Consider the following 72,089-nt stretch of genomic DNA (forward strand, 5'->3'; position numbering starts at 1 on the left):
GAGAAGAATTGTAAGATCCAGAGGCAGTGGGTGACCACAGCAAAGCAGTGTTCTCAGACACAACAGGACAGTTGCACTAATGAACCGAGAGTAGCTATGACCAAATGGACAAGTCCAGGCCGGACAAAATCCCAGCTCAGAAAATGGAGGAAATTTCTTTTCTAGCTCAGGAACTGTGGCAGTTGATAGCTTCTGAGAGAGATCCTGATGTCCTCGGGGCTGGGGTCCCTGAGAGAGGCTACCTAAGCTCCAGGAGATGGCCGTGTATTGATGAACAGCTAGAAGCACTAACAGGAAGAAGGATGAAAAGGAAGAAGAGAAAGAACAGGAGGGAAACCCCATGAAATTGAGAGGGAACAGTGGTGTTTCAAAGACTAATTATAGAGACATTTCACTTCCCTGGTGGGATTTATTTCCGGGATGTTTCATGAGGCTGTTATGAACGGGGTCGATTTCCGGATTTCTTCTTGGTGTGTGTGTCTGTGGTATTCAGGCAGGCTAGTCACCTTTCTATGATCTGTTTCTGTCACTGTATATGCTCTCACTCATATTTGGAACCCAAAAACTGTTAAACTCATAGAAGTTGAGAGTAGATGATAGTTACCAGAGGTCATGGAGGTCAGAGGGAGGAGTCCTGTGCATAATATTAGGTCAAAGAAGACGAAGTCACAATAACAAGGAGAAGGACAACAAGATTCTCTGAGTTCCTACCAGACAGTATGCTTGCCATACATACACAAGACTACTAAATACTGGGGAGAAGTAGAGGGACAGATTTAGGGTTTCTCACTGTGCACTTACACATGCATCCAGTGCGATTTTTTGAGACTGTGTCCATTTGTATAATTTTTATGGTGTAGATTATTAACTTAAAAAGACTGGAAAAATTCAAAAAGATTCAGAATTAACAAATCAAAAATGTTTTATATAGCAAAATTTAATAGAGTATACAATAATTTAATTGCATATGATAGCTTGCTACATTAAAAATATAAAATTGCAAGATTAAGTTAGATAACTTAAAATATATAGATAGAAAAATAAATACATATGCAGATACACCCAAATGGATGCATCAACAAAAACTTATACATATACACAAAAATTGGTTCTGTTTTGCTGAAACATCTAAGCAGGTTGATTGACTTTATGCCAAAACAAATGAGAGGTTTTATAGCTTATACAATGAGGTGCAGTGTCCTAGCCCAGGAGAGTCCTCTCCACATTGACTCAGGACTTACTCCTTCTCCTCAGTCAATCCTGCCAGCAGGTTGGCTGAGGAAGACAGGGCTCTCCTTACTTCTGCTCTGACCACCTCCCAGGCACAGGGGCTGTGTTTCTTCTCCTTCAGGTAGACAGTGATCCTGTGGAAGTAGTTCCTCACAGCCACCAGAGAGTCTTCCTGGCTCGGGGAAGGTTCCTGCACCTCCACCTGCTGCATCAGACAGGCTTGCAGGTCTTTGAGCTGCTGGTGGAGGCCAGTGCACAATGTGTCTAGGAGGCTTGTCTCCCAAGCAGCAGATGAGTCCTTGGAGCTGAAGAGGATCAGGACCTGCTGGGTCAGCTCCTGCAGGACAGGGATGGCTTGAGCCTTCTGGATCTGCTGGGCATCCACCTTCTCCAGAGGGAATGCAAAGTCCATTCTGTCCTTGAGGCAGGAGAGAGGGGAGAGTCTCCTCATTTGTGCCAGGAGTGCAGAGGGTCTCTTGTTCCTGAGGTGATGAGTCTGAGGCGGGTCACATCCAAGACAGCAGCTTGACCAGCAGTGCATCACCACCAGGAAGGTCAGGAGAGCACAGGGCCTGGCCATTGTGGATGTTGCAGATGCTGCTGGTCCTCTGGGCTCTGTGGTCCTGAACCTTGCCCTCCAGGTTCTCTGAAGTCCATCCTGGCTGGGTCCATGCATCTTAAGTAAGAGAAAGCACTAGTTTCCATTTTCTGAACGCCCACCCATTACTCTCCCATGCACTTTTCACTTTCTTTCAGTCATTCTCTGCTAGTGTCTGTTCTTTTTTTAAATGTATTTTTCTTTTCATTATTGCTTCCGCTTTCACTGCACTCCTCAAAAAAGCTTCTTTAGAGTTTATTCCTAAGAGAAATTGTCATTTATTTTTACATCTCAGATATAGCATACATGTATGAAATTACTCACATGTAAAGAATGAAAACTTTCATGTAATTATTGTATGGAAATGTTCTTGAATTTAATGATGCAATTAAATTTTGTGAGTCATGTTTATTTCTTAATATAGATATTTAAATTCTAATGTAAATTTTTTTGCAAATTATTTTTTCTAAGCATACACTAATGAAATATGATGCAATGGTACAAGTCAAAATCTTACACATGCATGTTGATTAAAAGTTAAAAAATTTAGTCACATGCCATGTTTTCTTAATATCCAGGGGAGGCCTGCCCTTTTCTGAATAGAAAGGGAGGAGGAGTGGATATGGGGCTGGGTTTGAAAGGAGTTGAGGGGGAGGAACTGGGAGGAGAGGACTGAGGTGAAACTACAGTTTGTAAGAAAAATAAAAAATAGTTTTAAAAGCTGGGTCACTTCAATCTATTTGTATTAATTTTGTTTAATATCAATTTATATGAATGAACAAGTTACGTTTTTATTATATATTAGGTATTTGTTGTATGATCATTCTGGGGTTATTATGGCACAATTGGTAAAGAGCATCCTGATGAAGGCTGACATATTTATTAATGTTGATCCCTGGAACCCACAGCAGGAGTGGAACACTGATTCCTATAAGTGGTACTCTCACTCCACATGCTTGCTTTGGGAAGAACTTGCTGGCACATTTTCCCTCTCTCTCTCTCTCACACACACACACACACACACACACACACACACACACACACACTTACGTATACAAACTATTATAAAATTTATCACAAACAGCTCTATTCGAGAAGTTTCAGCTTTATTCTTTACACTGTTGTTTCCTCTGTCCTTAGGATGTAAAAGAATTCTGTCCTGGCCTGTGAGTTTCATTAACTGTTTAGTGCTCCATAAGATCATTTCTCAGAATGAAGAATAGATGGGGTTTATCTGTGTTACAGCCAGTGTGACTTGGACAATTAACAGAGGTTCTCTGGCATTTCTCTCTCTCATCAACTCGTTTTGTTGGCCATGGGGTTGTGCTTCATAGTTCCTCCAAAGGCAGGATCAGTGCAGACATCTACTTTTCTCTCCACCACTCATGTATTGAGGATTCTTTCACCAATAACAATTACATCAGCACTGAACGTGGGTTCTTTCTAGCTGTGTCTGAGTTCAGAGACTGTGATCCCTGCTTGCTGCCTTTTCTCTAAGTGCCCTGTGACTTCTTTAGTGGAGTTTGAGTCTACTCACACTCTCTGCTGCACAGTGGGGCACAGTGTCCCCAGTCCTCTTCTTGTACCCCACTCCCTGGGAGTGCTCACCATATCTTGATGACATCAGCACCCACACAGATGTGGTATTTGCTTGGTTTTTAGCATCATAAATCCTAAAAGGTCACTGCTCTGGTTATAGTGGATTCATAATGAAGTCTTTTGTTTTCAGTGTGAATACATTGCCAGGGATCAGTGTGAAGAATCTCAAAATGTCAATAGCAGAAGACCCTGTGGTCTGTAGTAATGTGTAACTATCTCAGTTTGTCCTGAGGACATTTGTATTTGTGGTTTTTCCAAAACTAGTTTTGTGATCAATATTTGCTCACTGAGTGCTTGCTGTGCCTGAAGTTAGGTGTGGTGATATTGTGTTCCCCAAAATATTGTGCACCCTAATAAACTTAACTGGGGTCAGAGAACAGAACAGCCACCAGATATAGAGGCCAGAAAATGGTGGCACACACTCCTTTAATCCTAGCATACCAGAGGCAGAGATCCAACTGATTCTCTGTGAGTTCAAGGCCACACTGAAAACAGCCAGGCATGGTAACAAGAGCCTTTAATCCCAGGAAGTGATGGAAGGAGGCAGAAAGGTATATAAGGCGTGAGGACCAGAAACTAGAGCTGGTTAAGCTTTTATGCTTTTGAGCAACAGTTGAGCTTAGATTCTTTCTGGATGAAGATTCAGAGGCTTCTAGTCTGAGGAAACAGGATCAGCTGAAAAACTGGCAAGGTGAGATGGCTGTGGCTTGTTCTGCTTCTCTGAGCATTCACCTCAATACCTGGCTCCAGGTTTGTTTTTTATTAATAAGACCTTTTAAGATTTGTGCTACAGAGACTAACCCCCAGCTCCCGTCCACCCCGGAACTCCCATCTGGACCAGAGGTGAGTGCCTGGGTCATAGTCAGAGAGGCAACTGCACCTGGGTCCCACCGCTGGACACAGGCCACCCCGGGAGGACCTGACCAACTTGGCCCCAGTTTCCTGCCAATGGGCAGGACTTGCTGGAAGGCTCCTCTTTTCCAAGACTGCAGGCAGACACTGCAGTCTCCACACCCTGCCCCCAGCCCCATCTGCTGGAGACCCAGCCACTTCTTGAGACTCAGAGACCAGCCCCCAGCTTCCATCCTGCCCTGGAACTCCCATCTGGACCAGAGAACAGAGGAACTCCCATCTGGACAAGAGGAGCTCCCATCTGGAAAAAATAAGGAGACCCCAGGGACTTCCTGAGACTCAGAGTCCAGCCCCCCAGCTCCTATCCAGCCAGCACTCTCATCTGGACCAGCACTCCCATCTGGCCCAGAGTTTCTATCTGGACCAGAGAGAGGCTCCCTAAAACTGTCAAGTCTCTCTGGACCAAGTACACTGATAAGACCAAGAATGAACACAAGAGGAGATGGGCAGACGTCAAGGCAGAAGTACATACAACAGAATAAAGAGCAATACACCATCACCAGAACCTAGCCCTTCTCCAACAGCTAGACCTGAACATCACAGAATGGAAGAAGAAGAAGAAAACAACCTTATAAGTAACATCATGAAGAGGCTAGAGCCTTATATAGAAGAAATAAAAAATAAAGTAGAGGAACAGACAAACAAAAAATGGGAAGAACGCTATAAAAAAACTAGAGGAAAGGACAATTAAAGCAGAAGAAAACAATAAATCCTTGAATGAAAATCATGAAAAGACAAGGGAGACAATCCAAGACCTGAAGAGGGAAATAGAAAAAATGAAGAAGACACTAGCAGAAGGAATGTTGGAAATAGAAAATCTAAGTAAACAAACAGGAACTTCAGATACAAGTATAACCAACAGAATGCAAGAGGTGGAGGAGAGGATCTCTGGTGTTGAAGATACAGTCGAAGAAATACATTCATCAGTCAAAGTAAACACTAAAACCAACAAAGTCATGACCCAAAATGTCCAAGAAATTTGGGACACCATGAAAAGACCAAACCTACGAATAATAGGGATAGAGGAAGGAGAAGAATACCAACTCAAAGGCACAGAAAATATATTTAACAAGATCATAGAAGAAAACTTTCCCAACTTAAAGAAGGAAATGCCTATGAAGATACAAGAAGCCTCTAGAACACCAAACAGACTAGACCAAAAAGTCCCCTTGCCACATAATAATTTAACAACTAAACGTCCAGAATGAAGAAAGAATATTAAGGGCAGCAAAGGAAAAAGGCCAAGTGACTTATAAAGGCAAACCCATCAGAATAACACCTGATTTCTCGATGGAGACTTTGAAAGCCAGAAGGACCTGGACAGATATAATGCAGACACTAAGAGACCATAGATGCCAGCCTAGACTAATATACCCAGCAAAATTATCAATCATCATAGATGGAGTGAACAAGACCTTCCAAGACAAAACCAGATTTAAACAATACTTATCCACAAACCCAGCCCTACAGAAAGCACTAGAAGGAAAATTCCAACCTAAGGAAGGCAGATACACCCATGAAAACACAGGCAATAGATAACACCACAGCAGTAAACCCCAAAGAAGAGAAGTACACACACACTACCACCAAAAAATAAAAATAATAACAGGAATGAACAATCACTGGTCATTAATATCCCTTAATATCAGTGGACTTAATTCACCTATAAAAAGACACAGACTAACAGAATGGATATGAAAACAGGACCCATCTTTCTGCTGCATACAAGAAACACACCTCAAATTCAAAGACAGACACCTCCTAAGAATAAAAGGCTGGGAAAAGACTTTCCAATCAAATGGTCTTAAGAAGCAAGCTGGTGTAGCCATCCTAATATCCAGCAAAATAGACTTCAAACTAAAATCAATCAAAAGAGATGATGAAGGACATTACATACTCATCTCAGGAAAGATCCACCAAGATGAAGTGTCAATTCTGAACATTTATGCCCCAAACACAAGGGCACCCACATATGTAAAAGAAACATTACTAAAGCTTAAATCACATATAAATCCCCACACATTAACAGTGGGAGACTTCAACACCCCACTATCACCTCTGGACAGATCGGCCAAATTGAAACTTAACAGAGACATAATGGACTTAACTGATGTTATGGCTCAAATGGACATTCCGCCCAAACAAAAATGAATATACTTTCTTCTCAGCACCCCATGGAACCTTCTCTAAAATTGACCACATACTTGGCCACAAAGTAAATCTCAACAGATACAAAACAATTGGAATAACCTCCTGTGGTCTATCAGACCACCATGGTTTAAAGTTAGATTTCAACAACAGAAAAAGCTACAGAAATCCTACAATCTCATGGAAACTGAATAATGCTCAACTGAATCACCAATGGGTTAAGGAAAAAAATAAAGAAAGAAATTAAAGACTTCCTAGAGATCAATGAAAATGAATACACCACATACCCAAACTTATGGGACACTATGAAAGCAGTGCTAAGAGGGAAATTCATAGCACTGAATGCCCACATAAAGAAGCTGGAGAAATCTCACGCTAGTGACTTGACAGCACACCTGAAAGCCCTTGAACAGGAAGAAGCAAAGTCTCCCAGGAGGAACAGATGCCAGGAAATTATAAAATTGAGAAATGAAATCAATAAAATAGAAATAAAGAGAATAATACAAAGGATTAATGAAACAAAGAGTTGGTTCTTTGAGAATATCAACAAGATAGACAAGCCCTTATCCAAACTAACCAAAAGACAGAGAGAGAGAGAGCATCCAAATTAACAAAATCAAAAATGAAAAGGGGGACAGAACAACAGACAATGAGGAAATCCAGAGAATCATTAGTCATACTTGAAAAACCTCTACTCCACAAAACTGGAAAATCTAAAAGAAATGGATAATTTTCTGGATAGGTACCACATACCTAAGTTAAATCAAGACCAGAGAGACCATTTAAATAGTCCAATAACCCTTAAGGAAATAGAATCAGTCATTAAAAGTCTCTCAACCAAAAAAAGCCCTGGACCTGATGGTTTCACTGCAGAATTCTACCAGATCTTCAAAGAAGACTTAATACCAATAGTCTTTAAATTGTTCCACACAATAGAAGCAGAAGGTATATTACCAAACTCCTTTTATGAGGCTACAATTACCCTGATTCCTAAACCAAACAAAGATGCAACAAAGAAAGAGAACTACAGACCGATCTCCCTCATGAACATTGATGCAAAAATACTCAATAAAATACTGGCAAACAGACTCCAAGAACACATCAAAACAATTATCCACCATGATCAAGTAGGCTTCATCCCAGGGATGCAAGGGTGGTTCAACACATGAAAGTCCGTCAATGCAATACACCATATAAACAAACTCAAAGAAAAAAACCACACGGTCATCTCTCTAGATGCAGAAAAGGCATTTGACAAAATCCAACACCCCTTCATGGTAAAGGTCTTGGGGCGATCAGGAAGACAGGGAACATACCTAAACATAATAAAGGCAATCTACAGCAAGCTAACAGCCAACATCAAATTAAATGGAGAGAAACACAAAGCAATGCCACTAAAATCAGGAACAAGGCAAGGCTGTCCACTCTCCCCCTACTTATTCAATATAGTACTTGAAGTTCTAGCCAGAGCTATAAGACAACATAAAGAGATTAAGGGGATACACATTGGAAAGGAAGAAGTCAAGCTCTCCCTATTTGCAGATGACATGTTAGTATACATGAGTGACTCCAAAAATTCAACCAAGGAACTGATACAGCTAATAAAAACCTTCATTGCAGGATACAAGATTAACTAAAAAAAAAAATATCAGTAGCCCTTCTATATACAGTAGACAAACAGGCTGAGAAGGAAATCAGAGACACATCACCCTTTACAATAGCCACAAATGATATAAAATACCTTGGGGTTACACTAACTAAGCATGTGAAGGACCTATATGACAAGAACTTTAAGTCCCTGAAAAAAGAAATTGAAGAAGATATCAGAAAATGGAAAGATCTCCCATGCTCATGGATAGGCAGGATTAACATAGTAAAAATGGCGATCTTACCAAAAGCAATCTACAGATTCAACACAATTTCCATCAAATTACCAACACAATTCTTCACAGATCTGGAAAGAATAATACTCAACTTCATTTGGAAAAACAAAAAACCCAGGATAGCCAAAAGAATCCTGTACAATAAAACAACCTCTGGAGGCATCACAATCCCCAACCTCAAGCTCTACTATAGAGTTACTGTAATAAAAACAGCTTGGTACTGGCATAAAAATCGACATGTGGACCAATGGAATAGAATTGAAGACCCTGACATTAACCCGCACACCTATGAACATATAATTTTTGACAAAGAAGCCAAAAATGTACAATGGAAAAAAGAAAGCATCTTCAACAAGTGGTGCTGGCATAACTGATGTCAATGTGTAGAAGGCTGCAAATAGATCCATATCTGTCACCATGCACAAAATTTAAATCCAAGTGGATCAAAGACCTCAACATAAATCCAGCTACTCTGAACCTGATAGTAGAGAAAGTAGGAAGTACTCTTGAATGCATTGGCACCAGAGATCACTTTCTAAATATAACACCAGTAGCACAGACACTGAGAGAAACAATCAATGGGACCTGTTGAAACTGAGAAGCTTTTGTAGAGCAAAGAACACGGTCAACAAGACAAAGCGACAGCCTACAGAATGGGAAAAGTTCTTCACCAACCCCACATCTGACAGAGGGCTGATATCCAGAATATATAAAGAACACAAGAAATTAGACATCAAAATGCCCAACAGTCCAATTAAGAAATGGGCTATAGAACTAAACAGAGAATTCTCCACAGAGGAAGTTCAAATGGCTGAAAGACATTTAAGGAATTGCTCAACATCCCTAATTATCCGGGAAATGCAAATCAAAATGACTCTGAGATACCACCTTACACCTGTCAGAATGGCTAAGATCAAAAGCACAGAAGACAGCTTATGCTGCAAAGGATGTGGAGCAAGGGGAACTCTCCTCCACTGCTGGTGGGAATGCAAGCTTGTACAGCCACTTTGGAAATCAATATGACACTTCCTTAGAAAATTGGGAATCCATCTCCCCCAAGACCCAGCTGTAGCACTCTTGGGCATATACCCAAGGAATGCTCAATCATACCACAAGGGCATTTGCTCAGCTATATTCGTATCAGCATTGTTTGTATAGCCAGAACCTGGAAACAACCTAGATGCCCTTCAACTGAAGAATGGATAAAGAAAATATGGTACATATACACAATGGAGTACTACTCAGCAGAGAAAAACAATGACATCATGAGGTTTGCAGGCAAATGGATGGATCTAGAAAAAATCATCCTGAGTGAGGTAACCCAGACTCAGAAAGACAAACATGGTATGTACTCACTCATAGAGGATACTAGATGTAAAACAAAGATGACTAGACTGCTACACAACTCCAGGGAGGCTACCTAGAAAACGGGACCCTAGGAAAGACACAGGGATCACCCAATGACAGAGAAATGGATGAGATCTACATGAACAACCTGGATGTCAGTGGGAGTAATGAAGGGCAAGATTTGAGGGAAAGAAAGTATAGGGGAGCAGGAGATCACAGCTGGATCAAGAATAGAAAGGGAGAATGAGGAATAACAGACCAGGATAAATGAAGACCACATGAGAACAGGAATAGGCAGAGTGCTGGAGAGGTCCCCAGAAATCCACAATGATATATCCTCTGTAGTCTGGCAATGGTCGAGAGAAAGCCTGATCTGACCTAGTCTGGTGATCAGATGACTAAACACCCTAACAGTCGTCTTGGAACTCTCATCCAATAACTGATGGAAGTGGATGCAGAGATCTTCAGCCAGGCCCCAGGTGGAACTCCAGGTGTCCAACTGTCGAGAAAGAGGAGGGTCTGCAAGAGCATGAATTGTTGAATCCAAGATTGCAAAAAGCACAGGGACAAATAGCCAAACTAATGGAAGCACATGAATTATGAACCAAAGGCTGTGGAGCCCCCAGCTGGATCAGGCCCTCTGGATAAGTGAGACAATTGAATAGCTTGATCTGTTGGCTGTTTGAAACCTTGGGCTTACACAGGGACACTTTGCTCTGTCTGGAAGGAGGGGACAGGACCTGCCTGTACTGAATCCACTAGGTTTAAATGAATGCCCAGGGGTGCCTTGATCCTGGAGGACATGGGAATGGAGGGGACTGGCTGGGGGGAAGCTGGGGGTGGGTGCGGGAGTGGGGAGGACAGGGGAACCCATGGCTGATGTATAAAATTTAAAACATACAATAATAAAGGAAAAAAATTTAAAAAAAGAAAAAAAATTTGTGCTATAGTTAGGAGGTGGAAATACAGACCAGAAGACACAGTGATAGCACTGCCTCTGATTGGCTTTTAATTATCCAGAAGTTTTGACCTACAGATATTTATGCAGTTTTACTTTAGTAGTGGATACTGCACACACTCTGTCTTTGTCCATTTGAAAATTGAGCATTGGAGAGCTTTGGGGGATTCTATCAGATAGGAGAGTTTCAGGACTGCCAATGTGTATAATTTTCATTTAATTTTTCTATAGTGATTGTGGCTCCATGTGGATGTCATTTCTCTTTTGAATTCTCATTGCATTGAATATTTTATTTCTTTTTTCCACTTTCCTAGAGAGAAGATACTGACGTTGCACAGTGGCAATGAATGGAAATTGTGGTGTCACTTGAAATGAAAGCAAAAGAAAGGAAGTGATGTCATCCCAGTGGGGAAGCACTAGCCACAATGTGAAGAGTGTTCAACTTAAAAGTTCAATGATATAATATAATATTTTAGAGATAACTGAGTGCATATTAAATTAGACTGTAGAGTCAATGCAATAAAAAAATCATTAATTTTCTACCCCCTTCCCCAACATCAGTTTAACACACCTATGGAAGCTGCTGGAGAGCAGGACTGTAAAGAATAAGAGCAATGGCCGTGGTGCCCCAAGACTGACTTTTTACATTACATGCTACATCTCAGAGATGTATCTCAGTCCTATACAGAGAAACTTCTAGCAAGAGATGACTTGATATAGGCAATTACAAGTGATCAATATACAGAGAATAGGAGACTCAGAATTATCAGTATGGCTTTTCTGGTTTTCAAGGGTCAATGATCATTACAGAAAAGCTGGCAAGAAGATGGAAATTCCCAGAGACGGGTTCTGACTGTAGGACACAGGGGTTTGTAGACACAATACAGTACTTGCATGTCCATATAGATAGCAGCTGTGACTGCACACACAGAGCCTGAATATGATGCAGACAAAATTCCAGTTTAAAGCAGGGAGTATGTCAGGATAAGCCACCCCTAGCTGAGAAAGTATTTTCAACTGATGGCTGCTGGGAGAGGCAAAATGGAACACAATGGTTTCCTTCTGTATAGCATGCTGGCTCTATGTCCAGAGGAGGACTAAAACTGGAGAGAAGTAAGATTTTACCATCAGTGATTCAGTTATCCGAAGTAATGGGGCCCCTGAGAGATTGCCCGGGATTCATTACATGGCAGTGTATCCATGCAAAACAGGCAACAGCAAACTCAAGGTTAAAAATGAAATTGAAAGGTATCAGCAGTGTCTATTTTAGAGGAATTTAACTTCGCTTGTTATATTTCTTTCAAGGTATGTTTTTTGAGGCTATTATGAATGAAATTTACCTTGGATAATTCTAAGTTCAACTTGACACCAGATAGGGTCATGTGGGAAGAAGTCATCTCACCTGTGATCTCTACAGGCTCACACTGGAGACCAGTCTCTAAATCATTTTAATAACCGATGACTGCTGTAGGAGTGTCAGGCACACTCTGGGTGATCCTACCCTGGGCAGGTGGTCCTGGAGAGTATTAGAAAGCAGGCTGAGCAGGCCCTGAGGCATCAAGGCCGTGGACAGTGTGTTCCTCCATGACCTCTACATCAGGTTTGTGACCCAATTAACATCCTGCTCAACTTTCTCGCAGTAATGAAATAGGCTGTGATTTTAAACTGAAATAAACCCTTTCTGCCCCTAAAATGCTATAGCTCATGATATTTACTTCAGTAATAGAAACCATCACCAAGATAGAGCAGGTACCCTAATGTTTTATGGTTCACACTAGTACATAGTAAGGGCCTCATTTGTTGTGTGTTTATTTTATTTTGGTTTCATGGTCTCCCACATCTTTGGAATCCAATTGAGTTCATCTGATAGAAGTTCAGAGTCATAAATTAGTTATGGGAGGCAAGAGAGGTCAGAGAGAATTGTTGGGCAGGAGGACTAAGGCACAATGGAACACAAGCAAGATGTTCTGGATTCCTTCTGTACAGCATGCTGGCTCTATGTCCAGAGGAGTACTATACATGGAGAGAAGTAAGGTTTTACCATCAGTGAACAAGAACTACAAGATGGCCATTTGAATTCACCTCTTAAGTCTCAGCAGTACATATTGCTTTCAGTATTATTTCCTATCAAGTTGAGGTGTATAATATTTATGGTATACAGAGTGAGTTTAAAAGCATCAAAAAGGTTTCAAAAGATTGAATGCCTGACACATAAGATTAAATTTATATAGTAAAAATTTATTGAATAAAAGAAATAAATCAAAAATAACAGTTTAATATTTTAAAGAAAATATAAAATTCCATGGTATTAAAAAGACTAAAATCATGTAGATAAACAAGCAAAAGAACTAATGAATAAATAAAAATAAATAAATATTCAAATAAAACATCTGAAATAATAAGCACATGGCCTTACATATCAATACAATATAGTACAATAGTATGATAAATATCCAGGCTAGTTGAATCAATGATGAAAAAAGCAACGAGATCTTGGAGAAGGCCAAATCTGAGCAGTGAGGTATAGGATCCTAGACCAGGAGAGACCTCTCCACTCTGGCTCAGGACTTACTCCTTCTCCTCAGTCAATCCTGCCAGCAGGTTGGCTGAGGAAGACAGGGCTCTCCTTACTTCTGCTCTGACCACCTCCCAGGCACAGGGGCTGTGTTTCTTCTCCTTCAGGTAGACAGTGATCCTGTGGAAGTAGTTCCTCACAGCCACCAGAGAGTCTTCCTGGCTCGGGGAAGGTTCCTGCACCTCCACCTGCTGCATCAGACAGGCTTGCAGGTCTTTGAGCTGCTGGTGGAGGCCAGTGCACAATGTGTCTAGGAGGCTTGTCTCCCAAGCAGCAGATGAGTCCTTGGAGCTGAAGAGGATCAGGACCTGCTGGGTCAGCTCCTGCAGGACAGGGATGGCTTGAGCCTTCTGGATCTGCTGGGCATCCACCTTCTCCAGAGGGAATGCAAAGTCCATTCTGTCCTTGAGGCAGGAGAGAGGGGAGAGTCTCCTCATTTGTGCCAGGAGTGCGGAGGCTCTCTTGTTCCTGAGGTGATGAGTTTGAGGCGGGTCACATCCCAGACAGCAGCTTGACCAGCAGTGCATCACCACCAGGAAGGTCAGGAGAGCACAGGGCCTGGCCATTGTGGATGTTGCAGATGCTGCTGGTCCTCTGGGCTCCGCGGTCCTGAACCTTGCCCTCCAGGTTCTCTGAAGTCCATCCTGGTTGGGTCCATGCGTCTTAAGTAAGAGAAAGCACTAGTTTCCATTTTCTGAACGCCCACCCATTACTCTCCCATGCACTTTTCACTTTCTTTCAGTCATTCTCTGCTTGTGTCTGGCCATTTTTGGGGGGCTATTTTTGTTTTCCTTCTTGCTTCCACTTTCAATGCTCCCCTCAACAAAGCTTCTCTAGAGTTTATTCCTGAAAGACGTTATGGTTGATACTTACAGCACAGATATACCTTTCCTGTGTGGAATTACTCACTTGTAAAGCATAATACCATATATCTAATAATTGTCCTGGAGATTGCGTGAATTTCATGCTGCAATTGAATTTTATCAGTCATATTTATTTTTTTATATAGCTACTTGAATTGTTATGTCAATTTTGTTTCCACTAATTTTTTTGTGAGTCTCCTGGTGTTATTTGAAGCAATGGCACATGTCAAAATCGCATCTATGTTCGTTAGGGTTCAATGTTCAGTTATTTTATTCTAGTGGTCTTAATACAGTTGAATTCTTAGGTATATGAAGGATTAAATTTGGCTATTGTTGTATATTAGGTTTTATTGAATGATCATTTGGTAGATATTATGGCACAATCAATAAGAGATTTCTGATCAAGACTGACATATTCATGTTGATCCCTGGAACTTATGGTTGGAGCAGAAAACTGATGCACAGATGTAGTTCTCTAATTCTACATGCTTGCTGTAGCATGATCATTACTTGGCGCACACACACACGTGTTTGCAAAAACTCATAGTATTTATCATATAGGATTTGCTCTAACTTATAGTTTCAGCCTTATTCTTGACACTGGTGTTTCCTCTGTCCTTCGGATGGAAAGGGATGCCTTCTTGGCCTGTGGGTTTCGTGAACTGTTTAGTGTTCCAGGAGACCATTCGTATGAATGAAGAACATTCAGGGCTTCTCTGTGTTATAGCCATTGTGACTTCTGCAGTTAACAGAGCATCACTGAAAAATCTCTCCCTCATGGACCAGTTTTGTCAGTGGTAGGTTTATGCTTCACAGTGCCTTCAAAGTCAGGATCCTTGGATACATCGGCCCACCAATCATGTATGGAGGATTTTTCAACCAACAACAACTACCCAAAAGGAATGCACATTCTTTCTAGCTGTGCCTGAGTTTAGAGACTGTGATCCCTGCTTGCTGCCTTTTCTCTAAGTGCCCTGTGACTTCTTCAGTGAAGTTTGAGTCTACTCACACTCTCTGCTGCACAGTGGGGCACAGTGTCCCCAGTCCTCTTCTTGTACCCCACTCCCTGAAAGTGCTCACCATATCTTGATGACATCACCACTCATACACAGTGTGGTGTTTGCTTGGTTTTTAGCATCAGAGATCCTAGAATATGGCTGCTCTTGTTTCAATGGATTCATTAGAAAGGTTTTTGTGTTCAGTAGTGTACAAATGGCCAGAGACCAGAGAGTCAAGAATAACCCAGATGTCAACAGCCGAAGACCCTGTGGTCTGTAGTGATGTGTAAATGTCCCTTTTTGTCCTGAGGACATTTGTAAGAGATAAGTATTTGTGGTTTTTCCAAAATCTAGTCTTGTGATCACAATTTCTTCACTGAGTGCTTGCTGTGTCTGAAGTGAGGAGGTGGAAATACAGACCAGAAGACACAGTGATAGCAGTGCCTCTGATTGCCTATTAGTTACCCAGAAGTTTGGACTTACAGATATTTATGCAGTTTGACTTTAGTAGTGGATACTGCACACACTCTGATTTTGTCTATTTGACAGTTGAGCAGAAGAGCCTTGAGGAATTCCCTCAGATAGAAGAGTTTCAGGACTGCCAATGGTTATAATTTTTTATTTAATTTTTCTATGGCTTCATGGTGGATGTCATTTCTCTCATGAAATTTTATTGCATTTAATATTTTGTTAATTTTTTCCACTTTCCTAGAGAGAAGATACTGACGTTGCTTGGTTCATTGAAATGAAATTGTGGTGTCACTTGAAAGGAAAGCAAAAGAAAGGAAGTGATGTCATCCCAATGGGGAAGCAATAGCCACAATGTTAAGAGTGTTCAACTTAAAAGTTCAATGTCCATGTAATAAAGTAATTTTACTTACAACTGAGTGCATTTTGGAATGATAACTGCAGAGTCAATGCAATCATGATCAAAATTTCGATATTTTTCTACCCAGCAATATCAATCTTAACACATCTATGAAAACACGAAGCCACTAGAGAGCAGGAATGTAAATAATAAGAACAATGGCCATGGTGTCAAAAGGCCTGATTTTATACATCACACTCTACATCTCACACAGGAGAAGTGCATCTCTCAGTGCTCCTCAGAGAAGGTACTTCTGGCAATAGATGACTGGACACAGACACTTACAAGTGGTTAATGTACAGGGAGTAGGTGTCTGAGAAAGGACCAGTATGTCTTTCTTGGCTTCCATAGGGCAGTACTCTTTACACAAGTGCTGGAAGAAAGATGGGGATTCCCACAGACAGTTTCTGACTATAGGACACAGGGGTTTGTAGACACAATATAGCAACTGCAGGCAGCTGTGACTGCATGCACAGTCTGAACATGATGGAGACAGACAAAATCCCAGTTTCAAGCAGGGAGGATGTCAGGAAATCCCAGGCCTAGCTGAGGAACTATTTTTAACTGATGGCTGCTGGAAGTGGAAGATTCAGTTATCCTCAGTAATGGGCCCGTTTAGGACTCCCGTGTTCCACTAGATGGCGGTGTACCCAAGCACAACTGGCAATAGTTAGCAAACAGACTCCAAGTCCAAGCACTGGTCTGAGCTCCTGGAGATGAATAGAAGAGAGGGAGTTGGGATCCTAGGAGCAAAGGGGGAGGGGAGTCAAGATCATGAAGGGAAAACCACAGAGACAACTCACCCTAGCTAGTGGAGGCTTAGTGACACTGGATTGACAACTGGGGGATCTGCATGGGACCGAACTAGGCTCTCTGAATGCAGCTGATACTTGTGTGGCTTGATCTGTTTGTGAGGCCCCTGGCAGTGGGACCAGGACTTGTCCCAAGAGCAAGAACTGTCTCTTGTGAGTCCACACCCTTTGCTGGGATACCATGCTCAGCCTTGAAGCAGTGGGGAGCTGTGCTCAACTTGGTATGCTACACTTTGTTGACTCACCAAGGGGGGCCTCATCTCTTCTGAGGAATAGATGACAGAATGGGGCGTTGATGGGGGAAAGGTGAGGGCAGGAGAAGGTGAAGGAGGGGCAACTGGGCTTAACATGTAAAATGGAAAATATTGAAATAAAAATGATATCAAATGAAATTGAGGGATTAGAACTGATGTTTTAGAAGAATTGCATTCACTTCCCTTGTTAGATTTATTTCAAGGTATGGTGTTTTTTGTTTGTTTGTTTGTTTTAGTGAAAACGTAATAGTATGTCATGCTTTTCCAATTCAAATTATTAAAATCAATATTTAATTTTGAACATAGACTTTAAATTCTACATATATAATTGTGACTAGCTAAACTGCACATTAAACACCTCAATACATTCTACTCACATTTTAGACCTTTAAACACCAACAATCTATTAATAGAGCTACTACAGGACAAATTTGAATTAAAGGTCTTAGGTCAATTTAAGCTCAGTTTCAGGGCACCAGTCATTAACAGTTATTTATGCATTGTATTCACAAATACTGATATAATCTGTATATTCATATTAAAACAAATATGTTTAAAAATGAATGTGTATTACAGTAGTTTAACTAATATGTAGGTTTTATTCCAATTTGCTCATTAAACAACCTATCATGATAATATCTAAATCTATTTTCAATGATCTCTTCAATCATTAATTCTCAGATATCTTTTCAATTTATTAGAATTATATCTTCAAAGTAAGTAATTGTCAATTGCAGTCCATACAGCGTATAAATATGTTACATCTAACACACACAACTTTGCTGCTCATACAGTAGCAGCAGCGTCTAAACAGATCAGGTACTAAACCTCAAAAACATTTAAATATCTATTTAAACACAGTGTGTTCTACATTTTTTTTGTAAGAAAAGTAATCTGTAAACATCTTTACTTTTAGTTCATGCTTTGCCATTTGCTGTGGTCATTGGGAAAGAAGTTTCACTTTATAGCCACTGTGGTGTGGGTCCATCCATCTCTGCAAAAATATTCCATTCCATGGGTAAAGAACACTTCCTAGTATTACCATGTGGTACAAATTCATGAAATATAGTCCAAAACTGCTGCAGCTCTGAAATAAATATTTCCATTCTTTAAAAATAGAAATAATAAATGTACATCACATGGTCAGTGTGCATACAAAAGCCAGCAGTTCAAACCATTCTGGATGAAGTGTCTGAAGTAAAATGACCTAGGTTTTGCTTCTGTGGACCTCCTCTGTTGTTCTTGGGGCATTTTCTTGTTATGCACATGACAATTGAACTATAATGATGATCTGTACAGCTCCAAAAATGGCTGAGATAAGAACATGAGTGAGCTTCTGCCTACTTGTTAGTACACAGAAAATACTAAAGTCTGTCTTTTCACAGTACTGGCCAGTGTAACCAGATTCACATCTATAAGAAGCCTTCTGAGTAGAATAGATGAATTCACACTTCCCATGGATACAGTACCCATTGAGGTTTTCAGGACAAGGCATGTGGCTTCCAGTATGAACAACATCTCTTTGATCACCAGCATCTTTCACATCTGGTTGATACTGTAGCCCATCATCTTTATTCCACAATAAATTTGTATCATCTGTGTCAGTGCAGTGGCCAAAATGTCTTATGTCGATCAGTTCTTGCTTTATACAAGATGCTTCTTGAACAAAACATGGATTGTAATAGGAACTCCCATTGGAAACACACACGGGGTTAAAACTGCACCCACTGCACTCTATATTACATACAGACCCAAAGTTTTCTGCATCCCCGTCACACTCAGCTTTGTACATTCAGGGTCTACACTTGGGATGTTTCCTGTGATCTTCTGCTCCTGAGCCTACCTCCTCTCCTTCTCCAGATCCAGAGCTATTATCAGAGTAGCAAGAACCAAGTACCACCACTGTTATGTATTACAGGTACTTACAAAAGGCCCTTGAACGGGCACGATCCATCCACAACGCTGGTCCCCAAGCGCGCACTTCTAACTTGCATCAGGCCCTCACCCCACTTCTGGAACTTCACAGCACACAGCTACAAACCGGGTCCTCCTGAGGCCCAGACCCAAAGGTGTGATTTTGAGGCTATTATGAATAGAATTTGCACTGGATAACTCTAAGGTCAACTTGACACCAGATAGGGTCATGTGGGAAGAGGCATCTCACCTGGGAAGATGTCTCTACAGGCTCACACTGGAGACCAGTCTCCAAATCATTTTAATAACTGATGACTGCTGTCACACTGTCCAGCAGCCTACGGTGATCCTTCCCTGGGCAGGTGGTCCTAGAGAGTATTAGAAAGCAGGCTGAGCAGGCCTTGAGGCATCAAGGCAGTGGACAGTGTGTTCCTCCATGACCTCGATATCAGCCTATGGCTTCAGGTTCCTGCCCTGTTTAAGATCCTGACAAAACTCTGTCAGTGATGGAATATGCTGTGATTTTAAACTAAAATGAAAAATTTCTACCTCAAAATACGTTAGATCATGATATTTATATCAGCAACTGAAGCCATCACCAAGACAGGGTAACACTACATTATTTCCTTATAAATGTTTCATTTTTTAATGGTATGTAGGAAGATCCTCATGTGTTGTATGCTTTATTTTATTTTGTTTTCATGGTCTGCCTCATCTTTGAAATCCTAACAAGTTCATCTGGTAAAAGTTGGGAGTCAAATGTTAGTTACAGGAGGCCAGAGAGAAGTCAGGGGCAATTGTAGGCCAGGAGGACTAAGGCACAATGGAACAAAAGCAAGATGTTCTGGTTTCCTTCTGTCCGGCGGTTGGCTGTGCATTCAGAGGAGGAGTACTATGTAATGGAGAAAAGGAAGACTTTTCACCCTCAGAATACAGGAACTATAGGACGGGTGTATAACTTCACCTCTTAAGAGTAAGCAGTACACATCGCTTTCAGTATTCTTTCGTACCGAATCCTGCTGTGCTGTGCAATATTTATGGTGTAGAGAATGAGTTTAGAAGCATCAAACAGTTTTCAATAGATCGAATGGCTGAAACAAAAGATTAAACATGTATAGTAAAAAATTTATTGAATAGAAGAAATAAATTAACAATAACCGTTTGGTACTTTAAAGAAAATATGTAATTTTATGATATTACAAAATAACTATAATAACATAGATAAACAAGCAGAAGAACTAACAAACAAAAATAAATAAATAAACAAAAAAGCAAACCAAACATCTGAATCAATAAGCAAATGCCCTTGGAGTTCAACACAATATAACCAAATATTACGATAACTACCCTGGGAAGAAGAATCAATGAGGTCAAAGTCAAGGAGATCTTGGAGAAGGCCAAATCTGAGCAGTGAGGTGCATGATCCCAGCCCAGGAGAGTCCTCTGCACTTTGGCTCGGGACTTACTCCTTCTCCACAGTCAATCCTGCCAGCAGGTTGGCTGAGGAAGACAGGGCTCTCCTTACTTCTGCTCTGACCACCTCCCAGGCACAGGGGCTGTGTTTCTTCTCCTTCAGGTAGACAGTGATCCTGTGGAAGTAGTTCCTCACAGCCACCAGAGAGTCTTCCTGGCTCGGGGAAGGTTCCTGCACCTCCACCTGCTGCATCAGACAGGCTTGCAGGTCTTTGAGCTGCTGGTGGAGGCCAGTGCACAATGTGTCTAGGAGGCTTGTCTCCCAAGCAGCAGATGAGTCCTTGGAGCTGAAGAGGATCAGGACCTGCTGGGTCAGCTCCTGCAGGACAGGGATGGCTTGAGCCTTCTGGATCTGCTGGGCATCCACCTTCTCCAGAGGGAATGCAAAGTCCATTCTGTCCTTGAGGCAGGAGAGAGGGGAGAGTCTCCTCATTTGTGCCAGGAGTGCGGAGGCTCTCTTGTTCCTGAGGTGACGAGTCTAAGGCGGGTCACATCCCAGACAGCAGCTTGACCAGCAGTGCATCACCACCAGGAAGGTCAGGAGAGCACAGGGCCTGGCCATTGTGGATGTTGCAGATGCTGCTGGTCCTCTGGGCTCTGCGATCCTGAACCTTGCCCTCCAGGTTCTCTGAAGTCCATCCTGGCTGGGTCCATGTGTCTTAAGTAAGAGAAAGCACTAGTTTCCATTTTCTAAACGCCCACCCATTACTCTCCCATGTTCTTTTCACTTTCTTTCAGTCATTCTCTGCTAGTGTCTGGCCATTTGTTTTCGGCCATTTTTGTTTTCCTTCTTGCTTCCACTTTCAATGCTCCCCTCAACAAAGAATCTCTAGAGTTTATTCCTGAAAGACGTTAGGGGTGATATTTACAGCACAGATATAACTTTCCTGTGTGGAATCACTTACTTGTAAAGCATAAAACCTTACAACTATACTTGGCCTGGGAATTTCTTGAATTTCATGCTGCAATTGAACTTTGTAGGTCATATTTATTTCTTAATATAGCTATTTGAATTGTAATGTCAATCTTGTTTCCACTAATTTTGTGATTTTTACAGGTGTTATTAGAAGCAATGGCACATGTCAAAATCTTATCAATGTTGGTGAGGGTTGTGGGGTGGAGGTATTTTGTTCTTTTTGGCTTTACACTTGAGTTCTTGAATATGAGAAGAATCAAATTTGATTTTTAGTGTATATTAGATATTATTGAATGATCATTTGGAGGTTCTTATGGCACAATCAATAAGAGATTCCTGAATCAAGATTGACATATTCATGTTGATCCCTGGAACTCACGGTTGGAGCAGAAAACTGATTCATGGACGTTGGTCTCAAACTCCACATGCTTGCTCTGGCATGATCTTTACTGCACACACATATGTTCACAAAAACTCAGAAATGTATCATCTATGCTTTGCTCTCAGGAAAAGTTTCAGCCTTAATCTTTACACTATTGTTTCCTCTGTCCTTAGCATGGAAAGGGATGGCTTCTTGGCCTGTGGTTTTCATGAACTGTTTAGTGTTCAAGGAGACCATTGGTCTACATGAAGAACAGTCAGGGGCTTCTCTGTGTTATAGCCATTGTGACCTCTACTATTAACAGAGCATCACTGAAATTTCTCTCTCTCTCAAGGACCCGTTCTGTCAGTCATGGGCTTGTGCTTCACAGTGCCTTCAAAGTCAGGATCCATGGATACATCTCCATTTCTGCCCACCAGTCATGTATGGAGGATTTTTCGACCAACAACAGTTACCCAAAAGGAATGCACATTCTTTGTAGCTGTGCCTGAGTTTAGAGACTGTGATCCCTGCTTGCTGCCTTTTCTCTAAGTGCCCTGTGACTTCTTCAGTGGAGTTTGAGTCTACTCACACTCTCCCCAGTCCTCTTCTTGTACCCCACTCCCTGAGAGTGCTCACCATATCTTGATGACATCAGCACTCACACACTCACACACAGTGTGGTGTTTGCTTGGTTTTAGCATCATAAACTTAGAAGATGACTGCTCTCATTTCAGTGGATTCATTAGAAAATCTTTTGTGATCCACAGTTAGCACATGGCCAAAGACCAGAGTGTCAAGGATCCTCAGATGTCAACAGCAGGAAATCCCGCAGTCTCTAGTGATGTATAAATGTCCCAATTTGTCTGGAGGAGATTTGTGAGATAAAGTATTTGTGGTTTTTTGAAAATCTAGTCTTGTGATCCAGATTTGGTCATGAGTGCATGCTGGCCTGAAGTCAGTAGTGGGAACTACAGACCAGCAGACACAGTGATTGCAGTGCCTCTGATTGCCTATTAGTTATGCAGAAGTTTGAATCTACAGATGTTTATTCAGTTTTACTTTAGTAGTGGATACTACACACACTCTGTGTTTGTCCATTTGAAAACTGAGCAAAAGAACCTTGAGAGATTCTATCACAAAGAAGATTTTCAGTACTGACAATGTACATCTTTTTTTTTTTTTTACTTCATTTTCTATGGTGATGGTGGCTCCATGGTGGATGTCATTTCTCTCTTGAATTTCATTTCATTGAATATTTTAATTCTTTTTTCCACTTTCCTAGAGAGAAGATACTGACGTCCTTGGTTCACTGAAATGAAATTGTGGTGTCACTTGAAATGAAAGCAAAAGAAAGGAAGTGATGTCATCCCAATGGGGAAGCAATAGCCACAATGTTAAGAGTGTTCAACTTAAAAGTGCAGTGCCCATAAAATAAAGTACTTTTACATCAAACCAAGTGCAATTTGGAACGTGAACTACAGAGTGAATGCAATCACAGTCAAAATTTCAATATTTTTCTACCCAGCAATATCAATCTTAACACACCTATGGAAACAGGAAGCTACTGGAGAGCAGGAATGTAAAGAACAAGAGCAATGGCCGAGGTGTCAGAAGGCCTGGTTTTATGCATCACACTGTACATCTCTCACAGGATAAGTGCATCTCTCAGTGCTCCTCAGAGAAGGTTCTTCTGGCAATAGCTGACTGGACACAGACACTTACAATTGGTTAATGTACGTGGAATAGATGTCTGAGAAAGGACCAGTATGTCTTTCCTGACTTCCATAGGGCACTACTCTTTACACAGTGCTGGCAGAAAGATGGGGATTCCCACAGACAGTCTCTGACTGTAGGACACAGGGGTTTGTAGACACAATATAGCAGCTGCAGGTCCATTTTGATAGCAGCTGTGACTGCATGCACAGTCTGAATATGATGGAGACAGACAAAATCCCAGTTTCAAGCAGGAAGGATGTCAGGAAATCCCAGCCCTAGCTGAGGAACTATTTTTAACTGATGGCTGCCAGGAGAGGAAGATTCAGTTATCCTGAATCATGAGGCCTCTGAGAGGTTGCCCTGCTCCACTAGATGGCGGTGTACCCATGCACAAATGACAACAGTTAGGAAAGACTCAGTGATCCAAGTCCAAGCAGTGGACTAGCTCCTGGAGATGAGGAGAATAGAGGGAGTTGGGATCCTAGGAGGAAAGTGGGAGGGGAGTCAAGATCATGAAGGGAAAACCACAGAGACAGATGACCCTAGCTAGCGGGAGCTGAGGCTCTCTGTACTGACAGCCGGAGGACCGGCATGGGATCCAGCTAGGTCTTCGGAATGTGGCTGATGCTTGTGTGGCTTGATCTGCTTGTGAGGGCCCTGGTAGTGGGACCAGGACTTGTCCCAAGTGCAAGAACTGGCTTTTGGGAGCCCAAACCCTATGCTGGGACACCTTGCTCAGCCTTGAAGCAGTGGAGAGCCGTGCTCAAATTGGTATGCTATACTTCCTTGACTACCCGAGGGAAGCATTACCTCCTGTGAGGAATAGATAAGGGTGGGGCTGTGTCTGTTGGGGAAAAGTTGAGGGTATGAGAAGGGTGAGGGGCAAGTGGGCTTAGTATGTAAAATGAAAAAAATTTGAAAAAAAAATAAAAGAGACCAAATTAAACTGAGAGGGATTACCTGTGTCATTTTAGAAGAATTGCATTCAATCCCTTGTTAGATGTACTTCAAGGTATGTATTTGAGGCCATTATGAGTGGAATTTACACTTGATAATTCTAAGGTTAACTTCACACCAGATAGGGTCATGTGGGTAGAGGCATCTCACCTTGGAAGATGTCTCTACAGGCTGACAATGGAGACCAATCTGATGGTCATTTTAATAAGTGATGACTGCTGTCGCAGTGTCCAGCACCCTACGGGTGATCCTACCCTGGGCAGGTGGTCCTAGAGAGTATTAGAAAGCAGGCTGAGCAGGCCTTGAGGCATCAAGGCAGTGGACAGTGGGTTCCTCCATGACCTCGATATCAGCCCATGCCTTCATGATCCTGCCCTTTTTAAGATCCTGACAAAACTCTGTCAGTGATGGAATATGCTGTGATTTTGAACTAAAATGAACAATTTCTACCTCAAAATGCTTTAGGTCATGATATTTATATCAGCAATTGAAGCCATCACCAAGACAGGGTAACACTACATTATTTCCTTATAAATGTTTCATTTTTTAATGGTATGTAGGAAGATCCTCATGTGTTGTATGCTTTATTTTGTTTTGTTTTCATGGTCTGCCTCATCTTTGAAATCCTAACAAGTTCATCTGGTAAAAGTTGGGAGTCAAATGTTAGTTACGGGAGGCCAGAGAGAAGTCAGGGAGAATTGTAGGTCAGGAGGACTAAGGCACAATGGAACACAAGCAAGATGTTCTGGTTTCCTTCTGTCCAGCGGCTGGCTGTGCATTCAGAGGAGGAGTACTATGTAATGGAGAGAAGGAAGACTTTTCACCATAGAGAACAGGAACTATGAGACTGGTGCATCAGTTCACCTCTTAAGAGTAAGCAGTACTCATTGCTTTCAGTATTCTTTCCTACCGAGTCCAGCTGTGCAATATTTATGGTGTAGAGAATGAGGTTAGAAGCATCAAGCGGTTTTCCAAAGATCCAATGGCTGACACAAAAGATTAAACATGTATAGTAAAAAATTTATTGAATAGAAGAGATAAATTAACAATAACCGTTTGGTACTTTAAAGAAAATATGAAATTCTATGGTATCACAAAATAACTATAATCATGTAGATAGACAAACAAGCAGAAGAACTAATAAAAATAAATAAATAAATAAACAAATAAACAAAAAGCAAATAAAACATCTGAATCAATAAGCAAATGCCCTTGCAGATCAACACAATATAACCGAATATTACAGTAACTACCCAGGGAAGTTGAATCAATGAGGTCAAAGTCAAGGAGATCTTGGAGAAGGCCAAATCTGAGCAGTGAGGTGCATGATCCCAGCCCAGGAGAGTCCTCTGCACTTTGGCTCAGGACTTACTCCTTCTCCTCAGTCTATCCTGCCACCAGGTTGGCTGAGGAAGACAGGGCTCTCCTTACTTCTGTTCTGACCACCTCCCAGGCACAGGGGCTGTGTTTCTTCTCCTTCAGGTAGACAGTGATCCTGTGGAAGTAGTTCCTCACAGCCACCAGAGAGTCTTCCTGGCTCGGGGAAGGTTCCTGCACCTCCACCTGCTGCATCAGACAGGCTTGCAGGTCTTTGAGCTGCTGGTGGAGGCCAGTGCACAATGTGTCTAGGAGGCTTGTCTCCCAAGCAGCAGATGAGTCCTTGGAGCTGAAGAGGATCAGGACCTGCTGGGTCAGCTCCTGCAGGACAGGGATGGCTTGAGCCTTCTGGATCTGCTGGGCATCCACCTTCTCCAGAGGGAATGCAAAGTCCATTCTGTCCTTGAGGCAGGAGAGAGGGGAGAGTTTCCTCATTTGTGCCAGGAGTGCAGAGGCTCTCTTGTTCCTGAGGTGATGAGTCTGTGGCGGGTTACATCCCAGACAGCAGCTTGACCAGCAGTGCATCACCACCAGGAAGGTCAGGAGAGCACAGGGCCTGGCCATTGTGGATGTTGCAGATGCTGCTGGTCCTCTGGGCTCCGCGGTCCTGAACCTTGCCCTCCAGGTTCTCTGAAGTCCATCCTGGTTGGGTCCATGCGTCTTAAGTAAGAGAAAGCACTAGTTTCCATTTTCTAAACGCCCACCCATTACTCTCCCATGTTCTTTTCACTTTCTTTCAGTCATTCTCTGCTTGTGTCTGGCCATTTGTTTTCGGCCATTTTTGTTTTCCTTCTTGCTTCCACTTTCAATGCTCCCCTCAACAAAGAATCTCCAGAGTTTATTCCTGAAAGACGTTATGGTTGATATTTACAGCACAGATATACCTTACCTTTGTGGAATCACTCACTTGTAAAGCATAAAACCTTACAACTATACTTGGCCTGGGAATTTCTTGAATTTCATGCTGCAATTGAACTTTGTAGGTCTTATTCATTTCTCAATATAGCTATTTGAATTGTAATGTCAATGTTGTTTCCACTAATTTTGTGGTTTTTACAGGTGTTATGAGAAGCAATGACACATGTCAAAATCTTATCAATGTTGGTGAGGATTGTGCGGTGGAGGTATTTTGTTCTTTTTGGCTTTACACTTGAGTTCTTGAATATGAGAAGGATCAAATTTGATTTTTAGTGTATATTAGATATTATTGAATGATCATTTGGAGGTTCTTATGGCACAATCAATAAGAGATTCCTGAATCAAGATTGACGTATTCATGTTGATCCCTGGATTTCAAGGTTGGAGCAGAAAACTGATTCATGGACGTTGGTCTCAAATTCCACATGCTTGCTCTGGCATGATCTTTACTACACACACACACATATGTTCACAAAAACTCAGAAATGTGTCATCTATGCTTTGCTCTCAGGAAAAGTTTCAGCCTTAAAGTTTACACTATTGTTTCCTCTGTCCTTAGCATGGAAAGGGATGCCTTCTTGGCCTGTGGTTTTCATGAACTGTTTAGTGTTCAAGGAGACCATTGGTCTACATGAAGAACATTCAGGGGCTTCTCTGGGTTATAGCTATTGTGACCTCTACTATTAACAGAGCATCACTGAAATTTCTCTCTCTCTCAAGGACCAGTTCTGTCAGTCATGGGGTTGTGCTTCACAGTGCCTTCAAAGTCAGGATCCATGGATACATCTCCCTTTCTGCCCACCAGTCATGTATGGAGGATTTTTTGACCAACAACAGTTACCCAAAAGGAATGCACATTCTTTGTAGCTGTGCCTGAGTTTAGAGACTGTGATCCCTGCTTGTTGTCTTTTCTCTAAGTGCCCTGTGACTTCTTCAGTGGAGTTTGAGTCTACTCACACTCTCCCCAGTCCTCTTCTTGTACCCCACTCCCTGAGAGTGCTCACCATATCTTGATGACATCAGCACTCACACACTCACACACAGTGTGGTGTTTGCTTGGTTTTTAGCATCATAAATCTTAGAAGATGACTGCTCTCATTTCAGTGGATTCATTAGAAAGTCTTTTGTGTTCCACAGTGAGCACATGGCCAAAGACCAGAATGTCAAGGATCCCCAGATGTCAACAGCTGGAGACCCCGCCGTCTCTAGTGATGTGTAAATGTCCCAGTTTGTCCGGAGGATATTTGTGAGACATAAGTATTTGTGTTTTTTTTGAAAATCTAGTCTTGTGATCCAGATTTGGTCATGAGTGCATGCTGGCCTGAAGTCAGTAGTGGGAACTACAGACCAGCAGACACAGTGATTGCAATGCCTCTGATTGCCTATTAGTTATGCAGAAGTTTGAACCTACAAATGTTTATTCAGTTTTACTTTAGTAGTGGATACTACACACACTCTGTGTTTGTCCATTTGAAAATTGAGCAAAAGAGCCTTGAGAGATTCTATCACATAGAAGATTTTCAGTACTGTCAATGTACATCTTTTTTTTTTTACTTCATTTTCTATGGTGATGGTGGCTCCATGGTGGATGTCATTTCTCTCTTGAATTTCATTTCATTGAATATTTTAATTCTTTTTTCCACTTTCCTAGAGAGAAGATACTGACGTCCTTGGTTCACTGAAATGAAATTGTGGTGTCACTTGAAATGAAAGCAAAAGAAAGGAAGTGATGTCATCCCAATGGGGAAGCAATAGCCACAATGTTAAGAGTGTTCAACTTAAAAGTGCAGTGCCCATAAAATAAAGTACTTTTACATCAAACCAAGTGCATATTGGAACGTGAACTACAGAGTGAATGCAATCACAGTCAAAATTTCAATATTTTTCTACCCAGCAATATCAATCTTAACACACCTATGGAAACAGGAAGCTACTGGAGAGCAGGAATGTAAAGAACAAGAGCAATGGCCGAGGTGTCAGAAGGCCTGGTTTTATGCATCACACTGTACATCTCTCACAGGATAAGTGCATCTCTCAGTGCTCCTCAGAGAAGGTTCTTCTGGCAATAGCTGACTGGACACAGACACTTACAATTGGTTAATGTACGTGGAATAGATGTCTGAGAAAGGACCAGTATGTCTTTCCTGACTTCCATAGGGCACTACTCTTTACACAGTGCTGGCAGAAAGATGGGGATTCCCACAGACAGTCTCTGACTGTAGGACACAGGGGTTTGTAGACACAATATAGCAGCTGCAGGTCCATTTTGATAGCAGCTGTGACTGCATGCACAGTCTGAATATGATGGAGACAGACAAAATCCCAGTTTCAAGCAGTAAGGATGTCAGGAAATCCCAGCCCTAGCTGAGGAACTATTTTTAACTGAGGGCTGCTGGGAGAGGAAGATTCAGTAATCCTGAATCACCTGGCCTCTGAGAGGTTGCCCTGCTCAACTAGATGGCGGTGTACCCATGCACAAATGACAACAGTTAGGAAAGACTCAGTGATCCAAGTCCAAGCAGTGGACTAGCTCCTGGAGATGAGGAGAATAGAGGGAGTTGGGATCCTAGGAAGAAAGTGGGAGGGGAGTCAAGATCATGAAGGGAAAACCACAGAGACAGATGACCCTAGCTAGTGGGAGCTCAGGTTCTCTGGACTGACAGCCCGGGGACCTGCATGGGATCCAACTAGGTCCTGGGAATGTGGCTGATGCTTGTGTGGCTTGATCTGCTTGTGAGGGCCCTGGTAGTGGGACCAGGACTTGTCCCAAGTGCAAGAACTGGCTTTTGGGAGCCCAAACCCTATGCTGGGACACCTTGCTCAGCCTTGAAGCAGTGGAGAGCCGTGCTCAACTTGGTATGCTATACTTCCTTGACTACCCGAGGGAAGCATTACCTCCTGTGAGGAATAGATGAGGGTGGGGGTGTGTCTGTTGGGGAAAAGTTTAGAGCATGAGAAGGGGGAGGGGTAAATGGGCTTAGAATGTAAAATGAAAAAAATTTGAAAAAAAAAAAGAGACCAAATTAAACTGAGAGGGATATCCTGTGTCATTTTAGAAGAATTGCCTTTATTCCCTTGTTAGATGTACTTCAAGGTATGCTTTTGAGGCCATTATGAGTAGAATTTACACTTGATAATTCTAAGGTCAACATGACACCACATAGGGTCATGTGGGAAGAGGCATCTCACCTGGGAAGATGTCTCTACAGGCTCACACTGGATACCAGTCTGATGGTCATTTTAATAACTGATGACTGCTGTCCCAGTGTCCAGCACCCTACGGGTGATCCTACCCTGGGCTGGTGGTCCTAGCGAGTATTAGAAAGCAGGCTGAGCATGCTTTGAGGCATGAAGGCAGTGGACAGTGTGTTCCTCCATGACCTTGATATCAGCCCATACCTTCAGGTCCCTGCCCTGTTTAAGATCCTGACAAAACTCTGTCAGTGATGGAATATGCTGTGGTTTTGAACTAAAATGAACAATTGCTACCTCAAAATGCTTTAGGTCATGATATTTATATCACCATTTGAAGCCATCACCAAGACAGGGTAACACTACATTATTTCCTTATAAATGTTTCAATTTTTAATGGTATGTAGGAAGATCCTCATTTGTTGTATGCTTTATTTTATTTTGTTTTCATGGTCTGCCACATCTTTGAAATCCTAAAAAGTTCATCTGGTAAAAGTTGGGAGTCAGATGTTAGTTATGGTAGGCAAGAGAGAAGTCAGGGGCAATTGTAGGCCAGGAGAACTAAGGCACAATGGAACACAAGCAAGATGTTCTGGTTTCCTTCTGTCCAGCGGCTGGCTGTGCATTCAGAGGAGGAGTACTATGTAATGGAGAGAAGGAAGATTTTTCACCCTCAGAGAACAGGAACTATAGGATGGGTGCATCAATTCACCTCTTAAGAGTAAGCAGTACACATCACATTCAGTATTCTTTCCTACGGAGACCAGCTGTGCAATATTTATGGTGTAGAGAATGAGTTTAGAAGCATCAAACAGTATTCCAAAGATCGAATGGCTGACACAAAAGATTAAACATGTATGCTAAAAAATTTATTGAATAGAAGAAATCAATTAACAATAACCGTTTGATACTTTAAAGAAACTATGAAATTCTATGGTATCACAAAATAACTATAATCATGTAGATAGACAAACAAGCAGAAGAACTAATAAATATAAATAAATAAATAAATAAATAAATAAACAAAAAAGCAAATCAAACATCTGAATCATTAAGAAAATGCCCTTGCAGTTCAACATAATATAACCAAATATTACGATAACTATGGGAAGCTGAATCAATGAGGTTAAAGTCAAGGAGATCTTGGAGAAGGCCAAATCTGAGCAGTGAGGTGCATGATCCCAGCCCAGGAGAGTCCTTTCCACTTTAGCTCAGGAATTACTCCTTCTCCTCAATCAATCCTGCCAGCAGACAGGGCTCTCCTTACTTCTGCTCTGACCACCTCCCAGGCACAGGGGCTTTGTTTCTTCTCCTTCAGGTAGACAGTGATCCTGTGGAAGTAGTTCCTCACAGCCACCAGAGAGTCTTCCTGGCTCGGGGAAGGTTCCTGCACCTCCACCTGCTGCATCAGACAGGATTGCAGGTCTTTGAGCTGCTGGTCGAGGCCAGTGCACAATGTGTCTAGGAGGCTTGTCTCCCAAACAGCAGATGAGTCCTTGGAGCTGAAGAGGATCAGGACCTGCTGGGTCAGCTCCTGCAGGACAGGGATGGCTTGAACCTTCTGGATCTGCTGGGCATCCACCTTCTCCAGAGGGAATGCAAAGTCCATTCTGTCCTTGAGGCAGGAGAGAGGGGAGAGTCTCCTCATTTGTGCCAGGAGTGTGGAGGCTCTCTTGTTCCTGAGGTGATGAGTCTGAGGCGGGTCACATCCCAGACAGCAGCTTGACCAGCAGTGCATCACCACCAGGAAGGTCAGGAGAGCACAGGGCCTGGCCATTGTGGATGTTGCAGATGCTGCTGGTCCTCTGGGCTCTGCGATCCTGAACCTTGCCGTCCAGGTTCTCTGAAGTCCATCCTAGCTGGGTCCATGCGTCTTAAGTAAGAGAAAGCACTAGTTTCCATTTTCTGAACGCCCTCCCATTACTCTCCCATGCACTTTTCACTTTCTTTCAGTCATTCTCTGCTTCTGTCTGGCCATTTGTTTTCGGCCATTTTTGTTTTCCTTCTTGCTTCCACTTTCAATGCTCCTCTTAACAAAGCTTCTCTAGAGTTTATTCCTGAAAGACCTTATGGTTGATATTTACAGCACAGATATAACTTTCCTGTGTGGAATCACTTACTTGTAAAGCATAAAACCTTACAACTATACTTGGCCTGGGAATTTCTTGAATTTCATGCTGTAATTGAACTTTGTAGGTCACATTTATTTCTTAATATAGCTATTTGAATTGTAATGTCAATCTTGTTTCCACTAATTTTGTGATTTTTACAGGTGTTATTAGAAGCAATGGCACATGTCAAAATCTTATCAATGTTGGTGAGGGTTGTGGGGTGGAGTTATTGTGTTCCTTTTGTGTTTACACTTGAGTTCTTAAATATGAGAAGGATCAAATTTGATTTTTAGTGTATATTAGATATTATTGAATGATCATTTGGAGGTTCTTATGGCACAATCAAAAAGAAATTCCTGAATCAAGATTGACCTATTCATGTTGATCCCTGGAACTCACGGTTGGAGCAGAAAACTGATTCATGGACGTTGGTCTCAAACTCCACATGCTTATTCTGGCATGATCATTCCTGCACACACGGACATGCTCACAAAAACTTATACAACGTATATGCCTTGTCCTAAAAAAAAAATCGGCATTATTTTCCTCTGTTGTGTCTTCTGAACTTACAAAGGAAAAGTATTCCGTGTTGGCCTGTGGGTTTGTTGATTTGTTTAGTGTTCCAGATTATTCCTCTGAATGAAGACCATTACTGCCTGTTCTGTGTTATAGCCTTGAGACTTCTACTGTTAACAGAGCATCTCTGACATTTCTCTCTCTCATGGACCAGTTTTGTCAGCCATGCAGTTGTGCTTCATAGTTCCTTTAATGACTCGATCTATGTATACATCTCCCTTTCTGCCTACCATTCCTTTATGGAGGATCTTTATACCATTTCCAATTACCCAAAACAGCATGTACATATTCCTAACTGTGTCTGAGTTTAGAGACTGTGATCCCTGCTTGTTGCCTTTTCTCTTAGTGCCCTGTGACTTCTTCAGTGTAATGTGAATCTACTCACACTCTCCGCTGCACAGTGGAGCACAGAGTCCTCAGCGGCCTTCTTCTTCTTCTTCTTCTTCTTCTTCTTCTTCTTCTTCTTCTTCTTCTTCTTCTTCTTCATCATCATCATCATCATCATCTTTTCTTCTCCTTTTCTAAAATGATTTATTTATTAACTATGTATACAGCACATATGACTGAAGGCCAGAAGCATGCCCCAGATCTCATTAAAGATGGTTGTAAGCCACCATGTGGTTGCTGGGAATTCAATTCTGGAAGATCATTCAGTGCTCTGGAACTATCAGCCATCTCTCCATCCCTATTAGCCACACCTGTACCCCACTCCCTGGGAGTGCTCACCACATCTTGATAACATCAGCACTCACACACACTGTGTGGTTTGCTTGGTTTTTATCGTCCTCCATCTAGAAGTTAGCTGCTTTCATTTAAGTGGATTGATTAGAACGGCTTTTGTGTTTAGCAGTGAACACATGGCCAGATTCAGTGTGTCAAAAATCCTCATATGTCAACAATAGAAGACTCTGGGGACTGTAGTAATGTGTAAGTATCTCAGTTTGTCCTTGGCACATTTGTAAAAGATAAGTATTAGAGGTTTTTTCCCAATACTACTTTTGTGATCAATATTTGTTCACTGAGTACTTGCTGTACCTGAAGTTAGGAGGTGGAAATAAAGACCTGAAGTCACATGGATAGCAGTGCCTCTGATTTGCTATTAGTTATCCAGAAATTTGGTCCTACGGATATTAAGGCGTTTTACTTTAGTAGTGGATCCCGCACACACTCTGTCATTGTTAATTTGAAAATGAAGCAGAAGAGCCTTCAGGGATTCCATCACATAGAAGAGTTTCAGTGCTGCCAGTGTGTATAATTTTTCATTTCATTTTCTATTGTGTTGGTGTCTCCATTGTGGATGTCATTTCTCTTTCAAATTTTCATTGCATTGAATATTTTGTTTCTTTTTTCCACTTTCCTAGAGAGAAGATATTGACGTTGCTTGGTGGCATTGAACTGAAATTGTGTTGTCACTTGAAATGAAAGCAAAAGAAAGGAAGTGATGTCATCCCAGTGGGGAAGCAATAGGAACAACTTTCTGCTGCACAGTGGTACAGTGTCCTCAGTTCTCTTCTTGTACCCAACTCCCTGAGAATGCTCTCCATATCTTGATGACATCAGCATTCACACACGCTGTGGTGTTTGCTTGGTAGCTTCATAAATCCTTGAAGATCACTGCTCTGGTTTCTGTGGATTGATTAGAAAGGCTTTTGTGTTCAGCAGTGAAACCATGCCCAGAGGTCAGAGTGTCAAGAATCCCCAGATGTTTTCCTCTATAAGAGTGGCCATGGTCATGTGTCTCTTCACAGCAATAGAAACTCTAACTAAGATGCTCCCTCATATCATGGTCCTGTCTCAGTTCCTCTATTCCTGTCTCTTAATTCTCCAGTTCTATTGAACCAAAGCAGATTATTATGTCTAAGGTGTAGAAAATGATACGGCTGTACATATTTTCTGGGCAAGGTGATGGTACGGAACTGCTTTATTGTAATTTATTCTATTATATAAACATAAAGATAATTAAAGTTACCTTAAAAATAAGGAGCAAGGAAAGAATGCAGAAAGTCATGTCTAAAAGATGTTGCATAATGACACAGAGACTCTGGTTCATCAGTAATCATACTCTCTTTCAAAGTCTTCTACAATTAGAAGCTCTGCAGATAAACTTGGTATCATTCAGTTTTCCCCTAATACATGCTACACAGTGTCTGCCCCTATATATCCTAAAATCCTTTATGTATTCCTGCGCTTCTCCTGATAACTTCAACATGGCACCATTCATGTGAGCATGTTCATCTTACAAAGTGACAATGACAACTTTCTCCTGGCCATAAAGTTGAGTGGCTAGACCTGACAGAGGAAGGAATTTGTAGTTGAAAAGTTACTCTAAAGAAGGAGTTGATGAGACATATTGGCCCGAGTTACTCCTGAAGGCCATGTCTGGGTCCATAGTCCTGCTGCAGCTAGTGTCTGTGTTGATGTCCATGGGCACTGTTACCACAGAGGTCAGTAAGAACTGTACATGTTGAAATCCAAGGGCCATGCTGAGCCCATCTTGCCCTTCACTGGCCCAGGGATGACTAGCCCTGTCCCTCACTGGACACTGCAGCAGGAGAGCTGGTTCAGTCCCTCTTGGGATGTATAGCACCATACTCCTCACTATGGGCATTGGAGAGGAGGCCCCAGTAAAATTGGTGTAAGAAAGCTGTCTCTAACCCTGACCTGAGGAGGCTGGTCCCAGCTGCCTAGATGAGGAGCTCAGCTACCACTTAGACCCAAATCCTTGCCCTTAGGTTGGACCACCCTATCATCTATCCCATTTATGACCTTTGGGGCATGTGAGGACTCTTCCTACAGAACAATAACCTGTAGTTGGAGTTTTCTCCAGTCCTGCCTGCCCAGCAGTCAGGACAAATCTCTCTCCCCGGCCAGTCCCGCAGCCGCTCAGACCCAACCAAGTAAACACACAGAGACTTATATTGCTTACAAAGCTTCTTGCTATCTAATTCTTCTATCTTAAATTAACCCATGTCCATTAGTCTATAAGTTGCCACATGACTCGTGGTACCTTGCATCTTGCTTGTCATGGTCATGGCTGACAGCATCTCTCTGCCTCAACCTTCCACTTCCCAGAATTCTCCTTTCTCCTTGTCCTGCCTATGCTTCCTTCATGATTACTGGACAATCAGTATTTTATTTATTAACTAATCAGAGCAACACATTTAACATACAGAACACCCTACAGCAATAACCCCATGGTCTCTATGACTGACTTGAGGCAATAACAGGATATTAGGGGAGTTTCTGTCAGCAGAGTCCAGTGATGATGGTGTGCCAGAGGCCAGAGGCCTTGAACCAGACCAATGACTCATGGCAAAGAACATTTGAGGGTGAGGCTGATTGAAGAAAAGGTATACTGTATGACATACTGAATCTCATGATGTCATTAGGACAAATGAAGAAGGGTTGGGGAAGTGAGAAAGACAGTGGATTGAGGTGGATTTTTATGTCTGTTTCATTTTGTTTTTAATTAATTTCTTTCAGAGGTCACTGCTGAAGGGGTGAGTGATAGATATGGGAGTGATGGGAGGGGTGCAGGATTGGGTTGCATGACCCAATTCTGAAAGTATTTTATATATACATGAAGTGGATGAAACTCTAGGGTTACCCTGGCAGCTATACCTACAGATGGGCAATGTCTTCCTCCCTCCATGCGTCCTGAAGAATCCAAAGGGGCTGTTGGGTCAAGATACTCTGGGATGTTGATCTGTGACCCTGCAAAACACAAATCTCAATCCAGTATGAATAAGAACTAGTTCATTCTGTACCAATTAAGAGTGACTGTAATATTGTCTGGAACAAGGATTCAGGTTGCCCCTTGTGACATGTTCTCTCTTGGAGAGACAACCTGAACTTTTGAAGTCACCCTTCAAACAACAGTCATAAATCAGTGCATTTACCAAGCCCATTGTCGCTTGTCTCAGTAGGCAGAGCAGCAAGGGGAGAATCTCTTCTGAGGGTTCAGACATTGTTTTACATCATTCCTAGCTGGGGCATGGTTTGCTCAGTTACATGACACATTCCAAATGCTTTACCAATGGTCAAAATGATATGAGGTCAGACACAGAGCTTGGTTGTAAATAGCGACTAAGGAGACTACACACAGATGCCTCCTTCTCCAGACAACCTCCCCTAGAGAAGACTAGAGAGGGAAAAGCCTTAGTGACTGTTTTGTGCATGTTGAGCAGACCATTGTCCAGAAGGCATGACCTCTGTGGACCTGGGAGGGTGCTCCCTCCCTCAGAAGAGAAGTGAAGGGAATTGAGTCTTCCGAAATGATGTCTATTTTTCTGGGGAAAATGCCTGTTTTAGTTCTGGAGAAAACTCTTCTAGGAAAAATTTCTAAAGAAAACACACCAGAGTTAAACTATTGCTTCTCTGAAAGTGATGGCCAGTAGAGAGCCCTCTTCTTCTCTAAATGTTCGCCAGCATGGCACATTGTTTCCTCTCTCCCTCCCCCTGTCAGCCTCCCTCCCCCTCTCACCCTTTTCTCTCCCACTGCCACTTACTCTCCCCAGCCTACCCTTCCTGTTACCCATCTCTCTGTTTATGGCCATAGTTAGCATGAGTTCTTTAGAAGAACACTCTGATTTAACAAAACAAAACAAAGAGGAAACTCTCTCACAAACCTTGAATTGCTTCATATTCTATTTAAACTGGTGGTTATGCAATTCCATAAATATAAAAGGCAGAAAGCAAGATGTAATAGATATCAGTTGTAGAATGGCAGAGCTGGTTGATGAGGACGGAATGAGGAGCACATACCATGTCTTCCCACATCAGGGAGGAGGAAACCAGGGCTATGAGGCTGAAAGATGGGTCTGGGAAAGCAGGGAGGTACTGGGAGTATATCAGAAAGAAAGCTGTGTGCACATATATGTACATTATTATATATAGCATGTGCTGCTATTAAATAGTGCATCACATATAATCTGCATGTTTATACATACTTCCCCTTCAGTGTGGGACTAGGACACTGATCCCTATATAAAGTATTTGTAAGCCATCAATTCCTTACTGATTTCAGTGGCTAATCTTCAGTTCCAATGCGACTAATTGTAGAGGGTTTCAGGCTATTTTAAAAGAGAGTGAATGCTTTCAGTACTTCAACTGTCTATACTTTTCCATTCACTCTTCCTGTCTTTCCTTGAAGTATTGGTTTGATGATAGAAGTCTCCATATCTGCTGTATTTCTCTTTGCTACTTTCCTAGGAAGAAAACCCTTATGTTGGTTGTGGCGATGAACCAACAAATATGAAGTCATTGGAATTGAAGGCTGAAGAAAGGAAACAGCATGTCATCCAAATAAGACAGCAGCAGTAACACCATTACCCACTAAGATTCAGTGGAAAAGATCTATGTTGATGAAATACAGTGATGCTATGAAAGTGACTCTATATCCTAGGGATCTTCATGTTCAATGCATATGTCCTAGTTAGGGTTTCCATTACTGTGAAGGGACACCATAACTACAGCAACTCTTATAAAGGACATACTTTAATTGGGGTTGACTTGCAGTTTCAGTTCCCAATATTATCTTTATGGCAGGATGTAGGCAGACATGGTATTTGAGAAGGAACTGAGAGTTCTACACCTTGAATCACAGGCAGCAGAAGGAGACTGCCACACATGGCCTAGTTTGAGCATATAAGATCTCCAAGTCCACAATTACCGTGACACTCTTCCTCCACCAAGTCCACATCAACTCCAACAAGGCAACACCTACTCCACCAAGGCCACACCTACTCCACCAAGGCCACACCTACTCCAACAAGGCCACACCTACTCCAGCAGGGCTGCACCTCCTATAGTGCTACTCCCCATGGGCCAGGCACTCAAACACATAGGTCATTGGGGCCATTCCTATTAAATCCATCACACAATAAACACATTTTTAAATTACATTTTTATTTATTTATAATATTTGTTTATTACATATACAGTGTTCTGCCTACATGTATCCCTGCAGGTAGGAAGAGAGCACCAGGTCTCATTACAGATGGTTGTGAGCCACCATCTGGTTGCTGGGATTTGAACTCAGGACCTCTGGAAGAACAACCAGTGTTTGTAACCTGTGAGCCATCTCTCCAGCCCCACAATACAAAATTTAAGTTATGTTTCTCCCAGAAGTATCACATATGGGCCTGGCAGTGGTGGCCCATGCCTTTAATCCCAGCACTCTGGAAGCAGAGCCAGATGGATTTCTGTGAGTTCAAGGACAGCCTGGTCTACAGAGTGAGATTTAGGACAGGAACCAAAACTACACTGAGAAACCCTGTCTCGAAAAAAATCATAAAGAAATAAAAAAATTACATATGGAACCATGGAGATACTAAAGAATAAAAGCAGTATTGTAGTGTCACAATACCTGAATTTACATTACAACTATATATCTATGAGAGTGTTACTACAGGGTTATTACCCCTTAGGACAGAAGCCTCTCACAGTCAATGGCAATAAACACAGAGACCCACAAATGCTCAATGAACACAAAATAAATGGCGGCCTTCCTGCCTCAAGGATCATTGTAGAAGAGGGAGCAGAAGAATTGTAAGATCCAGAGGCAGTGGGTGACCATAGCAAAGCAGTGTTCTCGGACACAACAGGGCAGTTGCACTAATGAACTGAGAGTAGCTATGACCAAATCGACAAATCCAGGCTGGACAAAATCCCAGCTTGGAAAATGGAGGAAATTTCTCTTCTAGCTGAGGAACTGTGGCACTTGATAGCTTCTGAGAGAGAGATCCTGTTGTCCTCAGGGGTAGGCCCCTGAGAGAGGCTACCTAATCTCCAGGAGATGGCCATGTATCCATGCACAACTGGAAATCCAAGAGAAGAAGGGTGAGAAGGAGGAGGAGGAGGAAGAGCAGTAGTAGGAGAAGAAAAACCCTTGAAACTGAGAGGGAATGGTGGTGTTTCAAAGGATTAATCTTAGAGGCATTTCACTTCCCTTGGTGGGATTTATTTCAGGGATGTTTCTTGAGGCTCTTATGAATGGGGTCGATTTCCGGATTTCTTCTTGGTGTGTGTGTCTGTGGTATTCAGGCAGGCTAGTCACCTTTCTATGATATGTTTCTGTCACTGTATATGCTCTCACTCATAGTTAGAACCCAAAACTGTTACACTCATAGAAGTTGAGAGTAGATCAAAGGTACCAGAGGTCATGGAGGTCAGAGGGAGGATTCCTCTGGGAAATATATGTCAACTAAATTAAGTCACAATGTGACAGGAACAAGATGCTCTAGCTTCCTAAGAAGAGAGTACGCTGGCTTTACATACAGAGAATATTTTATACTGAAGAGAAGAAGAGGAAAAGATTTGGGGTTTGTCTAAACACTGTGCAGTGTACACTTGTATCCAGTGCTATTTTTCAACACTGTGTCCATCTGTAAAATTTTTATGGTTTAGAGTATCAACTTAAAAAAGACTGGAAAAATGTGAAACATTACAGAATTAACAAACAAAGTGTTTTAACTGCAAACTTGAATGGGATTCAAAATAATTTAATTTCACATGACGGTTTGCTACATTAAAGAAAATACAAAACAGCAAGATTTAACTTAAATAACTTAAATTACATAAATAGCAAAGTAAATACACACATAATACACAGAGATACCCAATGGATGCAGAAACAAATGCCGTTACATATAGATAAAATTTGTGCTGTTTTGCCAAATCATCTAGTCAGGTTGGTTTAATTCACATCAAAAATAAACAAGAGTTTTAAAAGGATAATTTATGCAATGTCCTAGCCCAGGAGAGTTCTCATCACTTTGGCTCAGGACTTACTCCTTCTCCTCAGTCAATCCTGCCAGCAGGTTGGCTGAGGAAGACAGGGCTCTCCAGACTTCTGCTCTGACCACTTCCCAGGCACAGGGGCTGTGTTTCTTCTCCTTCAGGTAGACAGTGATCCTGTGGAAGTAGTTCCTCACAGCCACCATGGAGTCTTCCTGGTTCCAGGAAGGTTCCTGCACCTCCACCTGCTGCATCAGACAGGCTTGCAGGTCTTTGAGCTGCTGGTAAAGCTCATCACAGAATGTGTCTAAGAGGGTTGTATTCCAAACATCAGATGATTCATCTGAGGTGAAGAGGGTCAGGACCTGCTGGGTTACCTCACCCATGACATGGATGGCTTGAGCCTTCTGGATCCTCTGGGCATCCACCTTCTCCAGAGGGAATGCAAAGTCCTTCCTGTCCCTCAGGCAGGAGAGAGGGGAGAGTCTCCTCATTTGTGCCAGGAGTGTGGAGGTTCTCTTGTTCCTGAGGTGATGAGTCTGAGGCAGGTCACATCCCAGACAGCAGGTTGACCAGTACTTCATCACCATCACAATCATCAGGAAATCACAGGGTCTGGCCATTGTGGATGCTGCAGATGCTGCTGGTCCTCTGGGCTCTGTGGTCCTGAACTTTCCCCTTAAGGTCTCTGATGACTATGCTCTGTGCATCTGTCTTAAATAGGAAAAAAACACTAGTTTCCATTTTCTGAATGCACTCCCCCTACTTTCCAATTGTCTTTCATTTTGTTTAACTCATTCTCTGCTTCTTCCAGGGAATTTTTTCTAAGCCATTTTGGTTTTCATCTTTGCTTCCCCTTTCACTGCTGCCCTCAAAAAGCTGTTTTCTTACTTTCTTTTTCTAAATAGAATTGTCATTAACTATTACACCACAGATCTATTCTGTGTTTGAAATTTATTCATCCATTGTAAGGACAAAATTTTCTCTAAAAATTGTATTTAAATGTTATTGAAATTCCTTTTACCATAATTTCTGTTTTATTCATATTATTTATATAAATGTTTAAATCATAATGTAAAGTGTGATCCAAATTGTTTCTAAATTAGAATATTGATGCTCATGGTGGTGGTGGTGCACACCTTTAATCCCAGCATTTGAGAGGCAGAGGCAGGTAGATCTCTGAGCTCAAGTTTAGCCTGGTCTATAGAGTGAGTTCTAGAACTGTCTGGGATACACAGAGAAACCCTGTCTAAAAAAATTCAAAAAATAAAAAAGGCATTGATGTTAATGAAATACTTTAAAACTTCCAATGATCAGCTGGGCAGTGATGGCACTTCTTGGTTGAAGTATCATAAATTCTAGAAGGTCATGCTGTAGTTGTTCATGCGAAGGAGGTTTGTTTTCAGTTAAATGCACAAAACTTGAGAGTTGAACAATAGGTCAGGGAAGCCAGAGGCAAACAAGCCTGGAGCACTTGGTCGAAGAGGACTAAGTCACAGTTCCACAGGAGCAGGATATCCTGGTATTGCCTGATGTCTGTCATCGCTGCTGCACTACAAAGAGAAGCTCGGCAGGATGCTAAGGCTCCATATTCCAAAGCAGCAGAGGGGTGCAGCCATCTTGGAAAAGACTGCCATCTAGCTAGCTCACTGCAGTTACTCTCTTCAAGCATATACAAATTTAACATGGGATGGGGAAGGTTCTAACCACCACACTTTACTTGTTCTTGCTGTCCAGGAGAGCAGACATCCCATACAAATCTCATTCCCTTTTGACTATGGCTAGCCATCATCAAAAGTATGAACTCCAGGTTTGCGAGGAGTGTCTTAGGACCTAGGTCAGTGCAGCTGCAAGCTCTCTCATAGCACCAAGTGCAGGTTCTCCAGAGACACAACATTTCTTCGAGGCTTAAACAGTTTCAAGACAATTTCTCGGCCTCTGCTGATCAATCCAAACACAGCAAAGGCTTTGCTGAAATTTTTCACCCAAAGTCAGATTAAAAAGTCCTTGTCATATATTTCATTTAAAGCCAAACATAAAGGCTTTACTTTACATATCATTATATTCTGGCTTACTGTTGCACAGCATGCTGGTTATGCATACAGAAAAATAGTCTATTCTGGAAAAAATGTAAAGATTTAGGATTTTACCATCAATGAATGAGAAGTGTGAGATGGTTATATCTACTCATCTTAGCAACAGGCAATGTCAATATCAGACCTCCTTCTCTAACCAAGGCTCAAGAAATATTGCAAAAGAAGTGGCAGAAAAATTGTAAAGCCAGAAGTTGGGGAAGATTGCTGAAAAGTATCTCTGAACATGACAGGGCACTCATGAAATCAAGACAGTTGTGATTGTGTGCAAGAGATCTACACAAGTGAAACCAGTCTACACTCCAGCTTTTACAAGGAAGGGGCTCACAATGCACCATCCCAATCTGAAGTCCCTCTGGCAGTGATGGCCAATGGTGGTGTGACTTATGGTAAATGACCCATTCTTCAGTGCATATTACCCTATACATATGAAAACATGGGAAGCACTGATTGGTCTAGATGGTATGTAATAAAAGGAAAACAAAGAAAAGAAAGAAGAGATGTAGTTGGGATGAGAATATGATGGGAGATCTAGGAATATTTCAAATCAGAGAGGAAATCATGGCTATAATGTCCATACATTGCATTGATATATGAAATTACCAAAGAACAGATACAATTGTAAAAATTGTACCATGTCACAATTTAATAGGAGCCAGATTTTCTAGCTCACTGTTGTACAACATATTGACTACACAGAATGCTACTTCACTACATAGTTTATAAACACTAGAGGACAAGATTCTAGGATTTTTATCTACAATGGAATGACAACTACAAGATAGTTAGATTTGCTTAGATTTAAGAACCACAAAATTTTAACATTGTCTTCATTAGTGTTGCCATTGCTGTGATGAAACACAATGATCAAAGCAACTTGGGTAGGAAAAAGCTTACTTAAAGTTCACTTCCACATCACAGTTTATCATCAAAGGTCAGGAACACAAAAGAGGGCAAGAACTGGAAAGCAAAGCACTGTTCATCATCAAGGGAGGCCAGAACAGACACTCAAGCTGGGCAGGACCTGCCAGAAAGGCACTGATGCAGAAGCCATGGAAGGGTACTGCTTGTTGGCTTGCTTCTCATGGATTTCTCAGCTTCCTTTCTTTCTTTTTTTAAAAATATTTATTTATTATATACACAGCAGAGAGCGCCAGACCTCATTACCGAGGGTTGTGAGCCACCATGTGGTTGCTGGGAATTGAACACAGGACCTCCAGAAGAGCAGCCAGAGCTCTTAACCTCAGAGCCATCTCTCCAGCCCCCAGCTTGCTTTCTTATAGAGCCAGAACCATCTACTCAAGGATGGAACCTCCCAGAATGTGACAAGACCTCCTCCTCAAGTATTAATTAAGAAATGGCCCTACAGACTTACTTGAAGTTCCATCACATGGAGGCATTTCTTTTGATATTCAGTCCATTCAGATAACTTTAGGTTGAATCTAGTGGACACAAAACTAACCAGCTCAATATACCCTATTAATAGCTTCAATTTTTTGCTTTAATGTGTCAGTTTTAATAAAATTTATAGTATGAAAGTATATAAGAATAGACAAATACAAAACTAATTATATTTGAGGACACATAAAAATAATTTTATTCCATATAAGAAAAATATTTAGTTATATAAAGAATATGTAACATTTCAAATGGTATTATAACTTAAATTTCATACTTAATACATTTTTACATATATATTTACACATGTAAATAGAAATAACTGGATGAATCTAGAAGAAAATTTCTCTACAATATTATGCGGTACTGCTCATAACTGATGAAACATCCAGGGATGTTAGTTGAAGGATATTGAAATGAGTGAGAGCATTGAAAGAGCAGAATTGGTGCAGTGAGGAGCAGGATCCTAGCCCAGGAGAGTCCTCTCCACTTTGGTTCAGGGGATGTGTTTCTTCTCCTTCAAGTGGACAGTGATCCTGTGGAAGTATTTCCTCACAGCCAGGAGGGAGTCAATGAGTTTCCTTTACTGTGTAGAGATTGGGCATAGCCTTCATAACACAGAGGCTCCTCAGAATGAAGAAGCAGAAGACATTTTTCTGTTTATTCCCGTGGGTGACTCATCACAGTTGACAGAGCTTCCCTGATATTGCTCTCTCTTAGGAACCAATTCCTGAAGAACATGGGGTTGTGCCTCACTGTTCCTCAAAGTCAGGACTCACATAGACATCTCCTTCCCTGTCTAACCCTTTACCACTTATAGCTACAGTGTTCTTCAATCTGTAACAATGACCCCTATCCTGAATGATGGTTCCTACTTGGTTTGTGATGCCATTTTCCAAGTACCATGTGACTCACTCAGTAGCTTTTGAGTCTACCCACACTCACTGCTGCACAGTGACACAATACCCTCGTGCTTCCTTTGTCCAGCAATCCCTGAGAGTGTGCTCACCACACCCTGATGACATCAGCTCTCATACTGGATATGGTGTCTGCTTGGATTTCAGCATCATAAATCCTAGAGGATCACTGTTCTTATCTTTGGTGTGTTCAGTTGTTCTGTTTTCTGTAGTGACTCTAGTTTCCAGGGGCCAGAGTGTCAAGAATCCCCAAACAATAACTTCAAAAAAGTGGTTTGTTTACACTGCTGTAAATATTTTCCAGTTTTTCTTAATTTCATTCTTAGTAGAGAAGTACTAATTGTTCCATCAAATACTCTTTATATAATCCACACTTGATCATCAAATACTCATTGTTTGAAATGATTGGATGAGTGTACAAGATATACTGGTGGCTGAGCATTTGATTACAGTTGTAAAGGAACCAAGCCCAAGGATGTTTATCCAGTTTGGTTATAGTAAGGGATTAAGGTCCTTGCATCCCCATCTCCACTCAACTCAAAACTGCCTGGTAGAGACTCCCAGACTATTCTTCCAGAGAGGAAAACTGCATATTTGAACTGCACATAATTTTTCATTTAATTTTACTGTGTTTTTGAGGCTTTCATTTAATGGTTGGCTTTCGTGCTTCTGTCTTTTCGTTACATTTACTCCATAATGATGAGAGTAAACTGACACAGGTAGATAGCACCCATTCTAATTTCATGATAGTTGGCTGTTTATTTAGTTATTTACTGATTTATTTACTTTTGTCTTTTCTGTTTTCCTAGAGAGTAAAAGCCAGTTTTGGGTCTTAGCATAGAAATGAAAATATGATGTCAGTTCTCATGAAAGCTAAAGAGAGGAAGTGACCTTTGCTGTCCAGATGGGAAGCAATAGCAGTAATGTTAGTAATGTTCACTATGGCACTCAGGAAGTCCTAAAGCTGTGAAATCAGAAGTGATAATATAAAAATGACTGTGTTTTCAAAAGTGACCTAAGATTTAATTAAACTTCAATAAAGTTTAACAACATTCCACTCAGGAACAGAAAAGCCAGTTCTCAAATACACACGGAAGCACAAAGTGCAGTGTTGGGGGAATTACAATACTTGATTTCATACACTGCAGTGTTACAGTGATCAGAACAGCAGGACACTAATACAGACGGAGATACATGATTGGTGCAATGGAACAGTTGGTCCAGAAACAAACACACAGCTACATCCACCTGAGTTGCCCGAGTTACCAAGACCACATTGGGGCTGGGGATCTCTTCTGTAACTGTGGCTGGGAGAATGAAACTAGGTCTCTATCTGCCACTCAGTACAACAATCGATCAAAATGACGAAAGATCAGAATGTAAGTGCAGAAACTTTGAGGTTGGTAAGACAGATTTAGAGAAAGCACTTCATCATAGCTATATGCAAGGGCTTTGTGAAAAGGTCTCAGACAGCCCAGGGAGCAGCAAGAAGTGAGAAATGGGAACTGGACAAAAAAAAATATGTAAAATTTCAAATTTTCACCATAGCAAAAGAACAGTGGCCTAAGTGGAAATGCAGTCTACAGGGAGGATGGAAAAGCATTTCCACTATTCATGTTACCAGGCTTTAGATACTAGAAAGGATCAAAATGTTAAAATGCCAAAACAATGTATAATTTCATTAATTCCTGAGCAAGTGAATGAAGAGATAGTTCTCAAAAGGGCAAGCACAAAGTGCCAACATACTTGAAACATGTTCGGTATCATGAGCTATCAGAGAAATTTCCAATCAAAACTACAATTACATTTCATCTCACCCCAAGCAGAATGGCTATCTTTCCGTAAATGCTGGTGAGAATACAGGGTGTAGGTGGATGTTAATTAGTGCTGAGTGTCACTGTGGATTTTCTCCACATGAGCTAATAATGGAGCAACCACTTGACCCAGCTATACCACTCCTGTGTATATATCAGAAAGAACAAAGTGATCTTACAATAGAAACATCTGTATATTCATGTTTATTCTGTTAGCATTCACAATAGACAAAATATTTACTTAGCCTTGATGTATATCAGAAGGTGAAAGGATATTTAAAAGTCATATGCATTGTATATGTGTGTGTCAGTTCTATCAGCTCTGTCAGATATAGGAAAAAATAAAAAGGAGAAAATACAAGATGTACTTATGACACATACTTAAATACTATTAAGATATAAAGCAGAAGAAATGATTTATATGAATCTGAATAGATATCAAGAATATGATTCTAACAGAAATATTTGAAAAAATACATAGTATATGTTTTCTATCATATGTGGAATCTACAAAGATATAAATGTATGAATATTTATATACATATGAATATATATGTGTATATACATACACACATATATATAATTATATGACATACATATAGACCAGGGTCCTTTTTGGAAAAATAGGACCAGGGTGAAATGTTTGGGGAAGAGGAGAGGATTGTGGAGGAGTAACATAAAAAGCACATTACAACACACATGGATGCACATATCACACTAAAACCCATCCCCTTACAAATCACTACAAGTCGATCACAGGACATGGGGAAATTAACCTAATACTACCTTGAAGCTTCCCTTTTGTTGGCTACCTCTCACAAAGTATAAAATGTTCTTCCACAAAGTGGAAAAGGGGAGAAAATCCATGAAACATCTTATCCAGCTGTGAACCCTGTGTGCCAAGATAGTGATTGGCCTAGAAAGCCACGCCCACTATTGCTATAGTGGCATGAATGTCATGGGAGTGATCAACAGCGTTCTAAAGGAAACTTTGTCCTGCTCCAAAAGAGGAAACCCAAGCCTTATACTGTAAACCTAACCAAGAACCTATGGCTTGTAAGGTCAGAGACCTCATATTATTTTGCCAAAGTGTCACAATATCAGAGACCTTTTAAAATACTTTCATTTAATACTTTAGGCTACTGAAATACTTACCCCTCATCAAAGAAACTTGCTTATGCAGGGTTAATATAGAAACTCAAAGTTAATCAAACAAGAGAGCATAAGCAACTATGAGTGCTCACCCCTACATGGAATGTTAATATCACACCTCCTTCCCTAACCAAGACTCACAGCACATTGCAGAAGAAGGTGCAGAAAGACTGTAGAGCCAAAGTTTGGGGAATATTGATGAAAAAACATTCTGAATACAACAGGGCTATAGCACTCATGAGCTCAGGGCATCTGTGATTGTGGGAAAAGAAGTAAAGACAACATCAAGCTTGGTAACACTCCAGCATGGAGAGGGAAGGGGCTCAAATTCCCCATCCATAATTGAGGGGCCCTGGAAGTTGATAGCCACTGAGAGAGAGTCAGTTTTCTTCAGTGATGTGGCCCATGGTAGATGGCTTATTCTTCAGGGACTATCACCCTATACCTATGCAAACGTGGAAATTACTAATTGGACTAGTTGGGTTATAATAAAAAGACAAAGAAGTGAAACAAGATGTGATTTTAGGATGAGAATGTGGTGGGGAGGTCTAGGAAGTGTCAGAGGCAGAGAACAAAGCATGCATATGATGTAAATACATAGTATTCATGTATTAAATTACCAAAGAGGAGACATAAATTTAAAAAATTGTATCATCACAATTTAATATGAAGATATGTTCTTCTTTGGTATTGCTCAAACATCAGTCACATAACATATATTATAAAGCACTAAAGGTGAAATTGAAGAATATATCAGAAAATGGAAAGATCTCCCATGCCTGTGGATAAGTAGGATTAACATAGTTAAAATGACAATCTTACCAAAAGCAATCTACAGATTCAGTGCAATCCCCATCAACATCCCAACACATTTCTTCACAGACCTGAAAAGAACAATACTCAACTTTACATGGAAAAAATTAACCCAGGATAGCTAAAATAATATTGTCCAATAAAGCCATCTCTGGAGGCATCACCATCCATCCCTGATATCAAGCTCGACTATAGAGCTATAGTAATAAAAAAACAGATTGGTATTGTCATAAAAACCAACATGTGGACCAAATGAATAGAACTGAAGACCCTGACACTTACCCACACTCCTATGTGTGGTGATATATTGTGTCCCCCAATATATTGTGCACCCTAATAAACTTATCTGGGCTCACAGGACAGAACAGCCACTAGATAGACATAGGGACCAGAAAATGGTGGCACACATGCCTTTAATCCTATCACTTGGGAGGCAGAGATACATCTGGATCTCTTTGAGTTCAAAGCCACACTGGAAACAGCCAGACATGATGACTCATGTCTTTAATCCCAGGAAGTGATGGCAGAAAGCAGAAAGGTGAATAAGGCATGAAAACCAGGAACTAGATCTGGTTAAGCTTTTAGGCTTTGTAGCAGCAGTTCAGCCGAGATCAATTCTGGATTATGACTCAGATACTTCCAGTTTGAGGAAACAGGATTGGCCAAGAAATTGGCAAGGTGAGGTAAGCTGTGGCTTGTTCTGCTTCTCTGATCTTCCAATGTCCACCCCAATACCTGGCTCCAGGTTTGTTTTTATTAATAAGCTCTTTTAAGATTCGTGTTACACCTATGAACACCTGATTTTTGACAAAGAAGCCAAAACTGTATAATGGAAAAAGAAAGCATCTTCAACAAATGGTACTGGCATAACTGGATGTCAACATGTGAAAGATTGCAAATAGATCCATATAAGTTACCATGAACAAAACTCAAATCCAAATGGATCAAAGACCTCAATATAAAACCAGTTTCATTGAATCTGATAGAAGAGAAAGTAGGAAGTAGTCTTGAATGCACTGGCACAGGAGACTACTTCCTAAATATAACACCAGTAGCACAGACACTAAGAGCAACAATTAATAAAGAGGACCTCCTGAAACTGAGAAGCTTCTGTAAGGCAAAGGACATGGTAAATAAGACAAAATGACAGCCTACAGAATGAGAAATGAACTTCCCCAACCCCATATCTGACAGAAGGCTTATCTCTAAATATATAAATAACTAAACAAACTAGATATCAAAATACCAAACAACTAAATTTAAAAATGGGCTACAGAGCTAAACAGAGAATTCTCAACAGAAGATCTCAAATGGCTGAAAGACATTTAAGGAATTGCTCAACATCCCTAATCATCTGGGAAATACAAGTCAAAATGACTCTTAGATACCATATTATACCTGTCAGAATGGCTAAGATCAAAAACACTGAAGACAGTTTATGTTGGACAGGATATGGAGCAAGGGAAACACTCCTCCACTGTTGGTGGGAGTGCAAACTTGGAAATCAGCATGGCACTTTCTCAGAAAATTGGGAATCAACCTCCCTCAAGACCCAGCTATGCCCAAGGAATGCTCAATTCTACCACAAGAACACATGCTCAACTATGTTCATAGCAGCATTATTTATAATAGCCAGAACCTGGACACAACCAAGATGCCCCTCAACTGAAGAATGGATTCAGAAAATATGGTACATATACACAATGTAGTACTACTCAGCAGTTAAAAAAAAAAAAAAAAAAAAGATGACATCATGAAATTTGCAGGCAAATGGATGGAACTAGAAAATATCATCCTGACTGAGGTAACCCAGACTCAGAAGAACAAGCATGGTATGTATTCACTCATAAGTCGATACTAGATGTAAAGCAAAGGCTAGCCAGACTACAACCCATAGCTCCAGAGAATCTAGCTAACAAGGAGGACCCTAAGAGCAAATGTATGGATCTCCCTGGGAGGGAAAGTAGATGAGATCTTCATGAGTAAACTAGGGATGAAGTGGGGGGAATAGAGGTTAGGAGATGGGGGATGAGAACATAAGGGAATGGGATGATTGAGCTGGAACAGGGATGAAGTGGGAGAGCAATGAAAGAGATACCATGATAGAGGGAGACATCAGGGGGACAGAGAGAAGCTGAGTGCTAGGGAAGTTCCTAGAAATCCATAAGGATGACCCCTACTTGGACTACTGGCAATAGTGGAGAGGGTGCCTGAGCTGCCTTGCCCCAGTGGTCAGATAGGTGAATGCCATAACTGTCATCATAGAAGTTTCTCCAATAACTGATGTAAGCAGATGCAGAGATCCACAGCCAAACACCAGGTCAAGCTCTAGGAGTCCACTTGAGGAGAGAGAAGAGGGAGTCTATTAGCAACGGGATCAAGATTATGATGGGGAAACCTACAGAGACAGCCAAAGCAAACTAGTGAGCACTCATGAAATTTAGACCAACACCTGTGGAGCCTCCATGGGACTGGAAAAGGCCCTCTTGCTGTGGGATGTTCTGTATGTTAAATGTGTTGCTCTTATTGGTTAATAAATAAAACATCGATTGGCCAGTAGCCAGGCAGGAAGTATAGGTTGGACAAGGAGAAAGGAGAATTCTGGGAAGTGTTTTGCTGAGATAGATGCTGCCAGCTGCCACCATGAGGAGATGTTAAGATACCGGTAAGCCATGATCTATGTGGCAACTTATAGATTAATAGAAATTAGTTAATTTAAGATATAAGAACAGCTAGCTAGAAGCCAGACATGGCCATACAGTTTATAGGTTAAAAAAAAAAAAAGGTTGAGAGATTCTTTTGCCCCATATCAGAAGAGCCCTCTGGTGTGGGACAGAGGAAAACTAATATTTTTATTTAAAACAGGTTGATTATAAATGTGATCTCTTTCTAAAGACAAAAAGGGGATATGATAAAGATATAGTAGGATGAAAGGGTAGATTAATGAACCTACTTTTAAAGAGTAACAACTTGTTTAGAAATGTTTTACATTGCTATGGATTTTAGTTTATTGATACAAGTTTAAACTTAATTTTGTTATACTGTATATATATTTCTACTCTTGTTTGAGGTATTATGTTTATACAACTCATGAACAATTAGTCTTCTATGATACTCAAACTTATAGTCATGTTAAGTTTTCTAGGTATACGTAAATATATTTCAGATAGATAGGTAATCTTCAAATACTTCAAAGACCTACAGAATATGGCATTTAAAATGTTTTAAAAATTTAGACTTTCTGGACAGTGAGAAATGTCTGCTCCTGGCAGCACTGATTTACTTCAGAGAGCAGGATGGGCATTGAAGACACTCTATATAGAGTTTGTCTTCACCTTGGCAAAAATAGCCATTTGGGCATAAACTATTCTTGCCTGGACTGCTTGATCGACTGGACATTCAGGACCCATAGGAAGGTGACCACTGAACTTTGCTTGGCAAAATGGTCTTTCAGATTCCTGCTTTGCAGAGGAAACTGCCAGACATTCTACAGGACACAGAGAGAAGTGATTGAGAGACTCTAGACCTGTGGGCTGAAAACAGATGCCTCAACTTTACAAAGAAACTTTGGATGACTGTCCAGGTTGCCAGTTGTCTCTGTCTACCCTGCAAGACTTCCAAAAGTTGCTTGCATCCTTTCCCCATTTCTCAGGTAATATTATATCCTTCTGAGGTCTTTGATGTAGTTGAAGACTAGATAGTTACAATTTTCTTTAGTTATGATAAAAGATAAGTTAGATATGAAACCTTAGACTCACAAATAAAAGATAGATATGTGTGGGTGAGAGTTGTGTGGCCTGATCTGTTTGTGGGGTCCCTGGCAGCAGGGATAGGACTTATCCCAGGTTCATAAACTGGCTTTTTGGAACCCATTCCCTGTGGTGGGATACCTTGCTCAGCCTTGATACGATGGAGAGGGGCTAGGCTCTCCTTCAACTTGGTATGCCAGACTTTGTTGACTACCATGGGAGGCTTTACCCACTCTGAGGAGTGGATGGGGTTAGAGTGGGAGGGAGGTGAGGAGGCAGGAGAAGGGGGAAGTGGAGTTGATATGTAAAATGGAAAAATTTTAATAAATAATATAAAAAAGATAGATATGATAACTTCCTTAATTTTGCCAAATACAAATACACTAATTATTATAAATAGACTGATATTGTAACTGTAATTCTTGCTTGATAATTTTGTTATCTGTAATTTTACTATGTGAAAGTTAAAATCCTTCCTTTTTGAAAAAAAGAAAAGGGGAAGTGCTGTGGGATGTTCTGTATGTTAAATGTGTTGCCCTGATTGGTTAATAAATAAAATACTGATTGGCCAGTAGCCAGGTAGGAAGTATAGGTGGGACAAGGAGAGAGGAGAATTCTGGGAAGTGTTTTGCTGAGGCAGAGAGATGCTGCCAGCTCCTGCCATGAGGAGATGTTAAAATACCAGTAAGCCACAATCCATGTGGCAATTATAGATTAATAGAAATGAGTTAATTTAAGATATAAGAACAGTTAGCTAGAAGCTTGCCATGGCCATACAGTTTATAAATAATGTAAGTCTCTGTATGTTTACTCGGTTGGGTTGGCTCGGCTGTGGGACTGGTAGGTGAGAGAGATTTGTCCTGACCATGGGCCAGGCAGGACCAGGAAAATACACCCTCTGCATAAGCAAGATTGTTGTGTAGCTTGATCTGCTTAAGGGTCCCCCTGGCAATAGGATCAGGATCCATCCCTCATGCATGAGCTGGCTTTTTGGAGCCCACTACCTATGGTGGCACACCTTGAAGAGCCTTGAGGCAGGGGAAGAGGCTTAGACCCACCTCAAATGAATGTATCAGGCTCTGCAGACTACCAATGGGAAGCCTTACTTTCTTGTGGGAGGGAATGGGGTGTAGGTTGTGGGGAGGCTGAAGAGGTGGGAGGAAGGAAGAGGGGGATCTATGATTAGTATGTAAAATGAATAAAAAATTCCTTAATAATAAAATAATGAAAATGCCCTACAGGATTGCCTGCAGACCAATCACATGGAAGCATTTCTTTTTGATATTTCCTCCATTCAGATGATTTTAGTTTGTATCTAGTGGACATAAAACTAACCAGCACACAAATGTATAGGGTTTTTATGCTGTAATGTGTCATTTTAATGAAATTTATAGCATTGCAAGTATATAAGAATGGACAAATATAAGATTAATATAATATTTTATGACACAGAAAATAATTTATTACATATATAGAAAATGTTCTCTTGTATTGAAGAAAATGTAAAATTTCACATGGTATTAAGTTAAATTTCATAGTTAAATAAATAAATATTTATATACATAAATACAAATAACTGGATGAATCTGGAAGCTAAAGCCTATACAATATACACAGTACTGCTCAAAGCTGATAAAACATCCAGTAAGGTTGACTGAAGGATGTTGAAATGAGTGAGAGCATTGAGAAAGCAGAATTGGTGCAGTGAGGTGCATGATCCCAGCCCAGGAGAGACCTCTCCACTTTGGCTCAGGACTTACTCCTTCTCCTCAGTAAATCTTGCCAGCAGGTTGGCTGAGGAAGACAGGGCTCTCCTTACTTCTGCTCTGACCACCTCCCAGGCACAGGGGCTGTGTTTCTTCTCCTTCAGGTAGACAGTGATCCTGTGGAAGTAGTTCCTCACAGCCACCAGAGAGTCTTCCTGGCTCGGGGAAGGTTCCTGCACCTCCACCTGCTGCATCAGACAGGCTTGCAGGTCTTTGAGCTGCTGGTGAAGGCCAGTGCACAATGTGTCTAGGAGGCTTGTCTCCCAAGCAGCAGATGAGTCCTTGGAGCTGAAGAGGATCAGGACCTGCTGGGTCAGCTCCTGCAGGACAGGGATGGCTTGAGCCTTCTGTATCTGCTGGGCATCCACCTTCTCCAGAGGGAACGCAAAGTCCATTCTGTCCTTCAGGCAGGAGAGAGGGGAGAGTCTCCTCATTTGTGCCAGGAGTGCGGAGGCTCTCTTGTTCCTGAGGTGATGAGTCTGAGGCAGGTCACATCCCAGACAGCAGCTTGACCAGCAGTGTATCACCACCAGGAAGGTCAGGAGAGCACAGGGCCTGGCCATTGTGAATGTTGCAGATGCTGCTGGTCCTCTGGTTTCTGTGGTCCTGAACCTTCCCCTCTGGGTTCTCTGAAGTCCATCTTGTGTGCATGAGTCTTAAATAGAGGAAAGCACTCTTTCCCACTTTCTAATCCCCCTACTTACTTCCCAATTCTCTTTTCACTTTCTCTCACTCATTCTCTTCTGATGTCTGGGCTTTTTTCTCAACCATTTTTGCTTTTGTTATTATGTCAACTTTCCATGATCCCCTCAATAAAGCCATTTTAGAGGTTCTTTTCTAAATAAATTTTCATTACCTTTTATAGAACACATATACCTCAAATGTATGAAATTTGCTCATCTAATGTAAAGAATGAAAAAATATTCATGAAAAAGTGTACACAGATGCTATTGAATAACTCAGTCATCCACATCCTTGGAGCACCTGATTGGTTTCCCAGCACTCATGTAAAAACAGACCCAGAAACACATACTTGTATTTCTGAAACTTGGGAGGTGACACAGACAGGTCCTTAGAGCTCTAAGGCCATCCAATCTAACTGCACTGTTGGCCCTAGCTTAAATGGGAAAACCTGTTAGAGAAAACAAGGTAGGGAGGGAGGGATTTAGGAACTGGACATTGACATCTGGAATCAACTTGCAAGAACACACCTATGCAAACACAAACACACAAATGTGTGCATGCCCTACATCAGACACACACAATAAAGAACAACAATAAATGAAATACAAATTGAGCCAAGTGTGGTTGCTCATGTCTTCACTATTTATATTTGGGTGGCAGAGGTAGGTAGTTATTATTAGGAAAGATAGGTTGGTTTCTGTTGTCAGTTCCAGGATAGCCAGGGCTACATAGAGAAACTCTGATTTAAAAAAAAAAAATAGTAATAACAAAAGAAAAGAAAGTAGAACTCAAGTATATTGAAAAGTTAAAGTTTTATACAGTTCTTGTAGTGTAAAGGTGAATACATCATATATTAATATCTAAATCTCACAGGACAAAGATGGTGTTGGCTGCCAGCACATGATGCTGAGCTCCGAGGAGGCTCAGAGACCCAGGGAGACTCTGAGCTGTGATGCTGCAGGGAAAAGGGGTCTGCAGGGCCTGCAATAGCTCCTGAACAACTAAGACAAAAACAAAGCAAGTTTTATGGGAAGATACTTTTAAAATGTGGACTCAAAAATGTGGAAGGAATGATGGTGGAACAAAGCCAGGAATGGAAAGTGGTAAATCTGTAGCCTTCACTACCACATCTCAGCCAGCAGGCTACGAGCACAGAAATCATTCCTGGTGAGCCATGGGGCTGCTGGCACTGATGGCAGGAAGAAGTGTGGCTCTCTGGAGCTCCTGCAGAAACAGTGCTGAATAGGGCCAGCCCTAGGGCAACTGGCCAGGCCCTGGCATGGAGCCATGTGGCTGTGGCCAGTCCTGCCTGCCCTGCTGGGAGACAGAGGGGGTAGGCCCACGGTGACAGAGCTGGGCACTGGCCTAGAACTCCCATGGAAATATGTCATAACTGAACAGGGCCAGTCCTAGGCCAGCCAGCCAGAACCCAGCATGCTGCACCCCAGCATGCTGCACCCCAGGCTGGAGCTTCTTTCTCTGCTAGGAGACAGAGTGGTGGGGCAACAATGCTGTCTGCAGGCTACAAGCACAAAATAGAAGCCTGGCAAGCCTTGGGGCACTAGACATAGAGGGCAGAGAGGTGTGCTGCAGCAGGAGCTTCACAGAACCTGCCCCCAGGTTGCCCTGCATAGCTGCGACATCACCCTGCTTCTGGACAACAGCAGGATAGCTGAGATGAATCTTGGCAATGGTCCAGCATTTATGGTGCTTCAGAAACCAAAAACCTTGAACCTGACCAATGATTCATGGCAATGAATATTGGCATATAAACCTGTCTGGGACACACACACACACACACACACACACACACACACACACACACACACACTGCAGTTTCCAATGAAACTGTGAGGAAGGAATATGCAGTGGAGAGGGGAAGAATAGAGGAAGGAGTGGTGAGTGAGTGGTGGAGAGAGGCGGAACTAGAGCCTCTATGATTGTGACAGGTTCCATAGAAGGCTGTGGTGGATGGGGGAGCATGTAGTTTCCAATCAGGGACAGCAGGGTGGTGTGCAACAGCCTAGAGACTCCATTCCAACGCAGGCCCTGAAGTGGCTGCCCAACACCAAGACCACCTTGGTTCTGAGCAATGACATGATGCCCAAGATGAAGAACGTTCATTGTCTGCATTAGACCTTCCCAAAAGGTCTCTATGGCTCGCTCTGCCCCTGGAGGCCACTTGGTATTTGTGGTCCACTGCCAGAGACCATATTGAAGCTGGAGGTTCGTATGGATATCCATGTTCTACAGCAGCTAGGAGCTATGTTGATGTCCCTGGCTTGAGTTACCAACAAAAGCTATGCAGAAGTCTTTGGTCTGTGCTGCAGCCTAAAGCCATATTGATGTCAGTGGTCCATGCTGACACTGAGGGCTATCCTGATGGGAGTGGCCTGTGCTGCCATCTGAGGCCACAGTGATGTCCAGATCCATGCTGCTGCCAAGGGCCATGTATAGTCTGTGGTCCTATTGTAGCTGGGGTCTGTGTTGATGTCCATGGTATGTGTTACTGCTAAGAGCTATGCAGGTGTCTGTGAACTCTTGTTAATGTCCTCAGGCTGTGCTGCCATGGAAGGCAATGTTGATATGAGTGGCCTGCTCAGCCACCTAAGGTCATGTTGATGTCCTTGGCATGTGCTGCCATCAGGGCTATGATGGGGTCTATGACCCCTGCAGTAGCAGAGGGTTGTGTTGATATCCCTGATCTAAACTGCCACTGGAGACCATGCTGAGGTCCATAGCACCTGCTAACCCTGGAAACCATGTAGATGTCTGTGCTCTGTGCTGTCATTAGAAACTATATGTAAGTCCATGATCTGTGCTCCTGATGACTGTAAAGGGCAAGGAAGCTACATTTGCCATGGTGTTGATGACTGCAGACTCACAGTTGAGATGGAGGGACACAGAAGGCCTCTGTGACAACCTCTCCCTCTAATCCCCCCCCCCAATAACAACCTAGATAGAAAGCCATCCAAGAGAACTCTTAAAAATTGTGATAAGGATGCTGAAATGCAGATACTTAAAATTAATGGCTTCTGACAGTAGAGCTGGTAGGGAAGGACTCAGATTTCTTTGAGGGGCTTCCCCCTGGGAGATTTACCATGCTCCAGTGAGTACATGAGCAACACAAAGATATGGGTTTTTTTTTCTTTTTTACTTCTTCTTTTTTATGGAGGGGAGAATCCTAAGAATAGAGGAGCAGACATGGTAGGAATGGAAAATGAGTGTGCTCAGGGTTAATGATTCATGGAAGACTTTGAGATGACAGAGCAGTCAGAAAGGATATTTCAAATATTTTCATTCTTCATTGTTTTTCTTCCTTTTTGTGGGTAGTCATTCATTTGTGTGCTTTCCCTGTGGCCTGAAAACACAAGACTCGGACAGTAAGTTTTAAATAAAATGTTAATTTTCCCAATAAACCTCAGATATACCAAATTTCTTAGTTAGGATTTTTATTGTTGAAAAGAGACACCATGACCATGGTAACTATTATAAAGAAATATTTAATTGGGGTGTCTTGGTTACAGTTTAAGAGGTTTAGTTCATTATTATCATGAGAGGGAGCATGGTGGCGTGCAGGCAAAAGTGCTGGAGTAGTAGCTGACAGTCCTACATCTTATAAGCAACAGGAAGTCAACTGAGACACCAGGTAGTATCCTGAGCATAGGAAACCTCAAGGCCATACACAAATCACTTCTTTGGCTACCTTCTGGTATGTTGGTTCTTCAACACTGTATGTCTCCAGGAAGTTAGTAACTCTGGCATATGAGTGAGAATATGGCCATTGAGATTTTCAAGAAAATGTGACAGAACAGAGCCAAATCCCAGAACTTTAATACCCCAAATTATAATTTAAAAAAACTTGAAAAGTAAGTTACATTGAAAAGGAAATAGCAAGCAGAGACTTGGAGGGGTTAGGTTATCACAGAGAGAAGTGGTTGAGATCCAAGATGTTTGTTTCCATTTTCCTAAACTTGTCCCTGGCATAGGAGAAAATGAAAGGGCCACAAACCATTTAATGCAAACATTAGTTTCCTGACTCTTACATGTAGACAGAAGAAATCTAAAAGTCTTGTTCTGCAACCTGAGCCCGAGCTGAGCAATACCTCCTAAACTGAAGCCACTCCTTACCTGAACTAGCCTCACAGATGTAGACTTCTTGGGTAATTCTTCAATTAGAATATTGCAGCTATTCCCTTCACACCTCTACTCTGTTTACATATGACACCATCAGTTGGCAATCACCACTGTCTCTGTCATTCCTTATGACTGTCTGTTTATATTTTCTCCTTCTATGGATAAAAGCAAAAGCAGAAGGGATGCAAAGTCACTATTCAAGGTGAAGTGAGAATTTTCTCCTGGTTATGAAGTCAAACAACACAATCTGATAGTAGTAATTAATTTCTAAAATGGGCAGCTTACACTTAAGAACGAATGTGCTATCAATCGTACTTCCTAATGTCTCCTGCAGGTCCACGCTTAGATTGCCAGGCTGTCCTGCTCCTGGTGTATAGTTCAGTGCACATGTGGTTGGGTAGAGCAAGCTGAAGCCCAGGATCACAGGCTGCCACTCTCTTCACAAGGCTCATCACTGAAAGTGTGCTGTACTTGAAGCCGGTTATTCTTTCTCCAAGATGGGGAAGCTAAAGACACAGGCTCCCTCCAATAATGGGGTCAGTTCTTTTCAAGGAAGAGCTCAGTTAACTGTGGAGAAAAGTCTGCCAGGAGATGGAAATCTGCAGCATAGAGAAGCTCCAGGGCTTTATGCCCTTTGCCCACCAGGTGGCTCTCACCCCTAGTAAGGACATTAGATCCTAGAGTGAAGTGACTCAAGATTTCTCTTTCTTTTTGCCACAGTGACAGTTGAGTCATCACTTCATAACAAGGGCATTCCCTTGTTTCCAAAAATTTTGACCAGGAAGGTGGGGTGAAGGTACGGGGTGGGGGGGATCATCTTTTATATATGGAAATTTCTGAAGGAAAAAATCGTCAACTTTTGCTTTCAGTCGGTGGTTGCCTACATTGGGGCAAATGACTGACAGAAACCGTGTACATTGGGGCAAATGACTGAGAGAAAGCAGTGTGAGAAAGGAAGCAGCTGCTTAGATGAGAGGGCAGGCTGGTGTGGAGACGATGAGGAGAGAAGCCCGGGGATTTCTGCACAGGGCTAGAAGTGGCCATTGCGATCACAGTGGAAGAATGGTACTCAAGGGCACATGAGGACCAGCTTCAGTTTAGTGGGTATGTTATAGCTTGCATGCAAAATGTACTCCAAAGGTCCTGGTTCCCTGGGTGGTGGCATTGTGGTGTGGTGTGGCCCTTCAAAAGGTGGAACTTAGTGGCAGGCTCTTAAGTCTGTACGGGTGAGGAGCATGCTGTTGATTTCAGGGGAATTATGGGATGATGATTCCTGTTCCTCTCACTCTTTCTCTTTGTCCCTCTCTCATTCTCCTTCCCCACCCTTCTTCCTCCCTATTTCTTTTTCCATTTTCCTGTCTTTCCTTACTCTCTCACTGTCCCTTGATGGAATATGAGCTCCAGCTCCGACCCATGTTCCTGTTCGTATGTACTCTCCAAAGGTGCAAGTTAATTCAGCTAACCTTGGACTTGAGCCAAGAGTTCAAATAAACTTACTTTTATTTCTTAAGTAGTCTGTATTATATATTTTGTTATAGTGATAGAAAGCCAATACTGAAGACTAATATGTCTTCCAGATTTTTATGCAAACAACAATTTTACAGTTTTTCCTTCAGAGTACTTTCAAAACAAATGCAACAGATCTTCAAGTTGACCTTGGCATCATCCATTTGGCATCTGGACCACAAAGTCTATCATATAGTTTTATGCCCATCGTTTAATGGCTAATTTTTTTTACATGTAAAACAAATATCTAAAGGGAAAATGTATTGTTTCAGACCCTCTTCAGAGATGGGCTCCCTGGGGGCCAGATAGGCCTGTGTGACCCAGATAGACCCCCATGTCATTATCTTTGAATCCAAATACTTCACATGGCTAGCCTGAGTGTTATTTGGACATACTTGATTCCTTCTCACGTTCATAAATTATATACTGTCCCCTTCCCTCCACACTCCCTCTAGCTTTTTCAAACTCTTTCACATCATTCTTCCTCCTTTGAGGTAGGAAAGAAAACAGACAAGTCACCTTACTTTACCAACTTACCACATTCTGTGCCCAACAGTTTTCAACAGTCATTGATACTTGGTACCTCTTAGAGCTTTCTACTCTGTCTCTCAGATGGGGTAAGAAAGCAAAGTAGGGAGACTTTCTTCCAGGCAGTGGGGAGGTAAATAACGTCCTTGTCCCACCAGTACCACTAACACCGCTAACGAAAGCTGGCATCTGTGGCCAGGAGTTCTATCTCCCTAAGGTCCTGAGGCATGCCACATGGACATAGGAGAGAGGTTTTTTTTCCATTGAAGTTGAGAATTGAATAGCACTCCCACCTTCCCAGCTTTTATTGGGCATAGAATGAGGTCTTGGTGCAAGAGCTGTGCCTCACTAGGGGTATATGGACAGACTTTTCCTTAACCTTTGAACTCAGGGCCTCAATATTCTAACCATTGGAGTCTACATTTTAAGTTCCAATTTTGGAATGTGTGGTTTATGTTCTCTTACTCTTTCTAGATGGTCAGCGAGGAAGCTTTGGCTCCATGAATCCCATGTAACTCGGCCTATCCTATGCCAGGATGAAATAACACTCAGAGTGCAGAGGAAAAGACTGGATGGTCCAGAGACCAGGTCAAGGTCTTGGTTAGAATGTCTCTCTCTAAAGGCACCAAATGCTTGCCTAATAGAAATTTATTTGTACTCTGGATATAGATCTGTGAAAATTAATGTATTTTGAAGACGGAGTGTCTTCACAAATATGAATCATGGGAAGTAGGATGGTGGTATGGCAGAAAAGTCACTGTCACTTCCCCTACCCCTGCCCCAACTGTATCTCATTCTCTAAGCCAAATCCAGTTCTCAAGTTGCTAAGTAATTCCAGTCCTATAATTCAAGCTCACAGGACACTTCATCTTTCCCTGCAGATGACAAAGACAAAATACCACACTCCTGTGCAAAATGTGGATATATGTGTGAAAGGATAGCAAATAACACCATAATGAAAGCTAGAGGTGATACTCCCTTGAGGATTCCCGATCGAGAGTGAATCAGTGTTTCTAATTGTGGCAAAAACATGATTGCAAGGGTGTTCCTCAAGAGATAATTAAAGAGGGCCTCCTGGCTCAATAGAAAGGCCAACCCCAAGAACTCACAGGGCAGTGTGCTAGGTAGGCCTGGTACCCACAGTCCCCTGTGGGGCCTGGCAAGGGATATAGATCCTCTGGGGAGCTTTACACTGCAGTTCAGTGGAGCCAGAGGGCTTGAAGGTAATGACTGATATCCATATGAGATTTTGCAGATGGTTTTGAATGTTTTTATGGTTATCTGTTTTTGTATTGTTTAGAAAGGAAAAGGCTCAGAAAAGTGAATGGACTTACTTGCCAGGGCCACAGGAGGAGCAGGGAACTAGGGTGAGATTTGGGTACAAAACAGATTAAGAACCATTATTTTTTCCATTTTATAAATGCCAGGGATAAATTGCTAAGGTCAAATGCTGAGTCCAGTTGGGTCTGGTGAATTACATGACCCCTTCCCTCTAGAGCAGTAGTTCTCAGCCTTCCTAATGCTGTGACCCTTTAATACAGTTCCTCATGTTATGGTGACCCCCAACCATAAAAGTATTTTGTTGCTACTTTATAACTATAATTTTGCTATTGTTATGAATCACAATTATATCTGATATGCAACCCTCAAGGGAGTTGTTTCCTACTGGTTGAGACCCACTGCTCCAGTGGTTGACACTAAACTTTTAGTATCCCAGATTGACCATAGATACTAGTTGAATCTCCCAACTCCTTGAGGGAGCCCAGGATCCTGACTGCACCAGTGTTGGTGGTGGCTGATTTAGTAATGACCTAGGCAGATGTAAGAAGATAAGGGGACATGAGGAGGCGTGAGGCTCAGAGTTAGCACAAAGGCTCTCTGTAAATTCAAGGTCTAACAAGGACACTTGTGAATGCTTTATGTGTTGGTGACTTTTGCATCACTGTGGCCAAATATACAGTGTAAAGAACACAAGAGAGAAAGATTTATTGAAGCTCATGGTTTCCGAGGACTCAGTCCACAGCCACTTGGCCCCACACGCTTGGGCAGAACACCTGTGTGGCCATAGCATGTGGTGCAACATTGTTTTACCTCATGGTGGACAAGAAAGAGAAAGCAGAGGAATTCTGGTACTAAGCTGACTTTTCACAAGCCCTTAATCCCATCCCAGCTCCCAGCCTATGGGAAGATGCCCCCCATAGCCAGGTGACTCTAGCGCTTTCCACTTAATCTTCCTCAAAGTGCCTTAAAGACATACCTGGAGGTGTGTCCCACCAATTTCCACATGATTCTAAATCCATTCAGAAGATCAGCCATGACACTTGAAGGAAATTGTGGTGACAGTCACTTGCCACGGACTGGATCTCAGCTAGACCACCAGACCGAGGGAGAACGGGGTGAAGGTACTCAGGATAAGTGGGATTCGGCGAATGACAGACAGCCACAGACACGAGAATATGTTGTGAAGCTGCTGCAATTTTATTCAGACCAAGAAGTGAGTTTTATACAGTTACTTGAGGAAACACGGCAATCGGCCAGTAGGGTGATAGACATAGAATCAACAATGTAGTCACACACTTTTCTCAGAATGATTAACAAACCTCATGAGTATAGCCTTTACTTTTTCTTTTGTGGTTCCTCATCCGGACAGAGAACATTACGGCCCTAGCTGTAGTTCTCCTTCTACACCTTTGTTCTGTATCAAAATTATACCCTTTTCATCATTGTTCTAACCATGGTTTCATTTGTGTGAAAATATCTTAACCTTTGCCTGTGGGTGAGAAGGCACCAGGGGGGTCGGTACCTAGCTAATCTTTCCATGAACTGTAACTTATGCCATTCTGTTTTCATACCATTATGATTCACACATCAGTTCCCATGTACGTCATAAGCTCCCATAAAAGGTAATGGCTCTAAATAATTATTGTATCTAAGATTAGAGTTAGGGGGTTGCCACCATCGACCCTTGATGAGAAACTCTATTTGTCCCTGGATAATTCTTGTAGGAATGGCTAATTCCTGTAACTGGTTCCTCACAGCTGCTGTAGGCTGTGCGTGTGAATTGCCTATGAGTGCCTGTACCTTTACTTTCATTCTCTCTTCGCTAGAGTCTTTGTCCTTCTGAATCATAAGTTCTTTCTGCTCTAAATCATTCATGAATTCCTCCAAACTTTAGGGACCCTCTTGAACTGTTGGCCTAAAAGCTTGAATCATAGGTGGGGGTATTGAAGCCACTTTTGAGGAATTATTACTCTCTTTATGGGGCACATCAGGAACATTAAGAGTTAACTTCTTGGAATTAATACACAAGGAAACAACAATAATTACAGCTGCAAAGAGAAGAAGGCAGAGAGCCAGCCAGCCTCTGCAAGCAGATCTGCGTGGTTCCGTGTAGCCTGGCACCTTGATTCGGGCAAATTGATGAGGGGTCGCCGGGGGCATAGACCCGAGGGCCGCGAGCCCCCCTTTCCCACGTAACTACCTTATCCAAGGCATTTGTCACGCAGGCGACACCGTCATGGGCGTGGCAGTCACTCAGTGTTGTCAACACACTTTCAGAGACACAGCTCTCCTGGGTCTATCTAAAATGTAAAAACCCTTGTGTGTGTGGAAATCTCAAGCTATTCTTTTTGACCAAAATGAAATGACACAATCATACAAGTGAGTCCCAGAGAACGTCTCTCCACTCCTTGAAATCAGGGGACTCTAGACTCTGGAGACATAGGTACTCACCAAGCAGCTTCATAGTGACCAGTGGCCTTAATAATTTCACCAATAGATCACCTTAGGCTTTTCCCAGAAAAAAAAAAAAATGTTGAGTGTAAACCTCTAATATGTTTGCTTTTAGATGCTAGAAAATAAACATCTACATTAGAAATTTCTAAACAAATAAGTAAATCTGTTCTAAGATGTTCTGTAATCATAATAATCATTTGCCAATAAAAAATATACTAATGTTTGGTTGGAGAGATAGCCCAGCAGTTGAGAGCAGTGGTTGCTTTTTCAGAGAATCAGAATTCACATGGCTACTCACAACCAACTAACTGTAACTCTGGTCCCAGGGGATCTGCTGCCCTCTTCTGACCTCTGTGGGCACTTCACCCATGTGGTGCACAGACAAACATGTAGGCAAAACACTCAGACACATAAATTAAATAAATCTAAAAATATATACTTAAGTGTTATAAAAGAAGATATCAGCATAATGTTTCAAAACTATGGTTATGAGAAAGTACTTCAATTTCCTTTCAAGGTATTTTTTTATTGATTCTTTAGGAACTTCACACCATGCACCCCAATCCACCCATCTCCCAGTCTTTCTGCATCCAACCCTCACCCTTATAGTACCCCACAAAGGAAAACTAACAAAGAAATAATTTTAAAAAGGATAAAGATAAAAAATAAGAACAAAATAATAATAAATAATAAAAGTAAGAATAGCAATTTCAATTAAAACAAAGAAACAAAACCAAACAAGCAAACAAAACAAAACAAACAAAAACCACTTCATTCCTCCATCTTTGCCTCTCCATCACCTCTTCATTCATCTTAGTGGCATTGGGAGCTTCTGTGTGTCATGCAGGAGACCACTTTGTCCAAACAACTTTCCTTGCAAATGTTCATTGTGTAATGTGTTGTTGGTCAGACTCAAGGCCTTTGGCCTCCAGCACACCATCAACACTGGACCCTCACGGAAACCCCCCAAACATCCCACTTTTGCCCCAAGTCATATAGACCACGGGGCCATGGTCCTGCAGGACCAGTCAGTCCCTTCACACACTCCAGCAGGTAATAGATGGGGTAGATGTTGGGGTGTGCCGGCTCAAAGCCCTGGGTGGGTGCTGAGTTGGTCAGCCAGGGTTGCTGGGATCATTTCCCTCAGGTACGAGGCAGGGCCAGCTCTCTTCCACACCTGTGAAGGGTGAGGGGTGGGGCCATCTTTCCCAAGTGTGGGAAGCCAACTCTCTTATTAGGAGTGGGGCCAGATTTCCTGTGCTGGGGTAACTTAGCCCAGAGCCACTGAGGTCAGCTCTCTGATGAGGTGGATACAGCTAGCTCTCCCCAGGCCAGGATTGAGACCAGCTCAGCAAGGCCTTTGTACTTAAACTTATGGTTCAACACCTGGTTCACATGGGCCCTTTTGGTAACACAGGCAACAGACGTTAATACAGACCCCAGCTGTGGCAGGACCATGGACCCAGACATGGCCAGCAGCAGCAGCTTGGACTCAATGTCACCATGGACATGGGTGGCATCATATGCCTCTCAGAATGGGCCCACCAGCAGTGGGGTCTCCTGACTCTAAGACGGTTCCAGGTGGTGGTAGAGACCCCAGCAGTCGAATAGCCCCTGAAGGCAACAGGAGCCACAGAACTCAGCACAGACCCTGGCTGCAGTTGGGCCATGGACCCAGACAAGGCCCCTGGCCACAGCTTCCGCTAGACATCAACATGGCCCCAGCTGACAGTGCAGTCCACCCTGATCTGCATGGCCCCAATGGCAGCATGATCCTTGTGTACCAACATGGCCTCAGGTGTCGGCCCACACCCCAGGCATCTGTACTGCTTTTGGTGGTAACCTGATTCACAGACATCAATGTGGACCCTGCCTCTGGTGGGGCCACAGACCCAGACAAGGCCCTTGGCAGCATCCCAGGCCCCTGAGGACTCCATGGTTATTGATGGTACTGCAGGCCACTCAAGTCAGCATGGCCCTGGCAGCTGCATGTCCCTTGGACCCCAACATGGTCTCGGGTGGCAACCTGGAAGCCAGCAAGCATCCTTGAGGCCTTTGGTGGGAACATGGGGAATGGATATCAACATAGGCCTCAGCTGCCATAGAACCGTGGACCCAGACATGATTCCTCAGCAGCTCTTGGTCCTGAGTGCAGGCCTCTCAGATTGCAATTACCCCAGCTGCAAGGTCACCCTGGGACAACAACATGGCCCCAAGTGGCGGCCCAGACCTTATGCATCCACATGGCCTGCAGTGGTGCCAGGAACCATGGATGTCAGCACAGACCCTGGCTGCAGTAGGGCTACATCAAAGTATTTTTTTAATTCAAATTTTGGATTAAATATTCTTTGTTTAAATTACATATAGATGGAAAATGTACTTTTTCTTGTGAAAAAAAATTAGTACACAGGAAAAAAATTACTTTGAAATTTAAAAATGAGACATGGTTCACTGGGAAATTTGTGTCCTGGAATGGTTTATTGCTTGCTATAAATGAAGTCCCTAACCCCTACCAGGGCATCTTAACCTCAAGCATATTCCAGAATCACTGACAGAGCTAGTTAAACATGGACTATATTGCTTGTGCACATTTTCTTCTGATTCAATAAATTTATGAAAGGGCTCCAGAGCCAGCATAATTAACAAATGCTGAAATGGTTCTTTGTAATCAACTCGCATAATTGGTGGGATGATAAATGTGACAGTCTCTTTGGAGCTGCTAATCTCATAGGACTCTTTGATTCCTGGAAGATTTAGTAAGTATCCCTAATATATGATATAATGTTAATCATTCCAACTTGAGCTCTAGAATCATCTGGGAGACAGGCCTCTGGGCAAGCCTTGGGGAGTTAACTGCTCACTGTGGGTGGCACCATTTCCTAGGCTAGGATCCTGAACTATATAAAAAGGAGTGAGAGAACATACTGACTCTCTTCTTGATAGTGGCTGCAATGTGATCGAATGCTTCAAGCTCTTGCTGCCTTGAGTTCTCTGTCATGAATGACTCATACTCTTAAACTATGAACCAAAATAATCCCTTTCTTCTTTAAGTTTCTTCTGTCAGGGCATTTTATTACAGTTACAGGAGTAGAATTTAATAACTGTGTGAAGGATGCCTTTTTTTTAACTTTGCCTTTCAAAAAGCAGTGCAGTTTAAAGGTCATTGCTGTTTTATTAAAAATACTGCAAACAGAGACTATTTAAAGGCTTATAAAACCCCAAGTGCTCTCTGTCTCCATGGCAATAACTCCTTATTAAGGACCCAAACCAACTTTTCTCTGCAAATGTTTATGGTGCTCCTGTAAGGTGGGTGGTGGGAATCAAAGCCACTATCATAACAACAGCTGATAAGAAAATACTGATGTAAATACCAAGAAACCACGACTAAGTTAACAAACTAAATGATGACAAGATGATCCAGTAATATCCTTTGGGGAAGAATATATGTTTGGAAAATAAGGAGATTTGGGCCCATCAGAGTGACAATCCATATAAAATATACTTACTGGTGTTTTTGCTGTCCATGGGGGCTCCTGTTCTCATCTTTGGGAAGTCTGAAACCCAGAGAGATCCTGTAAGTGCAGCCAACATGTTAAGAACACAGAACAGCATTCAGCTCTAGATGAGTGTTCAATAATTTACGTAATAGTATTTTCTGTGAATGATCTCTTGGGGCTTAAATTGTATGCCTATGAAAGGTAAATCTTTGAGATGTATGAAATTCTAGATTTTGAGTTAAATGTAAAGAAAATCTGATATTCCAATGTGAACCTCTTCTGAGAATTATATTAGGTTTCCAAGCTACAGGAAGCATCGGAATCCAAGTTTACTTTGTCCATCACAATTCTGTTTATTTTGTTCTTGCAACTTAGGAATCAACTTGAAAATATGAGTGTGATTACACCTATGTAAAGAAAGGAAAGATGGAGAAGTTTAATTTTTTAATTTTAATTTTTAACAAAATATCTAACATTGTTATTCAATTTGGGTATCATCCACAAAAAAGATCAGGAATTTGATAGAGTGTTTGGAACTGATTTCTGCAACTGGCAGAGAACAAAATGAACAGCAATGGAGAATATCATGCTATCAGGGCTCGCTATGGTCCACGTTGGCAAAGGCAGCTTAATTGCCTGGCTGCAGAAAATGAGATTTGACATCTATTTTCCATACATTTTGGCATGCTCTGTCTGAAGCTGGCCTTGTTTTCTTTAGTCTGTTCCTCAGTCATCAAAACACTAGGGTTGCAGAGGTTCATCTCTTAATTAGGAGAGTATGTGATTTACTCAGTGATGTAGTTGTCTACACTAGCATTTTCTCTCTTGGAACTTTACAGAAAGGCTGGTTTGATGTAAGGACTGCCATTTGATACAAGGTCTATGGTGTGTTTTAATTAGGGAGAAGCGGTTATCCCATTCACTAGTGTTTGTTCTGAGACGAATCACAAGTCCTCTCTTTCAAGTGACTTCCATCTTCCAGGGACAGGATGGAACAAGGATCTGCCATTAATCCAACATTAGGCAATCTGTGTTTTAAAGACAGGAGAGAAGCAGGCTTCAGGTATTTGTCACTGTGAGTTAAGTACTTTGCCAAACAATTAGGGCCATGAAGATGCAATTATTATCTTTGTTTCCTCGAGGGGTGATTAGGAAACCTCTCGAGTCTAGACCAATTTTGAGTAAAACTTGCCTTTTACTGCTGTATCAAAAGTAGAGATTGATTTTGCATTCCTAACTCAAAGATAAGATGAAAACACTTTTCTAGTTATGACATCAAGAGATCCCTAATACAAATGAATTTGTGACACTGAGAATTAACTGTGAAAAGATATTAAGCACGAGGCTTATTGAAAACTTCTTACAATTTTACCATCAGAATTTCAGATTCTACCTATCTCCTAGTTTAGTGTGGGAACATCAGGGTTCTTGGGTCAGCAGAGCAAACTATGGGAAAGGAACACATTTTGACGCCTTATATCTGCTTCTGGTGCAAAGGTGGGTGCTTTTCCTGAAGCTGGTCTGGTGGGTTTTTTGTTTGTTTGTTTGTTTGGGTTTTTTTGGTTTTTTTTTTTTTTTGGTAAGAAAGACAATGACAAGAATCAAAGTATTGAGGTTAATTTCCAGCGGGAAAGAGAATCTTAACTCTGCATGAAATAGCCTCCAATAGAGTACATGAGCCTTAGCGTAGAGTGCCTTACCCCACCAAAGACTTGGCCTCTGGCCCTACTGCACATGGCCAGCAGGGGGCGTTTCTCCTACACAGGCTTCATTAACCCACAGTTAGTGGAATCTGCCGTTTGTTTTATGTATGTGGCTTACCTTCATATCCCAGAAATATTCATCATAAAAAGGAAGACTTGCACATGCTTCTGCAAACCTTGAATTCAATTTCTGCTTTCTGTTTCTGTCTCTCTGGGAAACCTTCAAGCCAGAAACTACAGCAGCAGAATGGGAGCAGCTGTGTGAACAAGGGTAGTCAGTTAAAGGCAATGGGCGAAGAGAAAGCAACAGGGATCTCTAAACGGGAGAAGGAGAGTACAGGGATACAGGAGGGAACAGATCCAAAAAGGAGATACGGCAGAAGTGTGTCAAGTTTCAGAGTCAGCACGAAAATTCAATATGCTTTCGCCTTGCCAGCCTGAGTAGTCTCCCCCGCCGCCCCCCCCCACCCTCAGTTAAAGCTACTGTTTTAAGCTACTGTGGACACTGAACACCTTCAGTGTGTTGTATACTTATTCTCTAGCTTATCATTTCTTTTCTTGTATTAATGAATATTCTGTGGCTGTGATAAAATGTCATGACCAAGGCAACTTATAGAAGAAAGTTTATTTAAGCTTATGGGTCCATCACGGCAGGGAAGCTTGGCAGGAAGGGACAGGCACAATGGAAGGAGCAGAAAATGGAGAACTCACATGTTTATAAGACCAAGCAGGGAAAGCAAACTGCAGAGAGGTAAGGATTGTTTTACTCTCAAAACCTCCTCTGAGTGATGTATTTCCTCCAGCAAGACTGTAGCTCCTAATCCTCCCCAATCAGAGCAACCAGCTAGGGACCAATCATTCAAATATGAGAACCCATGGGAGGTATTTCTCTTTCAAACCACAACATTTCTAAAGTGCAGCTCATTTTTATCCGTCAATGGATGATAAGGTTATGCACCTTCAAATTGTTTGATTGGGAAAAAAAACAAAAACAAACAAACAAAAAAACAAAGAGTATGCATATACAGCTCTATTTTCAGAAAACAAAGGTAACTGCTGTTTGTTAGGTATTGACCTGAGAGATTACCACAAGGGCTTTCAAATGGGTAGGTGTTAGCTCTACAAACACTTTCCCCACTTTTCATGCAAGAAAACAGAAGTTTAAAGAAGTTGAATTGCCTTGAAGCAGGAGTTCTGTATCCTACAGATGAGTTTATGGGTGATTACCTAGTACTGGATTTGTGTTATAGTTTTAAATCTATTTTCTTATGTTCAAAAGTCTTTTTCTTTATGTGTTTGTACTTTGTCACAACTACATTTGTACTGGCTACTGGCACTAATCTGTTTTGTGTTCTTACCTTGATTTTATGGAAAATAAATGTTTAAATGCAGTTCTATTTCTGTGTCAGACAAAGGATGTGTCTCAATTTTATGTTCATTGCAATATAGTTCTTGTTAAAACCACAAATTTTAAAGAATTTTTACAAAAACAACATTGACCACTATTCAAAGTCAAAACAATTCAAAGTTAATCAAGAATGGTCAGACATATATCAGAAATAAAAGAGTAATATTCTTAGACTATGTACCTCTATAAGAAAATGAGCTGCTACTATATAAAGTAGTAATAAGGGGCTGAGGAGATGGTTCGTTCAGTAAAATGTTTTGCATACAAGCAGGAGGACCTGTGTTCAGATCCCAACACCCAGTGTAAAACAAAAAACTGGGTGTGATCTTGCACAGGGCAGGCAGAGACAGGAGAATCCTGGGCTAACTGGCCGTGCAATCTACCTAATTAGAGCTAATTACTGGAAAGCAATTGAAGAAGACATCTGATATTGACTTCTGGCTTCCAAAGACACATTCACACACTCTTTTAGTTAGTGTTCTATTGCTGTGAAGAAACACCATGACAATGGCAACTCTGATAAAGGAAAGTATTTAAATAGGGTTGGCTTACAGTTCAGAGGCTTAGTCCATTGTCATCATGATGGGAAGCATGGTGGCATGCAGGCAGACATGGTGTCGAAGAAGTAGCTGAGAGTTCTACATCCAGGTCCTCAGGCAGCAGGAAGAGAGAGTGACACTGGGCCCGGCTTGAGCATTTGAAACCATAAAGCTGACCCCTAGTGACACACTTCCTCCAACAAGGCCACACCTACTCCAACAAAGCCACACCTCCTAATAGTGCCACTCCATATGAGCCTATGATGGTCATTTTTATTCAAATTCACATACACACACACACACACACACACACACACACAAATTCCACCAATAATATACCCATGCTATTCTAGT

General features: G+C 41.8%; 6 protein-coding genes and 2 pseudogenes across 6 annotated transcripts; all 8 read right to left on the reverse strand.

Moving 5' to 3' along the window:
- Nucleotides 1–1,189: 1,189 nt before the first annotated feature.
- Nucleotides 1,190–1,872, reverse strand: LOC118578508 (interferon alpha-12-like). Its single transcript, XM_036179510.1, has one exon. It carries the CDS (start codon nucleotides 1,808–1,810, stop codon nucleotides 1,238–1,240), a length of 573 nt encoding a protein of 190 aa, XP_036035403.1. The 5' UTR covers nucleotides 1,811–1,872; the 3' UTR covers nucleotides 1,190–1,237.
- An 11,371-nt stretch (nucleotides 1,873–13,243) lies between these two features.
- Nucleotides 13,244–13,816, reverse strand: LOC118578513 (interferon alpha-12-like). Its single transcript, XM_036179515.1, has one exon. It carries the CDS (start codon nucleotides 13,814–13,816, stop codon nucleotides 13,244–13,246), a length of 573 nt encoding a protein of 190 aa, XP_036035408.1.
- Nucleotides 13,817–18,214: 4,398 nt separating this feature from the next.
- Nucleotides 18,215–18,999, reverse strand: LOC118577916 (annotated as a pseudogene).
- A 1,422-nt stretch (nucleotides 19,000–20,421) lies between these two features.
- Nucleotides 20,422–20,994, reverse strand: LOC118578524 (annotated as a pseudogene).
- Nucleotides 20,995–25,771: 4,777 nt separating this feature from the next.
- LOC118578545 (interferon alpha-12-like) lies at nucleotides 25,772–26,326 on the reverse strand. Its single transcript, XM_036179573.1, has one exon. It carries the CDS (start codon nucleotides 26,324–26,326, stop codon nucleotides 25,772–25,774), a length of 555 nt encoding a protein of 184 aa, XP_036035466.1.
- Nucleotides 26,327–31,103: 4,777 nt separating this feature from the next.
- On the reverse strand, nucleotides 31,104–31,649 carry LOC118577917 (interferon alpha-12-like). The gene has a single exon (XM_036178563.1). It carries the CDS (start codon nucleotides 31,647–31,649, stop codon nucleotides 31,104–31,106), a length of 546 nt encoding a protein of 181 aa, XP_036034456.1.
- An 8,697-nt stretch (nucleotides 31,650–40,346) lies between these two features.
- Nucleotides 40,347–40,919, reverse strand: LOC118578580 (interferon alpha-12-like). The gene has a single exon (XM_036179629.1). The coding sequence runs from the start codon at nucleotides 40,917–40,919 to the stop codon at nucleotides 40,347–40,349; it is 573 nt and encodes a 190-aa protein (XP_036035522.1).
- Nucleotides 40,920–53,988: 13,069 nt separating this feature from the next.
- On the reverse strand, nucleotides 53,989–54,561 carry LOC118578519 (interferon alpha-12-like). The gene has a single exon (XM_036179522.1). It carries the CDS (start codon nucleotides 54,559–54,561, stop codon nucleotides 53,989–53,991), a length of 573 nt encoding a protein of 190 aa, XP_036035415.1.
- Nucleotides 54,562–72,089: the final 17,528 nt, after the last annotated feature.

Source organism: Onychomys torridus, chromosome 2, assembly GCF_903995425.1.
Source record: "Onychomys torridus chromosome 2, mOncTor1.1, whole genome shotgun sequence".
In the NCBI taxonomy this organism is placed as follows: domain Eukaryota; kingdom Metazoa; phylum Chordata; class Mammalia; order Rodentia; family Cricetidae; genus Onychomys; species Onychomys torridus.

Excerpts from the sequence above, each read along its gene's own strand:
- LOC118578513 (XM_036179515.1), bottom strand. The coding sequence starts at position 13,816 with ATGGCCAGGCCCTGTGCTCTCCTGACCTTCCTGGTGGTGATGCACTGC.
- LOC118578580 (XM_036179629.1), bottom strand. The coding sequence starts at position 40,919 with ATGGCCAGACCCTGTGATTTCCTGATGATTGTGATGGTGATGAAGTAC.
- LOC118578545 (XM_036179573.1), bottom strand. The coding sequence starts at position 26,326 with ATGGCCAGGCCCTGTGCTCTCCTGACCTTCCTGGTGGTGATGCACTGC.
- LOC118578519 (XM_036179522.1), bottom strand. The coding sequence starts at position 54,561 with ATGGCCAGGCCCTGTGCTCTCCTGACCTTCCTGGTGGTGATACACTGC.
- LOC118577917 (XM_036178563.1), bottom strand. The coding sequence starts at position 31,649 with ATGGCCAGGCCCTGTGCTCTCCTGACCTTCCTGGTGGTGATGCACTGC.
- LOC118578508 (XM_036179510.1), bottom strand. The coding sequence starts at position 1,810 with ATGGCCAGGCCCTGTGCTCTCCTGACCTTCCTGGTGGTGATGCACTGC.